The 72,089-nt window shown below is 42.0% G+C and overlaps 1 pseudogene; it reads right to left on the minus strand.

Annotated features, from left to right (window-relative positions):
• Positions 1-8,535: 8,535 nt before the first annotated feature.
• Positions 8,536-30,950, minus strand: LOC127209677 (60S ribosomal protein L7a-like; annotated as a pseudogene).
• Between the last annotated feature and the right edge of the window lie 41,139 nt (positions 30,951-72,089).

Below are 72,089 nucleotides of genomic sequence, written 5' to 3' on the forward strand. Positions count from 1 at the left end.
GCTGGGAATCGAACTCAGGACCTTTGGAAGAACAGCCAGTGCTCTTAACCTCTGAGCCATCTCTCCAGTCCTCCCCCCATTTTTAAAATGGTAACAATTTTATTGGAGTGAAAGGGAATCTAGAAGTAGTTTTAATGCATATATCTTTGATTGTTAAACGATGCTGAACACTTTTAAAAATGGTTGCTGAATGTATGGGTGTATTGCAGCAAACTCCGATCTTCTGGCTCTTACCATCGTTCTCCTCTCCCTTCTGCAATGTTCTCCGAGCTTTAGGAGCAGGAGTTGTTTTGTAGATGTGTCCATTGGGACTGAGCTGAATAAGAGTGACGCCGATGGACACGCCAGACTTGATGGAGAAAGGCCCACGAGGCCTCAACTCTACACAAAGAACTATAGGCAGCTGGGGAAAGATGGGGGTGGGGCGGAGGTGGTCTGCACAAGGTGAGACTCCCTAAACGTGACCTGAGCAAGAAGGACGTCAACAGACATGTTAATGTGGAAGGAGGAACTCTCGTGGGACCTCAACCTTAGACAAAAGACTGCAAACAGCTAAACAGCATTGTGAGCAAGAGAAATAGCCCCCCCCAGGGAGGAAGGAGCACACCAACCGATTCTCCAATACCAATAGTCATCCCTGAAAACATACATAGAGGTAACATTATGTGGACTGAGCAAGGCGTGTGTTTTTATTTAGGAACATACACAGTATGTAACAATAATGGAAGAAAAGAAGGTCATGAATTTGAAAGACAGCAGTGGGGTGTACATGGGAGGGTTCGGAGGGAGGAAAGGGAAGGGGGAAGTGATATAATTTTAAGCACACGCCTTTAATACCATCACTTGGGAGGCAGAGGCAGGAGGATCGCTGTGAGTTTGAGGCCAGCATGGTCTACAAAGAGAGTCCAGGACAGCCAAGGCTACACAGAGAAACTCTGTCTCAAAAAGCAAAAAACAAAAACAAAATTAAAAAGTAGCAAAGAAGAGAAATGAGATGAGAAGAATTCTATTCAAAAAGTCATGGAAAAATCTTTGATTCCTAGAACGGAGTTTTGATTGTGTGGTTTACAGAAAGGCTGTGTTTAGTTTTACTCAAGTCAGGGTATAGATTTTACTTGTCAATCATTCTTTCCAGTGGAAGATGTAAGAGAGTCATTCAGATAACTTAAGATGCTAACATGTCTCATATTTGTTTTGTTCTCTATGTGGTTTTTTTTTTCGAGACAGGGTTTCTCTGTGTAGCCTTGGCTGTCCTGGACTCACTTTGTAGACCAGGCTGGCCTCGAACTCACAGCGATCCGCCTGCCTCTGCCTCCCGAGTGCTGGGATTAAAGGCGTGCGCCACCACGCCCGGCTTTATGTGTGTTTTTTTTTTTTTTTTTTTTTTTTTTTTTTACTTTGAAAAATTTGAAAATAAGTAGACCTATGATGTTTATGTAACCCCTATACTTTAGTGCATATATTTGAAAAAAAAAGAAAAGACATTTTCTTCCATAAATACAGTGCAGTGTCAGAATCAAGAAATGGGTACCATACTATTATCAATTTTCAGACGTTATCGGAATCAATGCTAGTTTTAAGGAAGCATTGAGCTCCTTGAGAAGCATTTGGCTGGTCTCGTGCCTTTATGCTTGTCTAATTGGGACATCTTTGAATCTGAAATGTGCAACTATGGAATTGAATGCCAAGGACTCTTTCTGGAAAGAGAGAGAAAGAGGAAATAGGGACAAAGATGGAAAAGAAAGGAGGAAAGGAGAGAAGGAGAGGGAGAAATTGGAAAGGGAGGGAGGGAGAGAAGAGATAAAAGGTGAAAGAGAGAGGAGAAGAGATTGAGAAAGTGGGACAGGGATGGTGACAGTGATGGTGACAGTAATATAATAAAACAAAGGAGAGGACAGATGCTGCTCTCCTGTTCTTAGCTTCCAAAGTCTCTGGTACTTATTTCCTGGACTCTGAGAAAAATCCGATATGAGAAAAGTTGGGCTTTTTAAAAAAAAGATTTATTTATTTATTGCATATGAGTGCTTTATCTGCAGAAGAGGGCATCAGATTACATTATAGATGGTTGTGAGCCACCATGTGGTTGCTGGGAATTGAACTCAGGACCTCTGGAAGAACAGGTGGCGCTCTTAACCACTGAGCCATCTCTCCAGCCCCAAAGTTGGGCTTTTTCTGGTGAATAAATGAGTGTGCTTTTCCAACCACCATGGCTTAGGACACACACACACACACACACAGAGATCTTAAAGATGGCCCAATCCAATTCTTTCTTAGTCTTCTCATGAATGTTCCCAGTGCCTTGCTGGTGACGTCTGCCCCCTCAGAGTTCACATGGCAGTGAGCATGTGGTCCTTGGCCTGTATTATCTGAGGTATTTGATGTTTGGTGGAAGGTGTCTGCTTTATTCAGCATAGTGGAATAATTGTTTTCCACCAACTTTCAACCATGGGATACGTTCTAAACACAAGGTGTTCCCGTCAGGGAACAGAGACTGTTGGCAAAGGCAGGGAACAAAAATGGACTCAGAAGTGGACTCCAAGCTGTGACCTCAAGTATTTAGTTCTTGGCCTATTTGACTGTGAGGGTCGTTGCTGGAATGACATAGAGATGAAATTCTCCTTTGTTCTGAGACTCAGACCACAAGGAGAGTTTTTATTGTAACTCTTCTGGTAATAATGAAAATGAAATATTAAGAGCTCTTCATTATAGGCCTTAGGGAAATACGCAAATATGTTACAACTTTCTAAAATGTGTCCTGATTAAATATCTCATTTCTCCACTTCCATAATCGGGAGATAATAGACCGACTGATTGTGCTAAATGGATTTCAGCAAGCCTTGCTGTCGTGCTCCGTGCTTCATCAGGAGGGATACTCATTTCTTCATCGTGTCATCTCCAGATACAAAGGACAATGCATTCCTGCCATCAAAAAAGTAAATTTCTTCCCCAAAATGAAAGAACTCTGACAAGGCTTTGCTTGTGAATTACATAGGAATATTCATATGTTTATCTATAGATAAAGGAATGTGTGCAGATATGCACTGACCCATAATATGGACCAACCTTCCCGCCTCCTTCCCTCCCTCTCTCCTTCCCTCCCTTCCTTTTCTTTGAGACAAGGTTTTATGTAGCCTAAGCGTGGTCTCCAGCTTACTGTGTAACTGAGGGTGGTCTTGATTTTCTTGTCCTCTTACCCATGCCTTCAAAGTGCTGAGATTACAGGTTGTGTCATCATGCCAGGTTTATGTAGTACAGGGGAGTGAACTTACGGCTTTGTGTGTGCTAGGCAAGTCCTCTATCAGCTGGGCTATACCCTAAGCCTAGCCCATTATGTTGAAAGCTCTTTTTCTAGCTAGAGTGATTAAAGAATCCCCTCTCCCTCCCTCCCTCCCTCCCTCCCTCCCTCCCTCCCTCCCTCCCTCCCTCCCTCCTTCCCTCCCTCCTTCCTTCCCTCCATCTCCTTCCTTTCTACCCTTACGCTTTCTTTCTCATTTTTCCTTTTCTTTCACCCTCCCTCCCCATCTTCTTTCTTCCCTTTTTTCTTTTCTTGTTTCTCAGGGTCTACATTTGTAACTCAGGCTGGCTTTGAATTCTTAATTCACTTGCAGGTGTGTACTACCCTGTCCAGTGTAAGAATTTGTTTTATAGCCTTTATAATGGCTTCTTTTTCTTTTATTTATTTAATTCCCTCAAATTAATGGATGAGGTCCTGGAGATGAAGCAGCTATCCATATTTGGAACAAGTGGTTAAGATCTGTCAGAATAGCTCGAGTGGGTTTTGAAGATGAGCACAAATTTGTTTTTCAAAATTATTGAAGGTGATCATTCCTGGCAGTGGGGACAATATGTGCATAGCAAAGATGCACTGTGCTTCATCACATGGAAAGACAAACCCTGACGTATTCTTGGGGATTGCTGGAATGGATAAAACCAACATAAGGATACACTAAGATTAATGTGGTTTAGATTATGGAGGTCCATGAAGACTGGCGAAGGCAGTTTCCTTTCTTAGCAAATGGGGACTGAGGAAGGAGAGCAAGGAAAAAAAAAAAAAAAAAAAAAAAAAAAAAAAGGCAACTGCTGCCAGTTACTCCTCAGACCTCAACTTCACTCCTGTCCAGAGCTTTGCTACTTAGCCACGGAACACGGTGATCATACCTCAGAAGCAGTCTGCCAGCATTCATTAAGACCCAGGCTTAATCTCAACTGACAACATCAATGTCAAAATCAGAGCTTGGAGCTGGCAGTATTTCAGCAGAGGAGTCTTTGGAGTTTCCATAGACTGGTTCAATAAACAGTCTTGCTGTGAAACACAGGGTTTGATATTTAGAAGGGTTTTAGCTGGCACATTCACAAAGCTGTGGCATCCTGTCTGGCGACTAATTCCACTGTGAAATGTTGAAATACAGCTCTTAGCTCCAAGAAAGCATGTAGGCTTCTATTTGCATGCAAATTGCTGCCACTCAGGTGTGAACTACAGCAGGTAAAGGCTCTGCCAGATGGAGTAATTGGGGTAAGGCCATCCTCTTTGATAAAGGCCACAGGTAGCCACACATGGCGTCCTTCAGCTGAGTCCTGTTTTCCACATCATCCCCTGGGGAGTAATTATTTTAATAATGGGATGCAGGGAAAGAAAATCCCATTCAACCCTGTCATCACCTAGTAAACAAAATGGTGCTAATTAGTGTAATACTGCGCCAGTGTAATATTTAATGCAATTAGTAAATTGAGTCATAGATATCGAGACGGGTAACAGGGGGCCTGGTAGATTGACAGATCAAAAAAAAAAAAAAAAAAAAGAAAAACCCCGTTGGATTTTGAGCAGGTGCAGTTTGCATCAGTGCTTAAGGCAAGCCATGGTGGTCTCAACAGCACCTTGTAGTGGTTAGGGGTGTTTGCCTCTAGACCCAGAGTTCAGTCTCAGCTCCATCCTTTCCTACAGCAGGCTTTAAGGACATCCTTATTCTTCCTCAGGGTGAACTTTGAATTGCGAGGACAACAGTAGATAATTGGGGTTCTTGGCCCTCTGACCACATGAGGAGAGTCTGGTTGGGTTAATCAATGAGCCTGATGCATAGTAAAGCTTAATGATAATGACCACTATGGCTGGAGCTGAGGAGCCCCACAGGATTATGCTATTCTCCGGAAGGAAGGAGCACTATGGGAAGTTTGGGAGCTGGGCATCCTATTTATCTGGTAAGAGTTGGCCTCTGGTTCCCCTTAAGCTCTCTGCCTCTTGCTGATATAAACAGATTCTATCACACGCTCTTACCACCACCATGGGCCAGGCTGCTCTGCGACCCTTCCCCACCACAATAGACAGAAACCCCTGAAACTGTGAGACAAATTCGTCTTTCCTCCTTTAACTTTTTTTTTTTTTTTTCTGCCAGGAACTGTGTTGACAGTGAGACAAAAGTAGCCAACACGATAATTCTAATAATTGTTACTACTGTTAGTAAAATAGCTTTGGAGCTAGGTGAAATATGTTTATTTTCCATGGATAGCTAATGTGATAATTGACTCATAGATGTCATTTCTCCAATGAGCAGAAAGCTCCTAAGGACAGGGGTCATATATTTCTGTTATTAGCTGTTTAACATTTAGTAGCATTCAATGAACAGATTTTTTTTTGAGACAGGGGTTCTCTGTGTAGCCTTGGCTGTCCTGGACTCCCTTTGTAGACTAGGCTGGCGTCAAACTCACAGCGATCTACCTGCCTCTGCCTCCCGAGCGCTGGGATTAAAGGTGTGCGCCACCACGCCCGGCCCAGTGAACAGATTTTAACTTCACAGGTTTTAAACATTAATAATATTTGTTGTGTTATTTATGTTTTGTCTATATCTTTTTCCTTTCTGTCTCTTCCTCCTCTAGTACCTCTGTCACCACCACCATATCACTACCGTTGTTGCTGCCGCTGCCACCACCACCGCCACGACCACCACCACCATCACCATCACCACTCCCATCATCACTATCACTGTAACCATATCACCACCATCATCCTCACCACCACCACCACTTCCCATCATCACTATCACTGTAACCATATCACCACCATCATCCTCACCACCACCACCACTTCCCTTATCACTACCACTGTAACCATATCACCACCATCATCCTCACCACTGTGAGTTCACAAGCAGATCCGCTAGCCTGCCTCTAGGTTGCTTAGCAACCTCTGATGTCATCACCTCCCGCTGCCAGGTGTGTGTCAGGTGCTCTTCAGCTGCACACCAGATATAAAGGACTGGCCCATCACTTTGCTCTCTCTGCCTAGGTTTATCTCTCCCTCCCTGTGTTTGGTTCGCCTCCCCTGTCCCATCTTCCACTGTCTCTCTCTACCCTCATGGCCCACTCAGGCCCTAACTCCTCTCCTCTTTCCTTCCTGAAAATAAATCTCTCTCTCTCTCTCTCTCTCTCTCTCTCTCTCTCTCTCTCTCTCTCTCTCTCTCTCTCTCTCTCTCTTACCAGATCTGTTATATATCTCTATATTTTTAAATACAATAACCACCACCACCATCACCAACACCCCCCTCAGCACTACCACTGCCACCACCACCATCACCACCACCACTGTTTATCCTACTTTAAATTTCATAGAGATAAAATCTGTCCCAGCAAAAGTCATGCTGAAGACTCAGAGAACGGCACAGCAGATGATATTCAATAGTCCCTGAGACTACTTACCTGCCTTGGACCTTTGCTACCTTTCAGATGAGTCTCCAGGCTTACCCTTGACCTTGTCCTATATGAGTTAAATTTATGACTTTATGAATTAGTTTGCTTAGTCTGCATTGCTCACCTTGATGGGTAGCATTCTTTCCCTCACCCAACTCTGCTCAGACTCTGGCTTTTATATTTATACTTTTCATCTGTCACCCTGAAAAAGCCACCTAATTTCCAGTGCTCAGTTTTCATTTTGGCAGATGGGGGGAAAAGACCTATCCCATTTTTGTGTGCAAATATTTCCTAAGGAGAGAAAAAGCAGGGGCCTTTTGGACATAGTCATTTCTACTAACCAGACCCCTCTTTTCCACAGTACACACCCTTTCAGCTCTTTGAGGTGGGCCAAATGATAGTGACTGCACACCCGGCATGACACCTCTCATCATGCTTTTCCTTCACCCAAGGATTAAGCTACAGATTTCCCTACTTACCATTTTTTCTTGTTTTTGCTTTCAAAAGACTCTCTTCTCTCACTACTGCTTGGCCACTCCAGACTACTTCAAGTTCAACACAAGTCTTGTGTTTCTCCACACCAACATGGAATAAGCCCATTTCTTTCCTAAGGAGGCTTCTGGCCTTAGCTCTAAGGAAATCTGAAGCCAGATAAGGCATATTTTAATTTTCTCTCTTAAAAAAACAAACAAACAAAAAAGCCCTCCAAAAAGCAACCCAACAACAACTGGGATTATAGGCAGTTGTGAGCTGCCTGATATGGGTGCTGGGAATAGAACCTTGGCACCCAGGAAGAGCAGTAAACAGTCTTACTGGCTGCATCACTTCTCAAGCCCCATTTAGAAAACAAAGTAAAATGAAAACCAAAGCCCTTCTTCATTTCTTAAAGATGCTTTCAGGCAGGCAGTCTGGTGGGAAGAGAAACCATGACAAGGACATCTGGGGTAGGATCAGCCCTCTTTCTCCGTTAGCAGAGCATAACCCCCATGTAAGTCCTCATGATGGACACTCATGATGGACACTCAAGATGGACACTTAGGATGGACATTCAAGATGGACACTCAGGATGGACACTCAGGACGGAGGCCTCTGATGTCTTGGAGGCTTGGAAAGGGAGTTGAGAATCTGTTGAGTAGATTCATAGTATTGTAGACTTGGGTTTGGTATGGCGGGACGGCAGGCAGATTTTGAAACATGAAAAAAGATCATTTTAGAATGAATGCCAAAAAGATCTGCCTCCGAACTGATACATAGATTTTGGAAAAAAAAAATTGGAAGTTGTTCATTTATTAGCTGAAAATATTGAAGAAGTGAAAGGACAAAGACATAAGAAGGTATTTATTAAAGGAACAACAGCGGCATCTCATGTCACCATCATACATTCTTCCTAAACACACCCAGCACACACATGTCCTTGTGTTGGCTAGCATTGCAGGTTAACTAGACGCCCCACCTGTAGGGTGTTTCACCAGCACACTCTTTCCTCTGAATCTCACGTTATACCTGCAGCATCTACTGGCTCATCCTCAACTGTTTGCATCCCTTTGGTCCTCGGGTCCATAATTTTCTGAATCATACAACTACTTTCATATTCCTGCTCAATTTCCCTTTACCTGACTCCAATCAAATCTATTTTCTGAAGAGCAGACAGACTTAAATATAAAATTCCAATCCTGCTCTCTGTGAGCTTTTATCGACCTGTGTAGATCTTTTTCGGCTGGAGCTGGGATCTGAGGACCTGGAAGAGTGGGGAGGACTACAGTCTGATGACGTAGACAACTTTACTTCAGTTTCAGTGTACTTTAACAAATTTTTGTAATTATATTCATGTACAGAAAACTTAGCAGTGTACATTTAACCCAGTTTAGTGGCGAGTTCTATAGCCTTTGCCTTTCCCAGCTTGGCAATGCCAGCCACAGATTTAGGGATCCAGGAGGCTGCCTCCCCAGTGGTGGTGGATCTCATTGTATCTGTTGTAATAGCTTCCACCAGCTTAGCAGAGCACCCTTGTCTTCTTAGTTAACCTGTGTGAAGGCTACTGTGGGGCAAGTCTTCCTGTGGACCAGCCGCCCCAGCCTGGCCTTTTTCCCTTAATGATGCAGTAGGCGACCCCCATCTTTTCACACAGGGCAGACAAGAAAACTACCAGCTCAATGGGGTCTACGTCATGGGTAATCACCACCAGCTGAGCCTTCTTGTTCTCCACCAAGGTGGTGACTGTATTGACCCCTGCTCGAAGGATGGGTGGTTTTTTAGTTGGGATGTCCCCTTTCCCAGCAGCTTTCTTCTCAGCATGGGCCAGTAGCCATTGCTTCTTCTTCTGCTTTGTCTCTGGCCTGTGCTTGTGGGCAAGCTTAGGCATCTGGGCCTGGGTGAACTGCTTACTGGCAGGAGGTATTTTGAGCCACGTATAGAGAATTGGCCCTTTGCTGCTACAGTCTGATGTAGCGGGGCCATTTAATGAAGTGAGTGAGATCTCTTTTGGACCGGATATCCTGCCTGATGCCGAAGTTCTTGGGCCTTTTCTCAAACAAAAGATAGGTCACCTTTTTGGCCTCCTGTTTCTTCACCAAGGTGGGGCCAGGGCCTCCATCTTCTCCTTGGCTTTCTTCCCCTTGGGCATCTTGCTGGGCTGGAGGAGATACTCTGTATTTTTATATACAAATGTAACAAAGAAAGCAATGATACAAGAAAGGTTGCTTGAGTTAAAAAAACATGATTGGACAACATGTAAATAATTGCCAGTAAGTACATCCCTTGCTGGAGGGAGACTGATAAGATTCAGGAAGCTAACAAAACTTACAAGGCTCAAACACTTCATGAAAGTGACAGGATTCATAAGTTTACCCCAACAAGAGTGTGTAAGCAATAAGCAATTGCTGAGAAGGGGAGATTTTTTTTTTTTTGGTGTGTGTGGACAATCCCAGGTTGGGTAGGGATTTCCAGAAATATAGCTTTTCTTAGTGGTGGTGGTGGGATTTCACTCATGGTGACATGGGCCTTTTGGTGATGCAGCTACCTTTGAGCTGTACATGTTTCAGTCAATATCGCCTCACTAACAGTCCTATAAGTAACCCCAATAAACTCAGTGTTTTGCCAATCTAGACTTATTGCTAATCTAGAAAGACATTTCTTTAGTCTGTTGTGGCGCCTTCTCTGGATGAATCTATGTTCATGTCTCCCCAGGAAAAGTCCTTCAAAAGACATATGTGGTCATGTGAAACACCAGAGAAAATTACACATGGGAATAGTAGATCTAAAAGTGTTTAGAGGGCTGGAGAGATGGCTCAGTGGTTAAGAGCACTGTCTGCTCTTCCAAAGGACCCGGGTGCAATTCCCGGCACCCACATGGCAGCTCACAACTGTCTGTAATTCCAGTTCCAATGGCTCTGACACCCTCACACCAATGCATAAAAAAAAAAAAAAAAAAGTGTTTAGAAAAAAAATTCATGGATGAAAAGACATTCAAAGCTGAAAAGCTTCTACTCAATGACTTACTAGTGATTTTTAGTGAGAATTTAAAGAAGAAGGTCAATTATTCTATTACAGTTTTAGAACCTCTTAGACAGTTTTGAAACATGGCAGTGTGAGAATTATTATCAAAGGCATTAGAGCCCCAAGGAAGTCAGCAGGACATTTCCCCCCCTTAATGATAAACCTTCTGAACCATTATCCTGTTAATTTAAAATATTTTAAGTAGTGGTTCACTTACTATTCCCCTTGTATGAATATTCTGCTAATGCCTAATTGAAGTGTCAAGGAAACTTTTTTTTCTGATCTAAAGCTTGCACTTTCCTTTTCTTAATTCTAACCCATTACTCTTACTTAGATCTTGGTCCTGTTAAATATACACATTCCATGTTGAGCCTCACCCGTGTCAGCTGTGTGGCTGGAGTCAGTGAACCGGTCCTTTTACCTTCATCCTGGTCCTTTTCTCCAGCTGAACTCTGTGAGCCACCTCTACGGAGACACAGAGAAGCCTTTATCATTCCTGCCGTTCCTTCCCACCCCCATAGAGTGCCTCATCTCATCCCCATAGCAACCAGGTGAGGTGGGCATTCTGAGTCTCATCTTAGTGGTGTGAAGGCTGGCTTTGATGGGAGGTCTGATTCAGAAGGGAGAGTTGAATCTCAGAGTTTTCTTATTTATTCCAAATTCTGGTTTCTCTTCCATCAGTGAATTATGGAAATTCTTGGCTGCCATTTCACAAAATTTAAGCTCCTACTAACTTTTCACTCTAACTCCTTGTCTCTTTCAGGAATGATGATTTAGAAGTCTCTTAATAGGTGATGCCATAAGACTGTTTTTATTCTTATAAACTTCTTTTCCCAAATCACCCGTGCCTCCCCCCCCCTCCCCGCACATCTTGTTTTAAATCCTCATCTTTCTATGTTGCATTTAAGGTTATTTGTGTGAATCTGGCTATCCTTACCTTTGTAGGTTCCTTGGATAACTTAGCAATACTTAACAGTGTTTGAAATGCCACACACATTAGCATTTGTGAATTTCATTAGCCCACTATTTGCTCCTTCTTTCAGATTATTAATGCTAAATAAAACGCAACACACGAATCCCTATGCCACCCCGCTAGAAAACTAAGTACTCAGAAGTTCATGATTATTCCTTGTTCGTGACTCTTGAGCCAGTCCCCAAATCAACTGAGAGTACTCATAGCCAAGCCAATTTCAATTAATTCTGCAAGGAGAACTTCATGAGCAAAAGCAGCACCAACTTCTTTAAAAGTAAATGGATCACTTGTATTCACTTAACCTACAAAAATTAAAATTGTGTCCAAGTAGCAATTATAGGGCATTTCTCTGGTGAAATCCAATCTTTTTTGAATTTCCCTCAACCTCATATTTTCCGTGATCAAGAGTTTTTTCTTAAATATGTCTAATATTAGGTACCACACTTGAAAATCAGTATGAATATGTGTAGTGTTTATTTTCATAATTTAGAAGATGGCTTGTTTTAATTTTATTTGTTTCCTTCTCCAAAGCAGCTAATATTTTTTTTTCCTCAACACAGTGGATGTGGAGATAAAAGATAGAGTTACCATCATATAACAAAAAGCAAGCAGACTTTAGAGTCAAAGTCTCCCATGTGTCAGTGTGCACATGCATGTGTCTGTGCCTGTGTTTTCATGTGTGGGTTCATTCATATGTGTGTGCTTGTGGAGATCAGAGAGCAACCTCGAGAGTGCCATTCCTCAGGGAACAACAGGATCTCTCTCACCATGGTGGGGCTCACTGCTTGAGCAAGCATCAGGAGTCCTCTTGCCTTCTTTGCCCAGCACTGTAATTATAAGTACATACAATCATATCAGATTTAAAATAAAAATTATTCACTTTACAACCAGATCGTAGCCTCCTACCTCCTCTGCTCCTGATCCCCTCCTCTCTCCTCCCTTCCCATTCCTCAGAGAAGGGGAGCCTCCCCCTTCATCCACCCACCCCAGCTCATCAAGTCACATCAGGACTGAGTTCTTCATCTTCCCCTCTGGCCTGGCGTGTCAGTCCCGACAGGGGGAAGTGATTAAAAAGCAGGTAACAGAGTCCATATCAGAGACAGCCCCCCCCCCCCGCTCCCCTTACTAGGGGATTGACATGAAGTCTGAGCTGTCCTCTCTGTCGGGGGCCTTGGTCCAGTCTACTCATGGTCTTTGGCTGGTGCTTCAGTCTCCACAAGCCCCTCTGGGTCCTGGTTACTTGGCTCTGTTGGTCTTCTTATGGAGCTCCTGTCACTTCCAGGACCTTTTATCTGTCCCTCCCCTCCACTTTTCCACAAGACTCCCTACATCAATGTTTGGCTATGAGTCTTAGCATCTATTTTGATCTGCTGCTGCGGGGAGCCTCTCAGAGGACAGCTAGGTTAGGCTCCTGTCTGCAAGCATAGCAAAGTATCATTAATAATGCCAGGGGTTGGCTTTTCCCCATGGTGCGGGTTTTGGATTGGGCCAGGCATTGATTTGGACAGTCTCTCAATATCTGCTCTATCTTTATGTCTGTGCGTCTTGTAGGCAGGGTAAATTTTGGGTTGAAGTTTTTGTGAGTGGGTTGGTGTTCTAGTTTCTCCACTGTCTAGTTAGAGGGTGTCCTTGTCAGTCTCCATGGCCCCTGCTACTATGAATTTCAGCTAGACTCACCTTCACATCCTCCCCAAAGCCTACTCTGTTTTTCTTTTCTCTCTGCAGGCCCTCTCTCCTCCCATCCCTGCTTTCTCCAGGTCTGATCTCCACCCTTATTTCTCTCTGCACTCTCTCTCCTACCTTGCTCTTCCTCTTCCACCACTTTTGCTTCTGAGTAAGATTTACATATCCTCCCTTGGTTCATCCTTGTTACTTATCTTCTTTGGGTCTGTGAATTGTAGTATGTTTATCATATACTCTACGGGTATAATCTGCTTATAAGGGAGTAGATACCATGTGTGTCTTTCTGGGTCTGGGTTACTTCACTCAGGATGATCTTTTCTAGTTCCATCCATTTGCCTGAAAATTTCATGATTTCCTTGCTTTTAATAGCTGAATAGTATTCCATTGTGTAAATGTACCACAATTTCTTTATCCATTCCTCAGTTGAAGGACATCTAGGTTGTTTCCAGATTCTGGCTATTACAAATAAACCTGCTATGAACATAGGTGAACAGATGTCCTTGTTGTTCGGTGGAGCATCTTTTGGGTATGTACTCTGGAGTGGTATAACTGGGTCTTAAGGTAGAGCTATTCCCAATTTTCTGAGAAAGTGCCAGATTTATTTCAAAAGTGGTTGTACAAGTTTGCACACTCCCACCAGCAATAGAGGAGCGTTCCCCTTTCTCCGCATCCTCACCAGCATGTGCTATCACTTGAGGTTTTTTTTATATTTTTTATTTTTTATCTTAACCATTCTGACTGGTGTAAGATGGAATCTCAGAGTCATTTCAGTTTGCATTTCCCTGATGACTAAGGACGTTGAACATTTCTGCCAGACTTAATTTTTTTTTTTTTTTAAATGTAGGTGTTAGTAATTGAAACCAGATTCTTAGGCTTGCAAGGCAGGCAAACACTTCACTAACTAAGCCATCTCCCCAGCCCTTCTATTAAAGCTGGAAATCTCTGCTCTTCTATTTTTCATTTATCTGACTGGGCAACTAACAATGTCTCCATTTTTATAAAAAAACATCACAATAAGTTCCACTATATAATAAAAAATTTCAAAATGAAAAGGTAAAAAACAAATTATGCAAATAACAAGGTGAAAAATAACCAGTGCTTCCTAGCTTACGGTTTGTCAGAATGTCGGCGAGCATTAGCACTGATGGAAATGGCTGTAGTAAGTGTGCGACAAGAAGGGTCACCTCCACTGCACTGACGTTTTCTTTGTCTGCAAAGACACTGGGAATCCCTTGTATATTTGTACAATTGTCTTATGAATTAATTTAGAAATAGTCAAAGTGCTATTAAAAAAAAAAAGCAACAACAGTAACAACAAAAAGATCAATTTCATCAGAACTGTAGTATAAGCTACTTGGGAAGCTGAGGCCGAGTTGCTTGAGTGCGGGAGTTTGAGCAGCCATCGTAATGACATTCCAGCTCCAAGAAAGAGAATGCGTTTAAGACGCAGAAATGCTCTTCTCAGTCTTTACAACAAAGCACACAAAGCCCATTTTGCACCCAGCAGACAAGCTTTTTTTTTTTCCCTTTTATTTTCTTTTTCTTTGTCTGGGACCCTCATGATCAAAGTTGGCAAAGACTGTGAAAATGAGAACTGACACACTGGGGATGCAAAGAAGCCCCACTTTGCTGGAAGTTTTAAGCCACTTCCCATAGTTCAATAGACGCAGTTGTATGATCTTCTAATACAGCACTGGTGAATCTCAGAGAAGTGTTCATGGCAGTGCTGGTTGCAACTGCAGCAGAGTGAGGCTTATGACTTACTGGGATGGGTAAATGGACACACAAACGGCACATTCCTTGATTGTGTTCTATTCCTACAGATGAATAAGTCTGTCTAGAGTCTCTCTACCACAGCCAAAATGTAAGCTTTGCTCTTCTCACTTATTTTCAAGTCCAGAGGCAGAGCTGTTTGTTACGATAGACTCAAAAGGCTACCAAGAGCCCAAGCTTCTTGATACAGAGCCACTTGGACACTCATAATGCTATTATGACTGTATTAGTCATTATGGCTGAGATACAAGGCAGATTTACACATCTCTTAACAGATGAGTGGGTAGAGGAAATGTACATCTATACAATGGGATCTACTCAGCTGAAAAGAATAACATTATGTCACTGTTAGAAAATGTATAGAACTGGGAATAAAGTCAGACTTATAAAGACAAATGTCTCACATGCAGAGTCTAGGCTTAAATGCATACAAGTGTATGTATGTAGGACATGAAATAGAAAAGGGGCTACAGAGGGAAGAAAAGATATGACTAGAAGGAAGAATAAGAGGACATTGTGTGTGTGTGTGTGTGTTTGTGTGTGTTGTGTGTGTGTGTTTGTGATAAAAGCAGAACGATGAACTATTTGTGGAAAGGAATCATATCAATGAGAGAGGGAGGAGGGACAGGGTAGGCAGTGGAGGAAATGAATATAAACAAAATATAACAATGCATGTGAAAACATCCCAATGATATGCACGTCTTTGTATGTAAACCAAATATTAAAAGACTACAAGCTTCTGTTTTTTTTTTGGTAAAAAGATTTATTTATTTATTATTATATATACAATGCTCTGCCTGCATGTACAGCTACATGTCAGAAGAGGGCATCAGATCACATTATAGATGGTTGTGAGCTACCATGTGGTTGCTGGGAATTGAACTCAGGACCCCTGGAAGAGCAGTCAGAGCTCTTAACCTCTGAGCCATCTTTCTAACCCCTTAAGCTTCTTTATATTACACGTTGCTGTAGATACACGTAACTCCTTTCCTTATGATCACAAAATGGCTGCACTGCCAGTGTGAACTGCATCTTCATTGTCGTCATGGAGAGATGGAAAGGAAAGAAATGAGGCCAGAGCGGTTCCCCACAGTCCGCGCTTGTGTCTCACCAGCTAGAAGTGTGCTGTAGAGCTAAATGTAGCTGCCAGAGGCCTGGGAAATATTGGCTAATTTTTTAATGCACACAATTTCATGGAAACCATGCTATATTTCTCTTAGAAAGAAAAAAAAAGAGGCATGGTATTAGGGAGGCAACTGGCACTGCCCATCTGCTCTACAGATGTGGGAAAACATGAACTTCACACACAGTCCAATGTGCATAAACCTTGAAAGCATCACTGGGTGAAAATCCAACTAACAGAACAGTATGCACTCCATATGATTTTTAAAAAGCCACACACAAACTAAAATCTGCTGGCTATGAATATTTATGTCTCTATTAAAAAAAAAGCAGAAACTATCTGTGAAAACTAAATGACTTGGGAGAGCAAGGGGGACAGCCTTCAAAGCTGGATATAAAGGAAGTTTCAACTATTTTTTGAACCCATTGTTAAGGAAAAATTTCAAGCTTAATTGCAAGAGACGCACCAGCACATCTTATAGAGAAGAAACGCGTGAACACGGGCCAGGTGGCTACAGGCCGCTTCTGATTTCAGAATCTTTTTTTGCTCTAAACTTTTTAGGTGTAGAAGGGTGACCCCCCGAGGCTACAATCTAATTAAATCGATGTAATCATTTTCCAAGAATGAGATCTGTCATTTAAAATCCACAGCAAATATTTGAATGAGCAAAATAATAAGAAAAATATAAATAGGTATTTGCTTTTGGCAATCTATTAAAATATTTAATTTTGAACAGAAATGAAATTGTTATTTCCTTATGTTCTCTGATGCCCTCTGAACTCTCAGATTCCTGTGGAGGAAATTACAAAGATGAAAAGCAAATGCCATTTGATACAAGGAGACAATTGCATATTTTTTTGGTAATATGTGTTGTGTCACAAAACTGTTATGAAAATACATTGTTGCCTGAGGTGATAAAGTCTGCATAATTCTTTCCTAGTTCCTTAGTCAAGTTTAAAGCTCAGACTATTTACAGGCAGCAACAGTGCAATGATAAAGGCCAATGTAACTGAATAAAATAGTTATTTATGTTGAGAATGACCCTTATAATTGCTATCATTTGTTTACACATGTATGCGACCAGCTTTTATTAAACACCTATTATATATGAAGGTATTGCCAGCTACTGGGAACTCAGATGTACAGTTATTGCTCTGGCATTTAAAAACCGTTTGAGACACAGACAAGTAGAGATAAATACAATAAAAGAAAAAAAAATGGAGTCAGAGGAAGGCATTTGATATGGGAAGTTGGAAAGACTTAATTTGGTGAATGAATCAGTGCAGGTTCCAGGAGGAAATGAGTGGCTCCTCCAAACAGGACCATATGAGATTAATAGATTAGAGTGCTTGTTACAAAATGCAGCCACAGAACGAAGAAACATCAAGGACAGCACACATCTCCAGGGCTGAGGGCGGCCATGCCAGCCCTAGGCTCACAGTGATCAGACCCTCCCCAGACCATCCCTGCCAAGGTGCTGGGTTCAACTGCAAGCCATAGGCATGACCACTCATGTAGGCTGATTTTTTTTTTTTTTGAGAAGAAAATAGGGTGAGAAGGGTGGGGAAAGACATAGGGGTTCATTTAATACCAAGAAGTGTGGGTACAGCTCATTGTGGGGGGACACCACCGCTAGACAAGTGAGCCTGGCCTGTGGAAGAAAGGCAGCTGGGCATGAGCCTGGAATCAAAGCAGGAAGCGGGGCCCTTTCTTTTGGGTCTTTGCTTCAGCTCTTCCCTCCAACTTCCTGCCTCGAGCTCCTGTTCTGGCTTGCCTCTACGGTGGACTATAGTGACTATAGCCCGTTCATTCCCAAGCTGTTTTTTTTTTTGGGAGGGTCAGTGTTTAATCACAGGAAAGTATCGGAAAAGCAAACCAGAATGCAGGGGTACTGTATTATACGTTGTCCCGCTTTTCTTTTTGTTCTCCCCTCTGTGTTTTGTCTCTGACTCCTCATCTCTCTTGTTGGGGGAAAATGTATCCAGAGTCCTACCCTGGGGATTTTGTGTGTGTGAGGCGTGCTCAGTAAGCACCTTACTGCTGAGCTACATCACCAGCCCCTGTGTAGGAATTTGATGTGTATGTGCGTACATAAACATATGTTTATGATGATTGAAACCCTTTAATTTATAATTATTTTATATATATATATAAATTACACATGAAATCTCTGTCTCTGTCTCTGTCTCTGTCTCTCTCTCTCTCTCTCTCTCTCTCTCACACACACACACACACACACACACACACACACACACACGGCACTCAGCCACTTCTGTTGTTTGTATGTTGGCAGACAACTTGTGGGAATGGGGTTCTTCCCCCCCCCCCCGACCCACCATGTGTATTCTGGGGATCAAACTCAGTTCCTCAGGACTTGGCAGAGCTTAGGTTCTCAGGATTGGCAGCAAGCGCCCTTATGTGCTAAGCCCAGCCTTGGACATTTAAAAAAAAAAAAAAAAAAAAAAAAAAAAAAAATCAGATATAGAACTATAGCCTTTGTTTTCAAAATCAGCTTTCCAAATTCTCATGTACAATCCATAGGATTACAGAGGAAAGGTTTATGCTGTGGAGTTCTGATCGATCAGAAAACTGTGACGTAATGCAATGTGAACTCTGGTGATGGCATCGTCACATGCTCTTCTGCTGGGTCTGTGAGCTGTCACAACTTCAGTGGAATGACACGGTGATGCCGGGCTTGGCAGGTATGACAAGATAGCAATCGTAACGCTAAATGACATCTGTGCTTTCCAACGGGGACGAAATGGCAATTGAGAAAAAAAAAAATTAAAATTCACTTAGAAGTCAGTAAAAATCAAGGTAGGTGTAGTTTTCTCCAGTCTGGAGCTATCAAAGTTCGCCAATTGACCTAAAAAAAAAAAAAAAAAATCCCAGTTTTAAAGTTGTTGTTTTTTTTTTTTTTTAAAAAGGGTTCATATCACATATGTGTAGGAATTTATTTATTTATTTGAAACAGAGCCTCCCAATATAGTCCTGAGTGGTCTCAAACTTTCAGAGACTGTCATGTCTCTGACTTCTGAGTGCTGAGATTGAAGGTGAGTGTCACCATACCCAGCACCAATAAATTTATATATAATCAATGTATGCATCATAATATATTTCATATCATTCCCCCTTTTCCCATTTCTTCCCTCTAAACCCTCCTACACACTCCTTCTCGCTGTCTTTCCTGTCCGTGGTCTCTCTTTAACTAATTGTTGCTACATACATATATGTATATTCATATGCATAGTTCTAAATACATAAACACAACCTGCTCAGTCTGTATAATGTAGCTTGTATGTTCATTTTCAGGGCTGGCCATTTGGTATTGTGTAACCAGTTGTATACTTTTTCCCTGGAGAAAACTATTCCTCCTTCTCTTAGCATTTCTTAATTGCCTGCAGTTGTGGTGTAGGGTTGAGGCTTCCCGGGTCCCTGGTGGCCTCCATCCATGCTGGCATGTTTGTTGTCGTCATGTTGATGAAACTTCATGGGTGTAGCTGCTGACGTTTCTAGGAGACACAATCTCACATCGAGCCCCTCCCCCCAATCTTCTGCCTCTTATAGTCTTTCTTCCTCATCTTTTGCAGTGACTCTTGAGTTTTAAGTGTGGGAGTTGTATCAGTATGTATTTTTAATTAATTAAAGTGAATTCTACAACCATTAAACCCACCAATATGGACACCAAACATTGGATTCGTGTAGTAAAAGGAAATTTTAAAACATTTCAGAGGTCGGTACAAAATGTAATAATCCCTGAATAACTACTCACAAAATATAAGAATGCAATGGAGGGTTTCATCTATTTTTGTGGGGACAATTCATAACACACAGTGATATTCATGAGATAAACACCCAGTTTACTGTAATAAGAGTTGTCTGGCTGCTGAATTGCTGCAATGGGAAAATGTAGCCTCATTTTTTTCTTTCTTTCTTTCTTTCTTTTTTATTACAGAGCTTTGGCCAATTACAGTGACTGTTAATTCCTACAATTGTAGGCAAGTCATGCCTTATTTCAGGGAACGGTCTGCAGAAATATTACCTTCCATTAAATATCACTACAGGTGTATTACTTCTAACAGCTCTTATATAAGTAAAGGCAAATTCTCACTGAATTCATGGGGCTTCTCTGAGAACTGGTTTGACTCATTTGATTGATGGAGCCAACAGGCCTGAAGTCTACATCTCCATGGGGGGAGGGGTCTGGCAGGTTGGACATCCAGGGGAGAGCCAGGCTGTTTCTTTGGGGTTCTTCCCAGATTCTGGTGCTGGCTTGGCTGTCTTTCTGTTTCCAAGTTTTTTTTTTTTTTGTTTTTTTTTTTTTTTTGAGTTCTCTTGTCTTCGAAGGTGATTTGGAGTTATAAAAATGTGGCTGGCGGCTGGAGAGATGGCTCAGAGGTTAGGAGCTGTGACTGCTCTTCCAGAGGTCCTGAGTTCAATTCCTAGCAACCACATGGTGGCTCACAACCATCTATAATGAGATCTGATGCTCTCTTCTGGCCTGCAGGTGTACATGTAGGCAGAGCACTGTATACATAATAAATAAATAAATAAAATAAATAAATAAATAAATAAATATTTTAAAAAATGTGGCTGGCTAAACAAATGCTATGTTACACTGGCAAATCCATTTATTTTTACTTGTAGGATTCACCTTAAAGTAGGTTGCATAGAGGTGCAGTAAGTGTGGCACTCACATGTTGGTGGCAACCAACAACTGTATAATTAGACTTACGGCCCACTCAACAGAAAGGAAATTATGCCAAGTACAGGAAAATAGGTAGCATACTGGGGCTAGTGAGGTCACGGACTTTAGAAAAAAAACTACTGCCATCACTTTACTAGATCAGCCTAATTCCTTACTACATTCATACCCACGGATAAGCGAGGCTACCACTCCTCATCAAAGAAGCCTCTTTTTAAAGCAAGTGGAAATCATCACAGAAAACCACAACTGGACAGAACTCAGAGTTTGACGGAACGTGGGGAGCCCAGCACCAATGGCTACATTTAAACCATAGCTCCTGCATCTATGGCTCACAGAACATCAAGGAAGTTGGGGCAGGCATATTGTAAGAGCTGGAGTACAGACATCTGTTGTGAAGCACTCTCTTCTAGAAATGGCTGCAGAAAGAAGACCAGGACACTAAAATATCAAGGGACATCTTATTGTGTGTGTGTATGGAGGGGGGTGGGGAGAATTTGAGGGGTCCCACTCCTAGACAAAGAACTTTAGTCAACTAATGACTGCTGGGAGAGGGAGAATTAGCCTCTCTCAGGGATGAGCCCCTTTATTGGGTATCTAATGTAGAGTGGTCAGCTCTGAAACCACATACACATCAGTAACAAATATAGACTCAATAGGTTGTATTTATTTGTGTATACGCACACATGTAGCAATAGTGATCATAGGAAAAGAGGCTATAAGCTGAGAATGGGGGATATAGGGTGGGGCTAGGGAGAGGGTGTCTGGGAGGGAGATAAGGGAAAGGAAAAGTGATGCAATTCTATTTCAGTTAAAAAATTAAAAAGAGAAGCTTGCATTATTTTTAAAATAACCTATATGCATGCCACTTAGTGCAGATTTTTGTCAGAAATCTCTAGTTGTGTTTTGCCAACCGTCCCACTGTCATTTCTAAGCAAACTGGCACTTCCTTTCATGCTTAAACCTGGGTAAATACATCAATAGGACAGTGTCCAAGGGTGGATTCCTCCTATATTTAATCTTGAAAGTGAGTAATCGAGAATCTTCTAAGTCCACATCTCTCACAAAACCACCTTTAAAGAACTGAACACCTGCGTATTTTCCTAGATTTTCATCTGTGTGCAAACATATCCGTAATGAATATTTTACTTTGTTGGGTAATAATTAGCTTTCTTTCAGAGATCTAACCCAATTCTGTCCATCTTATCTTAGATAAAAAGGAAGCATGTTTAGAAATGAATTTTCGCGTGAAATACAGAGAAGTTAGGTGAGGTTGGATTTGAACTTACGCCACTCGGTTTATTAAAAGTGAGCTTCTCCCTAAACACTTTAATGCCTTGAGAATTTAATGCTTAAATTATCAAATTTAAGATTTAATGCTTGGCCGTAACTTCTAAGATAGAATGTCTATGGGTGGGAAGTAGGAATCTCAACTATGAAGAAACAACTTAACTCTTTTTTTTTTTTTAAAGATTTATTTGTTTGTTTATTTATTTATTTAATGTATATGAGTGCTTTATATCTGCATGCCAGAAGAGGGCACCAGATCATATTATAGATGGTTGTGAGCCACCATGTGGTTGCTGGGAATTGAACTCAGGACCTCTGGAAGAACAGTCAGTGCTCTTATCCTCTGAGCCATCTCTCCAGCCCACAACTTAACTCTTGAGTGTCGCTCTACCATTGAGCTAAGTGTTAGAGAAAGTCTCGCTAGGGTGCCATGGTCGCTGATTCATCAATTTTGTGAACTGTTGTCTAGTTCACAATCTGTACTTCTACTTCATAGTTAAAAGACTCAAGCTGAGTGAGTTTTAGACATGTGCAAAGTAGAAGGACTTTTGTTGCTGTTATCATTATCACTATTAATTTATTTTTTGATACAGGGTTTCTCTAGGTAGCCCTGGCTGGCCTGGACCTTGCTATTTGGACTAAGCTGGCCTCACCTCAAACTCACAGAGATCCTTCTGTCTCTGCTCCCAAGTGCTGGAATTAAAGACATGTACTACCATGCCTGGCCCTTATATATATTTTTTTTTACTTGATCCAGTTAACATTGCGTAACTTCTACTCTTTTATTATATTCTAAATCAATCTTGCATTAAAAAAAAACTTTGTATTGATTCTTTGTGAATTTCACCATGCACCCCAATTCCACTCATCTCCTCATCCCTTCGTATCTACCCTCCACTCTTGCAATCTTCCTCTCAAAGAAAACTGAAGGAGAGATAAAACCTGTTTTTCTTCATGATTCCCAAGTGTGGGATCAGAATGGTCTCGTGAGAGAACAGGTGAGGCTAATCCACTAGAACACCAACCACCTCGCGCGGGAGCTTGATTGTTGCCAGCTGAACAGACTCTGGGAGGAGATATATAAATGAGCCGAAAACTGGAGGTGGGGCTTTTGAAGGCTTTGGATAGTTTTGGCTGTTCATCGCTCCACTTCGAGATGCTCCTAGAGAGAACTGCTTGAGGGAAGGCTTTGGGGCTCTGGGCTCCTGCTGAGGTTCCAGGTTCTGGTTACTCCAGGTTCCAGCAGAAGAAATCCTGCTGATTACGCCAGGAGATTCGTTCCTCGGAACTGATAGCCTTATGGTTTTGTTATTGTGTTCTTTAATCCTCTTTTCCTATTGTTTTTGTTAGCCAGGTTATAAGTGACGTACACTTGGTTATTAAGTTGTAATAAAAGATATTGGTTAATAAAATTGAGCCGCCGGGTATGGTGGCGCACGCCTTTCATCCCAGCACTCGGGAACCAGAGGCAGGTGGATCGATGTGAGTTCGAGGCCAGTCTGGTCTACAAAGCGGGTCCAGGACAGCCAAGGCTACACAGAGAAACTCTGTCTCTAAAAACAAACAAACAAACAAAACAAACAAACAATCGAGCCTACAGAAAACAAACAAAACAAACACAAGCATCTCACTGTAAAATCCATAGTGTATCACATATTTTTGTCCACACATCTCTGTTATCTCTATTTGTAAATGTTCATTGAAATGAGTCATTGGTCTGGTCCAAGGCCTATGGCTTCTGCTACACTAGCAATGTTAGTTTACCAGGATTCTTTTTGGATATCCTGTTGTTACCCTGTGTCAATGGAGACCCTGCAGCTTTGGATCTGCAGAACTGCCCCTTTCATGTGCTCTAGCAATTCGTAGATGGGGTAGATGTTGGAATGGATCAACATGAAGGCCTGGATCTGGGCCTGGGTGGCAGCTGAGCTGGTCAGCCCACAAGCTCTCCTGCACCCCCCAAGGTCAGCTCCCCCACTTTTCCCAGGTGAGGGGTAGGACGGGTATCATGGGAAACCAGCTCCCTCCCATCCATTCCACCAGGGCTAGCTCTCTGGTAACTTCCCTCGCAAGGGGCGGGCCAGCTTTTCCACTCTCATGTCCTCGGCAGCCTCACTGACTCCTAGGCCACCAGGCTCAGCTGTACTGTGCTACCCAGATGAGGTGCAAGGCTCACTTCCCCACTCTCGGGAGTGATGCAGCCAGTGAGGGGGCGGTGACAGCTCTTCCTCTGTCATGATTTCTGGGCCAGCTCTCCAGCCTGCCCTAGGTGGTGAGGGGCTGAGGAGGGGGGTGGGATGGAAAGCTCTCCTGCGCCTATGCTAGCACAGGATAGATGAAGGATGGGGCCAGCTCTCCTGTGCTTACGTCCTTGAGCCAGCTTTTCCCCCCAAACAAACAAAACCAGGGCCAGCTCTACTGTACTGCCCAGGTGACCTGCTGGACCTGCTGTAGGTGGTGAGGTAGGTGGTGAGAGGTGTGGCCAGCCTTCCAGAGTGCTGCAGCCAGTGAGGGGAGGGGCCAGCTCTGAGCAGCCTTTGAACATCAACATGGTTCCGCGTGGCAGCCCAGGCCGGTGACATTCACATGGCCTTTGGTGGTAACACGGACTATGGACGTTGACACAGACCTACCGCTGCATGGCTACAGACCCAAACATGGCCTTCAGTGGCCGCATGGGCTGGGATTTAACCATGACATCATGTGGTGGTGCAGGTTACTCACATCAGGCTATATAACTCACTACTTTTGTGCCTCTAGTTCTTTCTCTTCCCCCTCGGTGTTTAAACAGCTCTGCTTCTCTTTCTGTCCCATCTCTCTACCACATACTTGTAAACAAATTTACTGTAGAGTTTTAAGCACTAGGGCTAGCAAAAGATGGCTCCATGCTTTAAACATTTTTATTTGGCTTAGAATAATTACACATATTTATGGTAGGGTGCCATAGTTTAGGACACGTAACGTGTAACCTCTATGTTATATGTTACCTATACAATAATTTATAATAATTAAAACAGAGTAATTAGGATTTCTGTCCTTAAAAGTTATTTATTATTTCTTTCTGTTGGGAACTTGGAAGAAGACTGTATATGATTAAATGGGATTATCAACCCAAGCTGTTCACATTGGTTGTGAGACAGGGTCTCAACATCTATCTCAGGTGTCTTGGAACCATCAATTCTTCTACCTCAGTCTTCCTAGGACTTGAATTAGGAGTGCGTCTTTTCATATACATCTAAATTAGTTTCATTTTAAAGTGAGAGATGGGGGTGTAGCTCAGGGGTAGAACACTTACATAGCAAGCAACATCCAGAACCTTAAAAAACCCAAACAAACAAACAAACAAACAAACACCAAAATCCCCAACCAATCAACCACCCAAACTGTGAGAGAAATGCAGCCACTGTCATTTTGGTTTTTTACCCCAACTTTTGTATTTATCATGAGTATGCATTTATTTTCTCTTAGAATCTCTTTTTTTAGCTGAAAGTATAATGTAGCATAGACATGTGTGTGCTGGGGCGTGGAGGAAGATTAGATCTAGGAACCAGAAAAATAAGAGGCAACACATTTTTGAAGCATTACATACAATAGAATCGCAGCATTAGGTATTTGGAAGTATGCTATTTGTCTCAGATAAAATGCTCAAAGTTCCTAAGAAAATAGTTCTACAGTATGAAAACAAAAATTGTTTTGCCTAAGGATGGTTAAGAATAATTTAAATGGTACAAATTATGTTTAGTGACAGCTAGTAAAGATGTTCTCATTTGCTTTATTACAGTTCAAGGAAAAAAAAAAACCCTTTCAGGATAGCTTCTGTTAAGACCTAGGTCCAGAGAAAGAGAAGAAAACACACTGAACAGGGGAGAAGAAAGAGGTATGCAAAAGCTATGGTGTCTTTTTCTCTGCAAGAAAATGTGATGAGTAAACAGGGCATGCGCCAGTGACCTACTCTGGGAAGTCAAGTGAAGTGGATTTGAATGTGTGGATGTGTTTCAGGGCCTTCTGAGTTCTTGTCAATATTCTTTATTAAATTTTAGAGACAGGGCATGTATAGGAACTCAGGATGGAAATGCCCGCACTGATGAGAATAAAGTCTTTGGACAATGAGAAAACACGGCTGGGGCTTTTGTGGTTGGGCTTCTTAGTTTTCACGTATGGCAAGTAGAATTAATAAAGCTATTACAATGTTAGTGACTTACGTAAAACCTTGGTGCTAGCCACTGGAAGTAAGTGGTTAGTATGCATTCTCACATTCAGTCTGTTGAATACATATTCTTATGGTTTCTTCTTGACATGCAAGGACACCGAGTCAGAAAGCTCAACCAAACTATCCCATGTAAAACAGTTAGTGAAGCAACAGGTTCCAGCCTAGAGCACCCGGTCCTGGACTTCACATCCCTCCTTTTAATTGCTCTACTAGATGGTATCCTCACAGTGTGTATTAAGTTTTTATAGACACTTAATTTGTCCTCTTATCTATAGTGATGTGTTTGCTTTTAGAGTTGCCTATAAACATTAATGACAAACCGTTCTATAACCATGAATTATCTGTTCCAGCCGAGTGACAGGAAGCACGGCTTTCAGTCCCTTCTCCCAGAAACAGACTCCCACAGGTGAGTTGGAGAGCCTGCGACCATCTAAAAGGAAACACAAGAGATTTCACTTTGAGTTCTCAAACTGTTTATCTGAGGCTCCTTCCACACAACTTCAATAAGAAACGAGACTTTATGAGGGTAGAAACTTGACTTGTTCCTTTTGCCACTGCCTAGTCTCCTCCTGTTGCAGTACAGACAGTGTACACACTGTGGATATAGAGTGGTCCAAACCCTAACCAGGCATCTTATTTTGAGCGAACGAGCAAATCTCCTAGCCGACTTCATCACTGTATCTTGGACACCTGTCTCTTTAGATGACTTTGATGCCTTATAGGCTGTGGATTCCGAAGACAAATGCCTTGGAGATGAGTGTTCATTTCCAGCCTTTCTGATTTCTAAAAGTTCAGGATACTGGTCAGGACTTATTAGGTTTCTAGGACGGGGGTGTAAATGTGGTCTGACCACCCGCTACCTCCAGCAGGTGCTGTCACAGTCCTTCCTTAAATCCCAGGACAGTGGAGGCAGAGGCTGGTGAGTCTGTGTAAATTCAAGGCCACCCCTGCCTACATAGAGAGTTTCAGGCCAGTCAGGGTTACACAGTGAGACCCCATCTCAAAAAAAAAAAAAAAAATGGTGACGCTAAGAGAGCCAGCCTTTTAAAACCAGCAATCAATCTCTCTGAAGATGGCATCTGTTCGTGTCACTTTTGTTCTCCTTCAGAAACACAAACTACTCGTCAGATGGGTGGTTTTCATAAATATTTTTAATGAAAACATATAAAATAAAAATGCTTTCAGGAAAAACTCTTGAAACCATGTCAAGTCTTAATGTTAACCCACGTGTTTCAATCCTTACTAATACAAAATTGCAAATATAATACACTTAAAAAAATACAGTTTCAGGGCGTGGTGGTGCATGCCTTTAATTCCAGCATTTCGGAGGCAGAGGCAGGTGTATTGCTGTGAGTTCGAGGCCCACCTGGTATACAAAGTGAGTCTAGGACAGCCAAGTCTACACAGAGAAACCCTGTCTCAAAAAACCAAACCAACCAACCAACCAACCAATAAGCAACCAACCAAAAAAAAAAAAAAATCCAAATAGTTTCATTATGTAGCCAACACCGACCTCGAATTTGTGAGCCTCCTGCCTCTGCCTCTCATATTAGGGTTATAGATATAAGGCAACATTTCCAGAGAAGTTGCATACTTTTAAATCTTTATTTATCAAGCAAATCTTTGTATTCTAATTACAAATTCTCCCTAGAATTGTTAAACGCACAGCCACACAGTAGAGGACATTTCTGAGAAGCTACTGGTCCATAGCCTTGTGTGACCATCTCAGACTGGCCAAACGTGTCTTGAGAGAGCTGAATACATCAATACCAAGCTTTTCTTTCATAAAACAATTCAGAGAATGGTGAAGGCAAATGTGGCCGTCCTTCACAATGACAGTGGCTTTCCTGTTGATCCCACATACCTTGGACAATTCTTCTTGAGTGTATTGACAACTAAGCTTCTGTCAGAATTACTCTTCCTTTGAGCATTTTCCAGGTCTACTCTTTCTTTCCAAATAATCTTCTGAGTCTTTCAGTTCATGATGAAAAGTCCTTTGTTCAGGTAGACAATCCTTACTCTTCAATGCTTCTTTTCCCTCTCTTGTTTCTCATCGCTTAACATTGTGTGTGTTCCCATCCATCTTACCTCACTGGGATGCCAGTTACACAGGTTAGTTCCAAGTGCCCTTCATGTGTGTCTCAGTACTGGATGCTTTGTAAGTGCTCAAGACATCATTTGCTGAGTACCTGCATGTGGATGATACACATGAAAGCTCAGGGCATTATGTATGTATGTTAAGTATTAATGGAACTTAGCATCACATTTAATTTTGTTTTAAAATATTCATTTTAGAGTTCCTTTACTTCCTTGGTTAGGTCCATTCTTTGGGACCTTTTGGGTGTTCCTGTGAGTGGAATTGTTTTCTTGACTTCTTTCTCAGGATGTTTGTTATTGGTGTGTGGAAAACCTATTGATTTTTAGATGTTGCTTTTATGAACTTTGCTGAAAAGGTGCATTGGTTCTAAGAGCTTTTTGATGGAGTCTATAGTGTCTCTTACATACAAGATACTGGTAATTTTATGCCTTCCTTTTATTAAAAATAGATATTTTGAAAGCATGCATCATCATGACCATGACCATGATCATCATCATTATCATTATTATTGTTATTTTGCCCAGCTTGTTCATGAGCCTGTTTCACTGAAGAAAAATTTGCACAACCAATGCTGTATATACGGGTTCACAAATCAAACATTTACTGTTAATAAATCACAAAAGACATTTATTTTAAAATAATTCCTGATATATGGAATTTTATAATTCACCAATGATGATAGAAAATTAGCATCCCAGTGAGGTGGTTGTGCTTGTTTCTCTTTCACAGAATTAAGTCTTGGCTGACTATCTGATGCTGTGGGATGCAGCACTTCCTTAATGTTTTCCAGAGTTGATCAATATTTTGATTTTATGCTCTTCAGTGCAGAGAATGGCACCTCACATAAAAACATAGAATAAAGTGGCTGAAGTAAGTTTGTAGGACCATTTGATACTTGTTGGATTCTGTCATATTTCCCAAGTTAAATTCACTTAGCACTTAAAATAAAACCCTATCAGCAACTCAGAGAGTAATATTTCAAAATCACCATTCTCACACAATAGAACTCTCAGATAAACTAATTTAGACTCGCATGCTGAGGAACGATGGTAGGACAATATCATAAGTCTTTGCTTTCCGTAATTAAACCATTATGTTTAAAATTTTAAAGTCATATTTATTTATTTACTTGTTTAGTGTATGTGTGTGTGTGTGTGTGTGTGTGTGTGTGTGTGTGTGTGTGTGTTGCGCGCATGCACCTGGGAGCACACGTGGAGGTCAGAGAACAACTTGTGGGAGTTGATTTTCTCCTTCCACCATGTGGGTTCTGGGACTGAACGCAAATCATCCGCTTAGCAGCAAGCACTTTTTACCCCTGAGCCATCTTGTTGGCCTAAACCACTTTCTGATTTCATAAGAGCAGAACATTTTGTATACATAGTAAAGACACTGCATTTTATGATTCATGGTAATTTCAAGTCTGAGCTATGGTGTTTCAGACTGTGTATGTTGTCAGTGTCTGGTGTGATGTCATGCACTTGAAAAGTGTGCAGGGGGCTGGAGAGATGGTTCAGTGGTTAAGAACACTGCCTGCTCTTCCAAAGGACCCAGGTTCTAATCCCAGCACCCACATGGCAGCTCACAACTGTCTTTAACTCAAAGATCTGACACCCTCACACCAATGCACATAAATTAAAGTAAAAAAAAAAAGTGTGCAGGTTGTGTGTTCTGCACCAAAGTTGTGGTGAAGCTGAGGACACTACATGGATTAGCAATGCCAGAAACATAATGGAGTCACAGGGTCTGATTTTCAACTAAGTTTTGGTCCTTGGTTGCTCAGAAACTTTTTGCTGTTGTCAGATTTTATAATTTAATTGTTTATTTTTATGTATCTGGGTGTTTTGCCTGCATATATGTTTGTGCATCACATATGTGCAGGATGCCTGCGAAGGCCAGAAGAGGGTTTTAGAGCCCCCGGCACTGGAGTTGGAGGTGGATCTCAGCCACCATGTAGATTCTGGAAATTGAACCTGTGTCCTCTGGAAGAGCAGTCAATACTGTTGACCACTGATCCATTTCTCCAGTCCTGTCACCAAATTTTTTATGACCTTCACGTTTAGTTATAAGAACTCCATGTATGTTCATGACCTATAGTTTATGAATCTGGTCCCTGTACCACAATATCCACACTCCTAACTGAATAAACAGATATTCCCCTCACTGTGGTTCCTCAAAAAAATATCAGAAGGGATAGGTGTGGTGATGGACTTGATTTTAAGTCCAATTATATCCTTTTTTTTTCCTGAATGAATTTCTCCAAAATGCTCAAAATCACTCAACCAAACCATGTGTATGTGTGTCTAATGGGGATAATATGTGCTTTTATGAGGATTAAATTAAAGCTATATGTGCACACACAAAGGCACATACACACAGCATCCACTGCACAGCAGGTACAGAATTAGTAACAGTTAAATTGCTGTCGGTGACAGTAGTGGGACAGCGTCCTCTGCCACACTCCTGGGGTTTTCTCAGTAACGAACAGCAGCAGACACACTAAAAAGGAAGCCAAGGTAATTTTGACCAACGACTGCCTTATGAATTAATTATTTTAAGTCGCATCCCATCATTTTTTAAAAGAAGCACCCTGAATCATGAACAACAATCTTTAAAATTCCCATTAAGACTAATTACCTTTGTTTGTATCTCCGCCCCCCCCCCCCCCCCCCCGCCAAGTATGTGAGACGTTACCACCCACAACCGCTGCCGCACACACATCTAACGTTACGTCCTCTTGCTATCCAACACCACCCTCATGTCTGCTCACAGCCGCAACCATTCATAGTCCTGGCTAGTCCCCAAACTTTTAGCTCCATCATCATTACCATACAGAGCCGTCTTTTCCTCCACCACCACGACAGCTCCACGTACCCCAGGATTATCACTCCTAACTCTCACCGCCGCAATTGCCCCCACCATCATATCCCTAACTCCTCCTCCTCCTCACTATCTTGCTATTACGATCACATTACCTACTACCCCATCATGACCCGAACCACTGCCAACCAGTGCCGAGATGTCACCAGTGCTGCCACTATCATGTGTGCAATGACCATGACTATCACTAATAATTATCACCAGCACTGTCATCAACCTATCATCAACTATGCCCTGGCTACAGCTCAAAGCTACTACTATCACCACCACCATATCTACTGCCAGCCCAAGTACTACTGCTCCATCACCATTCATAACTATTATCACCAATAGACGTTATCGCCTTTTTAAACTGTCATGCACCACTACCCATGACTGCCGCCTCCATTAACATTACTGCCACCACCATCATCACTACCTCTCCTGACTGCCACCATTGCCACTCCTCCCAATACCACCACAGTCCATTGCGGGTGCAACTACACCCACACAGCTACTGTCACCCACTAACAATTCCACAAATGCAGCCTGCCATTCCACGAGGAAAGAGTCAAAGTGACTGGTGGACAGATTTATGGAAACTAGTTGGAAAAGTATTTCAGAAAGTAAAAAATTCTACTATTTCCCGCTAATCCAGTGTCACTGATCTACTTGGAGTCATGTAATTAATGATTTCTATAGCTGGCAAGTCAATGAGTGATAAAACATACTGCCAAAAGGCTAGTGCACTCCTACTATACAAGTGTTGGCTCATAATCAGGCAGTTGGATAAGTCTGTGACTTCTGTTAGGTAGAAGATTCTGCATTTTCTATTTGCCTTTGTTACATAATAGCTCACTTAGGTTATGCTATGTGCCAATCAAACATGTGTGGGGAAGAGTAAAGAATTGCACTCTGATATGTCTAGCATATGATGTAAATGTACTCTCTGAAAGAACAGGAGGCTCATTTACTCTACAACTGTTGGCTAAGCGTAACTACTTTAAACACGGAGACACACTTCCTGAATTGGGGTGAACTGGACAGTAAGCATCCCATTCATTCAACTCTCACATTGGTAAGGCCATGGAATCCGAAGCATAGGGCTTCTCGTTCCTCCTTCTCCTCTACCTCCTCCTCTTTTTGTTCTTGAACCTTCTCTTCCCCATTCTCTTCCTGCTTTCCCCTCCCCACCCGCATCGTCTGGCTCCTTTCTCCTCCTGCTTCTCTCCTTACTTCTCGTCCTATTCCTCCATCAGCTTCTCTTTCCTCCTTCTGCTCTCCTTCCCTCTTTGTTTGATCTTAGATTTCTTAATCCAGATAAATCCCACAGAGAAGGACAAATAAAAGTAAAGAGGATCTGACTGAAGCTGGAATAAGGTTGGGGCAGGAAATCTTCATATGCTGACTCTTTAACCTGAACTCTAAGCCTCTGAGAAATCCATTTTCAAATGTATTGCCATACCCACAATGGCGCTGTTTAGAAGGAGGCTAAGTGGTGCCTACCTTTTGTGATATGCAGGGCTATCACTGTAAACTGAGCTGGAACACCGGCAGGCCCTGCCTGTCAGCTAACTGTCAACACAGGCAGCACTGAGCTCTCAAGAAACATCTAGTAGAAAGGCAGAGACAGATGTGCTGTAAAGAAGCTTTGCTTGTTCCAGCACAGGATGCTTCCAGTTCCAGTACAAGCTCTAAGGAGACTGAAGAGGAAGAGAGGGCTTTTTCACACCGTGTGATGGTATAGCTTAATACTGAAACCAAATCATCTGGTAATTTAATCAAAGAGATAACTTTTACTACCTTTTAATAAGAAACTTAGCTCATTCACTAGCCATCTAGGTGGATTAAAATATTTTAAAATTATTTTTTTAATTGAAAATAGAGTCTTTTCTCACATAATACACTCTAACCATAGTTTATCCTCCCTCCACTCCTCCCAGCTCCCCCACCTCCCCTCTCACCCAGATCCACTCCTCTTCCATTTCCTCTTCAGAAGAGAAACAGACCTCCAAAAGAAGACAGACAAACAGGCCAAAATAAGGTACAAGAGGACAAGGCAAAAGCCCTCACAGCAAGGCTGGACAAGGCAATCCCAGTAGGAGGAAAAGAGTCTCAAGAGCAGGCAGAAGAGTTGGAGACACACCCACTCCCAGTGTTAGGAATTCCACAAAAACACCAGGCTAACAGCCATAACATGTATGCAGAGGACCTAGCACAGGTCCATGCAGGCTCTGTGTTTGCTGCTCCAGTCTCTGCGAGCCCATGTGAGCCTTGCTTAGTTGAGCCCGTGTTCTCCTGGGGTCCTCCATTCCCCCTGACTTCTATAGTCTCTCCTCTCTATTTTCTGTGGGGTTCCATGATCCCTGAGGGGAGGGACCCAATAGAAACTTCCAATTTAGGCTCTCTCTCTAAATAAATGGTACAGAGAGAGATCTCTGTACCAGCTCCCATTTGCTGCCGGAGGAAGCCCCTCTGACTCTCTGATGATGACCAGACAAGGCACTGATCTATGAGTAGAGCAGATTTGCATTAGGAATCGTTTCATTGATTTTTTTTATTTGGTTAGTCATTTTTGGTTCTACCCTAGGTGTCTGGGTTCTCTCTTGAGGAGTGGGCCTCAAGTTAAATCAGACACTGGCTGGCCACTCCCACAAGTCCTGTGCCACCATTGCCCTAGCGCATGCTGCAGGCAGGGCAGATTGTAAGTGGAAGGTTTTGTGGCTGGGTTGGTGTCCAGGCTTCTCTTTGCATAGCCTGCAGAGTATCTTCTTATGCCGAAGAGACTAGAACGTAGTCTCAACCTCTCTATGTTCAATGGGCTGTGTGGAAGTTGTCCTTGGCAATGGAGTCCCTGTTGTCAGTTTTCAGAGGGCACCATTATGTCCTAGCATCAGCCTGGCCTGTTTAGAAATCTCCACAAGATCTCCTTGGGCAACAACTCAATAGACTATATAACCCAGTCCCACCACTAGAAGCCTTGCCTGGCTACAAAATGTGGCCGGTTCAGATTCCATGTCCTCCATTATTAGGGGTCCTTTCTGGAGTCATCATCATAGATTCCAGAGGGTTCCGTTGTACTAGGTCTCCACATTGTCCCCCTCCCCAAATACTCTCCAATTCCAGCTGTCTTTCTTCACACTCTCTTCCTCTACCCCTATCCCCAACCCAATCCCTCCTGTTCCCATCCCCATCCACCTCCCCCCCCCCCCCCCCCCGGTCTACTCAGTCTTTTCTATTTCTACTTCCCATGCTTTCTCCCTATTAGCCCTCCTGTTTACCTAACCTTTCTGGGTCTGTGGACTGTAGCTCAACTATCATTTATTCAACAGCTAATATCCACTTACAAGTGAATAATGCAATAATTGTCTTTCTGGGTCTGGGTTACCTCACTCAGGATGATGTTTTTTTTTTTTTCCCTAGCTCCACCTATTTGCCTGCAAATTTTATGACGTTATTTTTTTTTTCCAAGACAAAGTTTCTCTGTGTAGTCCTGGCTGTCTTGGAACTTGCTCTGTAGACCAGGATGGCTTTGAACTCAGAGATACAACTGCTTCTGCCTCCCCAGTGCTGTGATTAAAGGAGTGTGCCATCGCACCAGACTCATTTTTTAAAAACCGCTGAATAATTCTTCATTGTGCAAGTGAACAACATTTTCTTTATCTATTCTTTGGTTGAAGGACATCTAGGTTGTTTCCAGTTTCTGGCTATTCTGAATAAAGCTGCAGTGAACATAGCTGGAAAAGTGTTCTTGTGGTACGATGGAGCATCCTTTGTGCATAATCCACAAACTTACATGTAACTCAGAAAACTTGCAATTAGGAAATCCAAGGATTTTTCTAGAAAAGTGAAACAAAGCGCCTGAGTAGGCTCAGAGGGTAAAAGTACCAAACTCATGACCTGAATTCAGGCCTGTATCCAGGACTGGGATCCAGGCTGTCACCAGGCATGTACCCACTGTGGGAAGGGACCAGCTCCTAAAAGTTGTCCTCTGAGGTCCACATGTGTGTCATGGTGTCACCTTCCCAAATAAATAACTTATAAACATTTAAAACGTACCTATTTTTAGATAGATTCTTGTTCTTTACATTTCCGACCTCTATTCCATGTAAATATACGGTTATTGGGGAATGTATATGTGTTAAAAAGCAAAACAAAAATAGTGTTTTTGTTAAATGAGCATCGGGGAGAAGGGAGGGTGCTGGTTGCTGTGATGGTAGAGCACATCACTTTGGAATTACGTTCCGTGTGAGCACAGCTACTTTTTCCATTGAAGATTTACTTTGAGAATGAATTTAAAAGGAGAGAAACACAAACACACACACACACACACACACACACACACACACACACACACACACACGTATATAGTGTGTTAGTTTTTGGATCCAAAATATAATTTTTCATTAATTATATGAAGCATAATTTTTCTTAGTCTTCTTTTAAAGAAAGCATGGGCCACAACCATCTTTTACTTAACTGTGAAGTGGGAAGTTGCACGAAGAGGTGCCCTTCATGGTGAGGCCATGTTAGCCTGGTGACACTCTAATTGAGATAAACTGGGAAGCAGTCTTTTTAGGGGCAGGTGATTTTCCTGGTAGCGTTTAAGCATGCGCGCGTGGGTGTGTGTGTTCAGCTCTTTTTTGTGTATATATCTTGATGTATTTTTAGGCTCAAAGGAAGTGACTCACTCTATTTCTCACCTACTAAGTAATACTTCATCCAAAGCTAGATTAGTAAAAGGAAAAATTTGTATCTGTTTCTGTAGTCTTCAAGGATAGAGCATATCCATAAATTACTTTGGCAATAGAGTATGTCCCTCTTACAGAAGAGAACATTGACTTCCGAGATGCACACAGAACACACACAGAGGACATATTATCAAACAGTCACTGTATTTTTCTACTTGTGAACATGGTGGGCCATCTCCCAAATGCCTGTTTGTACACAGGATGGATAAGAGACCTACTCAAGTTAAGCTACTTTCCTGGGATTGGTAAGTTTCTTTAAAAATCCATAATAACCAGTAGGGGTCTACATTTTCAGAGAATTGCTACTTTAGCACAATTTCATTAGAAATGCCTGCCAGTGTCCACTTTGAACAGCCAGCTTGTCACAAATAAACCGGGGCAGTTAGAAGAACAACCCTCCCCCTTGTATTGACAGCCAAGGAACAGGAAGGCGGGCACCAAGAAAGTGCTATCTCTGACAAGAACGTGGTTTGGGTTAGTCGCCTCACTCCTGCTTCCAAAAGCTGGGTGGTGGATGGTGAACGGCATTGTCTCAAAGACACTTTCTATTTTTTAACCTTTTATTGTAACAGTTAAGTCCAATTTGAAGGGCACCAAGGATGAGCCTTGTAGAGCCAGTTTCCATTGTTACTTGGGATAGATACACAGGACTGGTGGGGAAATGACTCTCCTGTCAAGTGTTAGCCTTGGCCTGGGTCTGACTTCAGCCCTGGCTGTGGCAGGCGATTCAGATGGTCTTCACACTGCCAGTGCCTAATCTCAAGGGTTTCTCACTTTATCCTTTAGCTGACAACTCTGGCTCTTTTCCTATGTAGCAGGAGATTTCTTAGCCTGAATACAAGCATGGCTCTGCAACACAGACCTTGAAGCTTCCCTAAGGCCCTGGCAGAAGTGTTTATGTGGAGTACTGCAGAGCCCACACACAAAACACAGGCTCTGAGACGCAGCCAGAGCATTCCCTACATATAATGACTGATTCAATGGCCAGTGTTTGCATTTTGTTGACACCTTATGACCTTTGCTTTGAGCGCGCGCATGCGCGCCCGCGCGCGCGCACGCACCCTCCCCCCCAATATATGCTATATAAAATGCTATTGTCTACCAAAGGCTGATCAATAGATTGATGCATACATTACTCAATAATAATTTGTTAGATAACGGTAACAATGACAACAAAGAATACTTGAGTCTTTGGCATGGCTCATCAGGTAAAGGCATTTTACCCATTGAAAGCCTATTGACTAGAATCTGATCCTTGGGACCTAAGTTGGTTAGTTTTATGTCAAGTTGACACAAGTTGGAGTTATTTTGGAAGAGAGGACCTCAGTTGAGAAAATGACATCACTAGATTTTGAGAAAATGACCCTACTGGATCGGGTTGTGGGTAAGCTGGTGGTGCATTTTCTGTATTGATGACTGATGTGGGAGAGCTCATATCACTGCAGATGGTACCAGCACTGGGCTGGTGGTCCTGGGTCCTATAAGAAAGCAAGCTGAGCAAACCATGAGGGTAAAACTAATAAGCAGTATAAACTCTTGCCTCTAGGTCCTTGCCCTGTTTGAATTCCTGTCTTGATTTATTTCAGCAATGGAGTGAGACTTGAGTATTTTAAATTGAAAGAAGAAGAAAAAAAAAAAAAAAAAAAAAAAAAAAAAAAAAAACAAACCGAAACAAACAATGCCCCCAAAACCCAACATTTTCCTCCCTAAATTTTTAACTGTTATAGTGTTTTATCATAACAATAAAGAACCTAAATAAGATTGGAAGTGGAAGAAAAAAAAAAACCCCCTAATTACACAAAATTGTCTTCTGGGTCTCCATTTGTGAGTCATGTTACACACACTTTTATAACACATACATCATACACATACCAACACAATATTACTAATCAATAAAACTACCTCCACCAAAACTCAAAGCGAAAGGAAGCCAGGCATGGTGGCACAGGCCTAAAACCCCAACGAGGATTGCTGTGAATTTGAGGTCATGCTGGTCATCGTGCGTTCCATGGCAGCCAGGACCGCAAAGCAGACTTCCTCAACAAACAAAGAAACAAATGCACCCAGTGCCCGCCCCTCCCTCCCCACAAATGAAAGAAAAACCAAGAACAAGAAGTCTCAAGCACACACCATGGCCCAGACTCCGATCTAGCTGCTGGAAATTCAGCAGTCAAGATGTGAGGCACAAACGTTTTGCTTCATAGAATTTTGTGGACAGAGATAGACAGGGAATAAGGAAAAAAAAAAAAATCCTAAAATATCCAAGATAAATAACAGGGCAAAGTTTGGTGCTTACTATGGAGAAAAATTATAGAAAAAGGAAAAAGTTTGCAGTTTTAAATAGAATGTCAGAGAAGGCCTCTTGAGATAGTGGATTGAGCGAAGATAGCATGAACGCACACAGCTGCACACAGCAGCCCCACATCTGGGAAGACAGTGCGGTCAGCCCACACATTTAATTTGAGGATCTTGTTTTGAGCCAGGGGCACGAAGTAAATGCTTAGAATACGTGATAGAATGAGAGCAAGAGAATGCAGGCTGGGTGTTGGATTAGGTATGGTTTTGCTCAACTGTGGAACAACTTCTTACAAAGATGAATTACTGCCAGATCTTTAAAACATTTAAGAGAGAGAGAGAGAGAGAGAGAGAGAGAGAGAGAGAGAGAGAGAGAGAGAGAGAGAGGCAGTCTCAGTTCCTGGCCCCCACTAGCCTGGAACTTGTTGTGTAGACCAGGCTGGCCTTGAACTCACAGTGATCATCCTGCCTCTGCCTCCTGAGTGCTGGAATTAAACCTGTGTGCTGCCTTGCCCAGCAATATATGCACATGTACATGTATATGATGTATATACACATATACATGTCCACATATACTTCCTTTTTGTCTTATTTTTTAAGGTATACATTTTTAACAAAATGTCATAAAACACTCATGACAAAAATCTTACCATATCAAACCATTCTTAAGCCTGTAGCTAAGCTGTGTCAGACCCAAAGTGCTATGAAGAGGCTAATCTCTGAAAGGTTTCGTATCTTGAAAAAAATGTCAATCTCCTTTAACTTATGAGTTGTTAACAGTCCCTCTGCCCACACCCCTGGCTGCCTGACACTTCCTCTCTGGATTTTGAAAATGCTTTTCTATACCTCCTTAAAAATATTATTATTTTAAAGAATTACTTAAACTGTTTTCTGTGTGTAGGCATTTTGTGTGTAGGCATTTTGTGTGTAGGCATTTTGCCTTCATGTATGTTTGAGCAACATATTTATCACCTGGTATTTTTTTTCTTTTCTTTTCTTTTATTAATTTATTCATATTACATCTCGATTGTTAGCCCTTCCCCTGTTTCCTCCCATTCTTCCCTCCCTCCCACTTCCCCCCTTCTCCCCTCCCCTATGTCTGTGACTGAGGGAGACCTCCTCCCCCTATATATGCTCTTAGAATATCGAGTCTCTTCTTGGTAATTTGCTATCCTTCCTCTGAGTGCCACCAGGTCTCCCCATCCAGGGGACGTGGTCAGAAAAAGGGGCACCAGAGTTCGTGTGAGAGTCAGATCTCACTCTCCACTCAACGGTGGAGAATATCATGATCGTCGGCTAGGTCTTGGTAGGGGTTCGAAGCTTACTGCCTATATTCTCCTTGGCTGGTGCTTTAGTTTGAGGAGGACTGAGATGAGACGTGGATATCACCTGGTATTTAAGGAGATCAGAAGATAGCATAGGATCCTCTGGAGCTAGAGTTACAGGTGGTTGTGAGCACCCTGGCGGTGCTGTGAACTGCACCCAGGTCCTCTGCAAGAGCATCACGTGTTCTTAATGTCTAAGCCATCCCTGCAGCTTCTATATATGAATTTGGCTGCTCTTGGTAAGTCATAGAAACGAGTTAATGTTTGTCTTTGTAAGTTGTCCTATTTTACTTAGCACAATGCCTTAAGGTTCAGTGTGTGTCATGACTTCCTACCTTTTAAACCAATGTCTCGCTGTGTGTATTTATCACCTTTAGAGTTTTGTTGATCCGAAGCTGGAGAGATACAAATAAACAAGGCATTTATTTCATTTTTTTGTACGTGGTTCTCTAGCTTTATCAGTGGCGTTTGTTGAAAGGCTCTCCTTTCCCTTTAGAATCATCTTGGAACCTTGTTGAAAAAAAAAATCACTTGTCCATATATGTGAGGTTTTAGTTCTATCTTTATTTCTATCTTGATATTTCCAAGTAAATTTGAAACTTCAAACGTAATGATATTATCAAGCAGAGGAATGCAAACAAAACAATAAAAAGTAAATCACTGCAGAACAAAGGAAATCAATATGCGAGATGATTTTTAGCCCACTGGATATGTTAGCTTGTTGCTTGTGCTTTGCCAAAGGGCAGAAGTGAATGGGTGAACGTGTTCTTGCAAGAAACATTTTCTATGGTGCTTGCGATGAGACTCACTTTTGCAGGAAGGCATCGGTATGGAAAGCAGAACACCTGTCTTTTGCTAGATGGGCCAAGCAAGAATGAAAGAGGGGGTCCCAAAACTAGGTGTCCTTTGTAAAAGTGGGTGACTTCCAATACTATGCATGTATTTCTCCCTAGACCCATTCCTGAGACCATGACAATGAAAAATGGAGAAAATCAGAAAATTTGCTACACACAGTTGCCCAGTGCTTTAGAAACCTTAGTTTATTGTCTTATACATGTTTCTGTATAGATTGGCTTCATTTCCATAAAAGGTCCCCAAATGCTTTAGATTAAAATGAGGTAAGGGACCGATTTTAGGTCATGAAGTGAGTGAGTGGAAGAAGAAGAGTTCAGGTACATTTGCCTTATTTCCCAAAACTTTCAGAATTATGCCATGACAATACATTATCCCGACGTGACAGTGTCTTGGTGGCAGAAGCAGGCAGCCAGGTGGCTGAGTGAAAGAGGAAAGATCAGGCTTCGCCATTAGCCCATTTAAGACAATTAATGAGATCAAAAGAAAATTAAAAAAAAAAAAAAAACAAAACAAAACCAAGAGGAACCTCACCTTCCTGGCTTTGCACTGTGCTGCTACAGAAATCCATCAATTTATGCAAATGTCTGCACCCTGTAATTAGATTTTCCCCCCTTTCAACGGAGTTCCTAAAGTGTGGGCGCTTAGTAAGTGATGACAATTATTATTCTGCATAATAATAATGAAAAATTTGAATAACCATAATTACTAAAACAGCAGTTTTTCAACTGCCACCTTTTGAGAATCCAAAGTGAGTTTCTGAATGCTTGAACATGGATTTCTAGACCTGCAAATCCCTTATGTCAACAAGTCGCATGTGCTTTTATGAGGGTCCCAAAAGCAGGAGGTGGCCCACTGAGTCACAATATGAGCAGAAGACCCCTCTAAGGCCCCACTTTTCTGCTCTCAATTACAGTGAGAGCAAGGTTAAATATGTCCTTCAAGTCCAGAGCCAAGGCTGGAAGTGAGATCTCTTCAACTCGAGGGCAAGCTTTCTCTGGTGCAATTCTCATTTTCATTAGCGTTGGTGCTGATGCGGGAGGCCGTGTCATAATGGCATGAGTTTGTGTCCGTGGACTAAATATTCTGCATGTCTCTTTCTTCTTCCGAAAGTGTATGTAGATGTTGCTGTGATTTGTAATACTCACAGAAGCATTTAACAGGCCCTTGAGCCTTCCTAAGAACAAGAACTGTGCTAATTACTGTAGCTATAGTGGGGAACTGAATGCCAAAGCCGTGCCCTTATGAAGTTTATTCTGATGAAAAGAGATGGACTGTAAAAAGCAAGTAAAGGGAAAATGTAATACTTAGTGAGACATCCCGTGAAAACAGTATGCAAGATGATGAAGGGGAGAATGGGAACTGGGGTTTGCTCTTTTCTATTGAAAAAAAAAAAACTGGGAACGGGCTCAGTTAACTGAGGGGAAAACTTTAAGTAGAGGCCAAACAGGGGACGAGAGAACCAGCTGTGGGCTACCAAGGAAGGGGATGCTAATGTGCTTAAGGAAAATTATAAATATGCTAAGGTAATTATAATTTGTATGAAATTCTTATTCAAGAAAAATACATCCACCAGTGTTAGAAATCTTAGTCTGTATTCAGTTCCTAGACTTCATCCTGTCATCAATCAAAACATTCTATCTTCCTTCTGCAAATAATCTTCACAATAGCAGGGAGCTTCCCTGTTCTGTTCATTGTTTCATTCTCCGTCTAGAACAGTGTTCAGTACTCAGAAAGATAAAGTGATGCTTCAAATGACTGAATAGCTTAAAATGCAGACCTTTTCACATATCTGCATCAGTATGTTCTTTATAGCCACAGCATTAACATCTTTGCATTGATCTGACCAAAATGCCCAAGAGAATGTAAAACAGGAAGGGTGTATTTGGCTCACAGCTTCAGAAAGTTGCTTGGCCTCATGTTGGTCAGAACATCATGGATGCAGGAACCTGTGGTGGAGGAAGTCTCTCACCTCAAGGCATGTAGGAATTAGAAGGAATGCTTTCAGTGACCCAGTTTCTTCAACTGGCCACATCTCCTGCATTTCTAGAACCTTCCACAACAGTGCCATAATGAAAACCAAGCGCTCAATATATGAATGTGTGAATGGTATTTGCTAGTCAATCCATAACTTCTTTCAAATATTGAAGAAGATACTTTTCTTTTTAATTCATCTTTCTTTTTCTTTTTACTGAAAATAGATTCTTTTATCATATACTGTATCTTGATTACAGTTTCCCCCTCTCTCTACTCCTCCCAGCTCCTCCCCACCTCCCCTCCTCTCCAGATAACACTCCCTTTCTGTCTCTCATTAGGAAAGAAGAGGCTTCCAAGAGACAACAACCAAACAGGACAAAATAAAATATAGGAAGATAAAACAAAATTCATCACATTAAGGCTGGACAATGCAACTCAACAGAAGGAAGAAAGCCCAAGAGCAGGAACAAGAATCAGAGACCCTCTCATTCACACACCCAGGAGTCCCCCTAAAAATAGCAAATGGAGCGCTATAATATATACACGGGAGACCCAGTACAGACCCACGCTGGCACTGCTCTTGTTGCTTCAGACTCTGTGAATTCACATGAGCTTTGCTCGGCTGATTCAGAGGGCCTTGTTCACTTGGTGTCTTCCATCTCCCTGGCTCTTCCACTCCTTCCGAGGGACTCCTTGAGCTCTAAGGGGAGGGGTTTGATGGGGACATCCTATTTAGGGCTGACTGCTCCGAGGACTCTCTCTGTAAGTAATGGCTGGCTGTGCGGTCTCTGCATCTCTTTCCTTTTGCTGTAGGAGGAAGCATTTTTTTTTTTAAATGATGGCTGAATGAGGGACCGATCTATGAGTATAGCAGAACATGATTAGGAGCCATTATATTGATCTTCTTCTTCTTCTTCTTCTTCTTCTTCTTCTTCTTCTTCTTCTTCTTCTTCTTCTTCTTCTTCTTCTTCTTCTTTTTTTGGAAAGCAACCACTTTTCTTTTCTTTTTTTTTTTTCAAAGATTTATTTATTTATTTATTATTATGTATACACTGCTCTGCCTGCATGGACACCTGCGGGCCAGAAGAGGGCACCAGTCACATTACAGATGGTTGTGAGCCACCATGTGGTTGCTGGGAACTGAACTCAGGACCTCTGGAAGAGCAGACAGTGCTCTTAACCTCTGAGCCACCTCTCCAGCCCCGCAACCACTTTTCTAATGGGAGGTAATGAGTCATAGAATCCGGTGACCCTGAGAACTGCTGCAGCTATTTCCTTGAGTTTTTGCAAGACGCATTTATTGCAACTGATAAACGGAACACCTGGAGCCGAGTTGGTAGATGCGGGCCACTCAGGGGTGACCCCCTAATAGATAGACACGCTTCTCTTGCTACCACCTTGTTGTCCCTGCAGACGCCACTTCTGGAGTGCGTCTCTAATCCAAAGTGTGAATGAAAAGCAGATAAACTTGTGAAATTGTCAGTCTTCTAAAATGCCAACTGCTCCCATGATCCTTTGGGAGTGGAATAGAATAAAGCTGTGTTCAGCCACCTTATTCTAAGGTCTTGGCATGGCCTTGGGCCCTGTCCTCCCTTCTGTCATAATGTGTCAAAAATCCTAGGGAGATTTGCCTTCCAAAGGTTCTTCAATAACAGGCAGTTAAAAGATGAGTCACATAATTAAGACAGCTCGATTTGACATAACCAAGAGCCGCTGCTCTGGGAGCTGGGGAAAAAGTATAGCTGGCCTCTCCTATAGCAAATCTATTGAATTTTAAATGAACGGACACATGGAGAAGGGAAAATTCAGAGCTTCATACAGAGTGCCAAGGCCATATGAGGCATCTTGTTAGTGCTGCAGGAGATGCAGCAGTGAAGCAGAATGTTAAAATCCCGTGGATGGAAGCGACAATTACAAAAAGTGAAATAAGTATGTGCGGGGACAAAATGAGTGACGGAGAGGCTGAGGGAACCAGCAGGGCCCTGACTGAGGAGCCGGCATATTAAATGTGTCTAAAGAAATGAGAATTCTAGCAAGATGCACAGCATAGTCTGTGGGTTAAGAAGCTGCGAAGACAGCTGCAAATTTTATTGTAACCAGACTCTACCAGTGCTCTTGGCTGCCTGCCCATCAAGTCCCAGTGTTCTTGTTTGTATAATGGAAGGGCATGTGAGAACAGGGGTTTACATAGAGTCATGTATAGGTGGTTTGCACACTCTTCAGACCCAGTAAGTACTCAGCCACTTCTGGGTCTATGATTTTTTTAAAAAATTATAATCACAGTTACATTTATTTTTATTTTATGTGTGTGTATGTAAGTGCAGTGCATACATGCCTGGGCCCTATGGAGGCCAGAGGGTACAGGATCCTCTAGAACTGGAGTTATTTGTTGTCTTAGTATTTCTATTGCTGTGAAGAGACACCATGGTCACAGCAATTCTTACAAAAGGAAAAAAATTTTTTGGTTAGAACTGTCTATGGTTCAGAGGGTTAGTCCATTATCATCATGGTGGGGAGCATGGCAGCGTCCAGGCAGACACAGTGCTGGAGAGGTAGCTGAGAGTTCTACATCTTGATCTGCAGGCAGCAGGAAGAGACAGTGAGCCATCAGGCTTGGCTTGAGCTTATGAGAGTCAAAGCCCATCTGGAAGTGGTACCCATCCTCCAACAACACCTCAGTTACTCCAACAAGGACACGCCTCCTAATAGTGCCACTCCCTAGTGACCAAGCATTCAAACACAAGACTCCATGGGGGCCAAACCTGTTCAAGCCACCACACTCGTGGACTTCCGTAAGCTGCCATGTGGGAGCTAGAAACAGAAGAAGAACTCGGGCCCCCTGAAAGAGTAACAAGTGCTCTAAACCACTGAACCATCTCTTCAGCTCCAAACTATGCTATGTAAAAAATTTGGGGGGGGGCAATGGCACTGTTCTAGAGGCACCAGGCAAACTTTGTCATGAAATGACACGGAGCTCATTGTAGTTTTGAGTGTGAAGGTGCTGAACTTCAGAGGGGATCCGGAGGTACAGACCCCTCGCCTCAAACTCTCTCACTGCTCCAGATGTTAGCAGCCCCAGCAGGCATTGGTACAGCTCTGACTTCCTTGGATCTGGGTTTAGTGAGAGGTGGAACAGAACTTGCATCATTTGGGAACGCAAGAAAGATGGTAATAAGGACTTGTAAAAGAGGCGAGAATGGCACGAGAGAATAAGAGAATAGGGTAGAAGCAGCAGTGATGAATTTCACTTAGAGATTCTGAGAGGAGGTGACGTTACGTGGCATGCTTAAAAATATCTATTAAAAATAAAGCAAAACTTGTTTCAGGTTCTAGGAATGCCATCACTTTACTGGCTGTGACATCTGGGTGAATTGTTTAACCTCCATAAGCCTTAGCTTTCTTATCTATCAAACAGGGATAATACGGCACCTATTGCTTAGAGCTATAGTGGGATTTATGGAAGATAATCCATGTAAAGGGACTTATCCAGCACAATTCCAGACAGCCGGTTCAATACATCACTGCCATTTGTCATTGTTATTTAAAGACTTATTTTATTGTATTGTTTTGTTGTTACATTGAGACAAGAGTCTTGCTATGTAGCCTAGGCTGGCCTTGAACTTGTGGTCCTTTTGCCCTCACCTTTTGAATGGCAAGATGCCAGGCAGGTGCCTCCATGCCTAGCTCACACTGTCTTATAGATTTCTTTGTTTGATCTACGTATTAGCCTCTTAACATTGGCACGGCACACAGATACCGTCCGACTCTGCTGAGGAAACTGGGAGCTGAAGACACCGATTTCTCAGATCACAAGCCACTGATGTAGGTCAGTCAGGACTTCAACCATGACTCTGTATTTTTAGTGACTCTTTCATTCAAATGCAGTCTCAGAAGCACCTCAACCAGTGCAGCAGTGGACAAGCTGCTCTGCTTAAGGCCAAAGGGTTCTGCTCTTTCTCTCCCTCGGGTCTCCATGGAACACAACTTGATGAAAAATGAACAGATTTAAAGGAAAGCTGTGGGGTTGGAGTCACGGGGAGTGGTGTAAGGAAGGCCATGCACTTTCTGCCAGCTTCTGGTTAGGCTCTGGTTTCACCCTTGGCCAGAGCAACTTGTGTGAGGCAGAGTGGTGGTGTGTGAGCAGGGAGGCCCGGGTGTTACAGTGCTCCCGAGGTTGCTAACGTTGTATTTTTCTTTTTTCTTCTTTTTTTTCATCTTTTTTAAAATTAATTTATTCATATTACATCTCGATTGTTAGCCCTTCCCCTGTTTCCTCCCATTCTTCCCTCCCTCCCATTTCTCCCCTTCTCCCCTCCCCTATGTCCGTGACCGAGGGAGACCTCCTCCCCTTATATATGCTCTCAGAATATCAAGTCTCTTCTTGGTAACTAGCTATCCTTCCTCTGAGTGCCACCAGGTCTCCCCATCTGGGGGACATGGTCAGAAAAGGGGCACCAGAGTTCGTGTGGTATTTTTCTCTAAAGCTTCCCTGGCTCGTTTCTCTCATCCACCACACGCAGATAATCACATACTTTACCGATGGTTTGCTGTGAGATGTAAATCTGGTAACAAGCTTGGCACATCACAAGTGCTCAATAATCACTCGCTGTAAAACAATTCCATCTTTCTGGGCCTTGCTTTTCTTTCCTATGGAATAAGAAGAATAATAAGCTGAGAGTTCTTGTCATTCTCAAATGGTATAATACATAGAAAATGCCTGGCACCTCACATTAACTAAATAGGACTCACAATAACAACGGCAATGCCAGTGACGAGGACAGTGGTGATGGCGATGACAACGATGTGTGGGGATGTTTTCACTTTCTCATCGGTCTCACTTGGCTTTCACTATAAGTGCCAGTCTTCTGCTGTGTTTCCAGTTTCTTCTCCTCCCCCTCTGCTGCCCCTTCTACACATGGAAACCTTTCCTGTCTCTGACGTCAGTGCCTGGACCTTTCCACAGGGAAGGCTCATGTCCTCCAATTAGACCAGTACCAATTGAGCCGGGCCCTTCAGCAATCTCGGTGCCTTCCACATTAATTTGACATCTGCACTTCACCTTGAAAATATGCTAATTGCGGCAGGGATCTGAAGGCTGCCCCAAACACGGGTTTGCAAGTCTACAGTATGGTAGGAATAATTGCAAATTTAATACCCTTTGAGAAGATGTACAAAACCCTGACCACTCCCATCAGTCCAGAAGAAATTAGAATCTCTGAAATCAAGTGAAATGAACCAAATGAAAGGAGAAAAGATTTTTACTTTTAAGGAAAAAATGCTTTCAGCTTTATTATGCAAAATCTCCCTGAAAAAGTTTGGTTCAGAGACTATGATTTCTGTGCAGTCATTTATGTGAGGTAATTAATTTTTTAGAATTAATACTGTGAAAAATAGCTGGTCCAATTCTGTTTTCAGAGATGAGAGTCATTTAAAAATAGAAGTAAATATAAAGGAGAAAGGTAGGCAAAAAAAAAAAAAAAATCAGTGTGCTTTATTATCATCAAAGGGGTACTAAGCTGGGCCTGCACTACCACTGCATGAGAGAACATACAATCCTAAATTTGAAAAACAAGTTTATTGAGGTATGTTTTATGTATCATAAAAGTCTCCTATTTCAAGAGTACAATTCAATGATTTTAGTAATTTTACTGGTTAGGCCAACCATCACCTTAAATCAGTTTTATATTACTGCTATTCTTCTAGAAAATTCTCTCATGTTCACTTGCAATGAATCCCCATTCTTACCCCCAACACTGGCAGCAACTTTCTCTGTAGATTTTTCTTGTCTGGACATTTCATATAAATGGGATCATATGGCATGTGGCCTCGTGTGTATGTGTGTGTGCGTGTGTGTGTGTGTGCGTGTGTGTGTGTGTCTTCCACAACTTAGGGACATGTTTCTCAAGTTCACTCTCTGCATTCATTCTCTACATAGCTTCTTGTGATTGATTCATGGTGTTTCATTATATTAGTGGACCACATGTTGGTCTTTCCACACACACACACATCCATACAGATGATGGCCTCTAGGTTCCTTCTGTTTTCTTTCTTTCTTTTTTTTTTGTTCTAATAAAACCTTGTATTTACAAGATGAAATGTGTTGGACAGTCACATCCTCTATTGGTTCCCTTCTGAGTCCCGAAGATGCAAGAAATTGTGAAACGGAGTACAAGAAAATATTGTTGACATCATTCTGAAATGCCTATGTAAAAATCCATTTTTATGGGTTGGAGAGATGGCACAGTGGTTAAGAGCACTGACTGCTCTTTCAGAGGTCCTGAGTTCAATTCCCAGCAACCACTTGGTGGCTCACAACCATCTATAATATGATCTGATGCCCTCTTCTGGCCTGTGGGTGTACATGCAGGCAGAGCACTATATACATAATAATAAATAAATAACTAAAAAAAAAAAATCAATTTTATTAGCATATCACATTACTGCAGCATTTCCATACATACACATGACATTGACCACAGCCAGGCCCCCTCATCTGATCCCCTCTTCACTGGTAATTCTATCTGAAGTCTCTGTGTTCCTCAGATGTCTCTGCTCCACTCTAACACTCTACTTCTGAAGATGAGCAAAGTTTCTGCCTACTTTGGGTTCATAGTTAACAGAGGACATATAATTTTGACAGGCAGTAGGGACGGGAGCCTGGTAAATATTCTACAGTGTGTACTTGAGTATTAAACTCCCAGCTCTGCTCCCTCCTGCATACTCTGTAAAAACCTTTCTTAACATTCCTTTCTCGGCTCAGTTGCAGCAACACATCCCAAGCGAGTGGATGAAGGATCCCCAGGTAACTGCACTCGGTCCATCCAGTCTCGCCCGCATTTCAAATGTAGGTTTGACATTATCATGAAGAGTACAAAAGCTGAGCAGGCTGCAGCTTGCTGGCCTCCACTTTGCTAAAATATTATCCAAGTTGCACAGATTGAGGAAGAGTGTCTGTAGAGCCCCAAATGGTTCCTACAGCTAGCTGCAGACAACATGAGGGAGGGAGGGGGAGGCGGGGAAAAAACATGGGAGGGAGGGAGAGAGAGAGATTGAAAAGCAAAAGAGCTAGAACCTGTTCATTTCCAGATATTTTGAGTTGCATGGTATGCGTCTTATTGATTGCATTTTCTCTTGAACAGCCAGCCTTTGCCAAGTGACTACAGCATGCTGAGTGCAGAACCCTTAACTGCTAGCTGAAACACAAAGATAAAATTTATTCTCGTCTGTTCGATCATTAACACTATTTACTGAGTAATAATTTTGTGCATGCCATTAGAGGTACTAGAAATTTACAAGCAATGCATGCCTGGTGGAACTAGCAGCCAATGGGATGAGGGACAAAGGCAGGAAAATAAAAGAGATATACAAAACGCGGAGATGGAGTGGGAACTGGGGTAGGATGAAGGCACTTCTGCTGAGCAGGAGTGTAAGGACGGGCCAGTGTATAGATGCCCCAGGTGGTGACAGTTAAGCTGAATCATAAAGGAGAAGAACGAAGAGGAAAGCAGTGGAGAGGAGAGCCGTCTAGGCAGAGACAAAAGCAAGGGCTCAGGGTGGAGCGGGACAGCTTAGTTCCTCTCCTCAGAGATGTCAAGGGTTATTGGGGAAGACAGCCGTGGATGGCGTCAGACATAAACGGTCTTGTTTTGGAAGTAAAGCTCACAGAAGCTTCATGGATATTCTGTGGATAAAGAGATAGAGCCCAGGATGACTGCATGCAGCAGAAAAACAAAGGCTTAGCGACTGAGCTGACCAAGAAACTTTAGAATGGGCAGGTGGAGAGATGCCCGGCAGGCTGACACGGTGCAGGAACGAATGGATGAACCCGGAAGGTGGGCTTTCTGATAGGCAAAGGTGACCGGTTATCCCACACATCTTACAATCCAAGGGCTGCGTAAAAGCAGTCTCACAGAGTGAGGAGGACAGAGGAGGTGGCTGAGAACATTTTCTAGGTGTGTGTGTGTGTGTGTGTGTGTGTGTGTGTGTGTGTGTGTGTGTGTCCCCTCCTTTAGGGGCCGGCTCTGAGTGATCTTTTGAATTCTAATTGGAAGAACCCTTCCTTACCCAATTTAGGCATAAAACGAGAGCATCTTCCATTTCTGTGACAGCTGCCTGGAGAGCAGAGGAAAATTAATGAACTGGCACGAATGGCCTGTAGGTCAGATTTTCCACACAAAAGACGCATGAAGTACTTGTGTCTTTTAAGACGAGATTCTTGAGAAGCAGGGGAGGCAAGATATGTGACCTAAAGTCACTGAATGAAAACTATCTTTAGCCACCAAGTCACTTAGACCCAAACAGACAACACACAAATATATTTGTTGCTCTTTTTCTTCTTTAGAGAAAAACACTCTCTTAAAAGACTAAGGAGAAAGAGTGGGATTTACCTGCACCTTATCCAGGTTGCAACACTCTCCGCTGTTATGTCATGCAGCAGTTCCAGTGGTTGTAGGCATTATGTGACAGTGTCATAGGTTAGAGACAAATAGACATTAGTATTGAAAGAAAAATAGTCATACCACGTGCGACTGGCCAATTTCCAACCTGATGGAGTCTCTAGACATCGGGGGAATAAACAAGGGTGGTCCTGGAAGCCTGAGACCTTTCCATTTCCTTCCAGAATTATTTACTTTTGCTCCAGGAGGAAATGAATACATTCCATCAATGTAGGAGCCCCGGAGAGCAAACACAATTTCCCAGAGCTCAGCCAACGACTCCAGAAAAGGCCCTTGTGCTCTCTGCTTGTGACCAGGGAAGCCCCCCTTCGCCCCACCTTTTTTTTTTTTTTTTTGTCTGATAGCATTAATAAAAATGACACATGAAGCCTTTGCTCAAGTGGCCAAGTGGGACAATCCTGGTTCTAACCTTTGTTTAAATCATTCTCCTGATATATTTTTCTTTCATCTCAAAGTGGAATTAACATACCTGGAGGCCACAGGGAAGCGGTTACCATAACAGGCCACAGACCCAAATGGCTTTAATAAGCTCTCTGTGGGAAGAGAGAGCAATTGCCTTCCTCCCGGCAGAGGCTTATGTGTAGACTGTGCTGGTGCCTGGTCCTCACTGCAAAGAAGACACAAAAGTGTACAGTGGGTATTACTATAGTAATTAAGCTCTTATTTCTTGGAATGGCCATTGCCTTCTAAATTCTGCTTTCATTCTTCTCCGGTGTCACTGCCAAGCACAGGAAAAGCATCTTTTGCACTCTTCCTGGGTCCCACTTTCTGTTCCAAAAGTCCTAGGGCCACTTCAAAAAAATCTTTCACTTATTACTACTGTTTCACATGTTGAAAACATCCACACATTGAAATTATTGTCTTGCCCTGTCATCTGGGCTCTGTGATGCACAACTGTGGAGTCTTGTTTTAATGATTCTTCTATACTTATTTATATTATAATCTAGGCAGCTAGTGGGTAGATAAATGTTTAAGGATGCCCCAGAATTTGTCCTTATGCCAGGAGTTTTCTTGAATCTAAAACGTTTTCTTTTCTTTTTCCATTTTCACTCTCTCTTGGTCTATATTAATTTTGCTGCATATCCTATATTTCTTCAGCTTGTGTCCTGTGAAAACTCTCACCACGTAGGGCTTCTGTGTCTTGCCCAGATTCCTACAGCAGGCACAACACTGTTATATAACCCTCTCCTAATTTCCAAGTGCAGGAAAATGAATATTGCTAAAACCCTACTCAGTTTTCTGCTTTTAGCAGAATTAAGAGCCGGCAAAATAGCTTTAGCGTGTCTGCCGCCAAGCCTAGCAACCCAAGTTCAATCCCAGGGACCCATATGGTGGAAGGAGAGAATTGACACCTGCAATTTGCCCTTTGACCTCTGCTCGTGTGCCATGACACACACATGCTCATAATAGAATAAATAATTAAAAAGTGCAAAAGAAAACCCCCAACAAAATAAAAAACAAAGCAAGCCAATCTTTACATTTCTATCTCTTGTGAAGAGAAAACTCAAGTCCCATGGATGGACGGTACGAGAATTGGGTTTAACATCTCAATGCCAAATGAGAGCATTCTTGAGTTCTCTCATTCTCTCTCCCTCTTGCTCCTCCTCCTCTGCTTCCTGGCTGCCATGATGTGAACTGGATCGGCATACACTGTACCTGCCCTGATGGATTGAAGCCACTAAAACTGTAGAGAAAAAAAAATCATCTTTCTTCCTTTAAATGTTTCAGTCATTATGCCAGAACAATGAGAAAATCTGATGCAGAAATTGGTACCAGACGAGTGGGGTCATTGGTGTGACTTCCTGAGATGTGGTCCAGAAGCCGTTGGAACTGATTTTTAAAAGGGATTTGGAAGCATTTGGAGATGCAAGATAGAGAAGGCCTGAACATGCTATAAGCCGAGCATAGTGGGTGATTCTGGTGGGAACTTGAGAGACTAGATTGCCAATAGAAATGTGGGGGAGTAAAGACTGTGCTCATGAGGTTTCTGATGGGAACAAGGATTTTATTGGGAACTGAACTAGAGACCATTCATTACGTTCCGGTAAAACATTTGTCGGCTTTTTTTTAAGTCTTGAGACTTTGTGGGAGGCTGAGTTTAAAGGTGACAGATTAATTAGTCTGGTGTAGGAATTTCCAAGGCATTCCAGCTTTCAGGCTGTGGCATGCTTTATGGGGTATGTTTAGACAGCTTTACAAGGAGCAACCAGAGTCAAAAGAAGAATATAAAGACTTGAGAAGGTTGCAGTTTGGTTAGCAAAGCCTGGGTAAAGTGGGGGCTAAGGGAGACATAGTTTCTGAAGAGATTAGCACCATTAAACAGAAGCCAGGCACTTTGAATTTGGAGCAGTAGGAAAGATATCTTGAGGAGTTTTGAGGAATTGGCCAGACCCCCATGTGTTGCAGCTTCAGTGGTATGAAAGTGTAAACTCATTTGAGGTTTTCCTATGAGAGGGGAGTGCCTCTGAGGCATTCTCCCCACACAGGGCTCCACTGGCTACTCTTTCCTCAGCATTGTTCCACTGTGTCCAGCTATTCAGGTGCTCAGATGGCAGTGGCCCGAGGGGTCGTAGCAAACCTTGGCATTGCCCACACGATATTAAATTTCTAGTTATGCAAAATGCAAAATTTTTTCCTTGGGGGTCACGGAAAACTTCCCCCCATATTTCAAAAGAGATCCTCGGAGGTCAGACAATGTGTGACAGGGTTAGAACCATGGTTGGCATCCCTCAGAAGGGATCAAATAAGCTGTGGGGCTGAGGACTAAGTCCCGGTAGAGGCATCGGGGTGTTGGAGATGATAGGAATGTCCTCTTCGGAAACCTGTGGGCAACAGTGGAGCCATCCCATGAGAGACAAGATAGGGACTACAAATGACAAAGTTGTAGGGGTGGGACTACTTTAGCGTGTGGAGGTTCACATCACCTATGTGCCCTGGAAACTGATTGTGGAACTGTAAGATTTAACTGTCACTGCTGAGGTCAGTCTGACTTTAGACTAATCTTTCATTGGTATCCAAGTCATCTCCTTTGAAATGGGAACGTGTACTCTATGCCACTGTATATTTAAACTATAAACCTTGTTTTTGTCTGTACTGAGGGGCTCATAGCTATGGGTTTGGTCTTGAGTTTTAGAGGAGACCTTGAAGTTGGATTTTTCAACAGTGTTGGGACTGTCTTAACCATAGAGACCTTTGCAAGTGGGTCGAATGTATTTTGCTTTATGAGACAGACATGAGCCTTTTCCATGCAGAGTGGAGTAGAGTGTTATGGTTAATAGAGGTGTATTTGGATGTCATATTGACTTGTGGTGGTCAGTCTTGATTGGCAGCTCTATTAGATTGAGACATGCCTAGCAGATTAATAAAGCATACATGTGGGTGTGTCTGTGGGACATTTCTAAAGATAACTCAGTGAGGAAAGAAGATGTTCTCTCGACATGGGCAGCACCACTCCTTAGGCTTGGGGCCTAGAAGCAATAAAAGAAGAAGAAAGGTAAAGCAGCTAGCCCAGGTGTTCACTCTCTGCTTCCTGGCTGCTGTGGTCTAACTGTTCTGCTTTGTTCTGTGGCTCAATCATGAAGACCCGAGGCCTCTTAGGTCCTCAAAAAGATTCCAGTAACCCTCCCTAGCTTCATACTTCATTGGCTGTGTGAGGAGGAATTAAATTTATCTGAGTCTCAGTTTGTCCGTCATACAAAAAGGGATGATAGAAATGGATGTATATTTCAGATTAAATGGGGTTGTGTTTATATAAACAAATATAAGTGAAGCTGAGTTCTTGGCATTTCAGAGTTAGTGTGTTATTGTTCATTTCATTGTGTGTCTACTATCCTTTCTTCTGAGCTATTTTCTTACTTTCCCATATACTTTAAATTATTCATTCAACTATAAATTCATTCAATTGTGACTGGTTAGAGGAAAAAACATCAGAAATTTCCACCATATAAGATATCTAAAAGAAGTTTCTTAGAAATTTAGACTTTGGCAGGATATAGAATTTGTGTTCTTGCTAATTGTTATGTTTTTAAGAATTTGTTTACTTATTTTGTATATATATGTGTGTTTTGACCACATGCATGTCCGTGTGCCATGTGTGTGCAGTGCCTGTGGAGGCCAGAAGAAATCACAGAATCTCCTGGAACTGGAGTTACAGACAGTTGTGAGCTGCCATGTAAGTGCTTGGAATAGAACCTGGGTCCTCTGGAAGAGCATCTGGTGCTCCTTAACCACAGAGCCATTGATGGACTAAACCTCTGATGTCAGGGGTTGAGTTTTGGCATGCTGACTCAGCCTTGCCCACTCTGTTTTCACACTGTGTATTTCTTCCCAAACTCAGGATGTGCTCTTTCATAAAAATGATCTTGCTGCCGGGATTTTGGGGCTCCAAGAGTTTCCATCGAATCAGACATCCTAGCACATTGTTTTCCTTCCTTCTAGCAGCCAGTGATCTTTGTGTCACATGCCTGCTGAGTGTTCATCACAAAGGACAAATGACAAGTGTGCAGAAGGTTGAGAAGGGAAGCAGATAATTTGTGGTTTTTATTTTAATGTGGTATATGTATCTGGTCCCCAGAATTGGTCATTTCCACATTGGCCAACTACCTTGCCAAAGTATTACAGCCTTGTGATGATACAATAGCCTACTCTTGACAACTTAATGAGTGTAAGTTGCATTTTGTCTCTCATGAACCAAGAGATAGTGCTTGTTTCCTGGTTTTCATGGCACTATCCCATGCCCTATGTACAAACATGAAACCAATGATAGCCATAACAGGAAAGGTGCCTATTACATGCTGGATGCGTTTGGTTGTCTAAGTTAGAGAAATGATTTCAGAGCAGATCCGAACAGTTTGGTTGGACAAGTCATTTTAACTGATGCAGAGACCTAGAATGGGTCCATAGCCAGGAACCTTTAATGCAAATGAGACCATATGGTTAGGGCGTTGCTCCTAGGGTTGTTGCATACTATTTATTCACTGGAGTGTGTCCCATCTTCTCTAAAATAAACCATTACAACGTGCACAGCGGGGAACACTCTTTCAATTGCTGAAGCTCCTATCAGGTAGAATGTCCTCTGTTACTCTCAAGGCAAGAAGTGAATGTCTCCACACACCAGAGGACTTTGTTTCATTGTAGAGGTCTGAGCCTTGTCACACAGGGGCTGTCCAACCTGGAAAAGCCATGGAGATGGGAGGTAACAGTGTCCTCACTGTTGGTTTTATACCCGCTTCACCTTAGGAGGGCAGGAGTCACAGGTAGCTGCCACATCAGGCCCTTTGCAGCTTCATCCTCCAATAAAGAATGGATAAATGTGATGCATGTTTCCTGAGACACCTTTGGCTTGTTTGTACGGAAAAAGTCTAATTTTGGTGGCATGGCCCTCTTTGATGATTTTTTTTTCTTTTTCTGTTTAGAGAGATGGTCTCTCTAGGGTGGCTTTGAACTTAAGATTTTTGTACCTTGGCTTCAGAATTCTGGGCTTACTGATATGCCCAACTCAGGTGATTTTTTAAAATTTAAATTATTTACCCTCCTGCACTGTTTTAATTTAGTAAAAAAAATAAAATACACTATTTCATGGAAAGGAAAACGAATGTGTACTGTGAAACTTGGAGTGTGACTTTATCATGTACACACCTGAAAAGACATTTGGATGAGTACTAGGTGAAAGGCCAGATATGTACATTTGATGTGACATAGCTGGCCTACCATCCATGTTGACTGTGACATTGGAGGGTTGGAGGCATGACTATGTAGATGCAGATGGCATGTCTTAGAGTTCTCTGTGTGTGTGTGTGTGTGTGTGTGTGTGCACGCGCGCACACACACACACACACACAATAGAATTCCTGTGTTCTGTGTCATATGTGTGTTTTTGCCCTGTGTGCTTACTTGTGATAGAGACGTGGAGCTGTGAGGTTGGCTGTACATGTGGTGTCTTCACTCTCCCCTTTACCTATTAGATTTGGATATTTTGACTGCAGAGCTCAGATATTGTATAGCTCAGAGTTGTTCTTATAAACAGCAACGTTTGGATTCTGAATTTAGCTATACGGAATTAGATTGCATTTATGTCAAGCTGTCTTGCTGGAGGTGAGGCCTTGGGGAGGTCTCCCACACCAATCCAGAGTTGTGCTGAGACTCACCCTTAGAGAGCAACATGCTTTTAAGATCTTATTGTTCCATGTTAATCACACCCTCTCCTCTGCCTTCTGCCTTTATTTTTTTTGCCCTCTAATAACAGAATCACTAGATTCTCTTTTTAGCTTTTTATTGACTCACAAGCCCCAACTTTCATAATTTTCAAGGAGAATTAGAAGCTTGGCAGCAATTAGGGATCCGTTTAAAATGCCGAAGCCAGCTTAAACGTATTTTCTCATGAATAATGTGTCATGTTAATTTGAGGGTCTGTTCTGCCCACAGCTTTGTACTTGGCCCACAGTGAAATGCTTCATGCCTCTGCAGGGAGGGTATCTTTCTGAAATGTTCTCATTAATCTCTTTAAGAAAGCTGCTTGCCACAGCATCAGCATACCCCACAGTGATCAACTACAGGTGCTTGGGGTGATCCCTTTCTGGGCATCTTCCTTGCCCACACTGGAGGTGGAGATGGACTCTCTTGCCTTCGAGGTCTTTGTTCTTTATTCTAATAACCAGATATATGGCAAGTTGACCTAAACTTACAATGCAGTACGTAGCCCCTTCCATCAGACCCTGAGATATCTGAGCGTCAGCCCCAAGAACTCTTGTCTCTGGTTGCAAAGCACTGTGCATTCTTTGCCCGAGAAGAGGAAATATTGGACTTAGGCAAGGAGGAAGGAAAGAAGGCAAGGCTTAGAGGTTGCAAACACATTGCTCCCTGCTACTAACTCAGAGTGCTTTACCACATGATGGCTGTACTTGACCCATTCACCAACTCCATCTATAGTTCCATCACCACCTCCTAGGTTATAGCGAGGAAACATGTACTGGAAGGTCACAGGCTTAGCCCAGCATCACTCAAATTGCCAATGGGGGCAGGCTTTAGTAGACCTAGGATATCAGCTGGAGATGTGAGCTATAGTCACTTCCCTCTTGTCTCTACAGACTTTGCACTCTTCTGCTTCTGTAGATATGTGTTGCTATGAAGCCCAGGGAAGAACGACTTCAATCAGTCCATGCCATTTATCAGAACCCACATTTCCTCTTTTAATCCTATATTAGTAAATAATCCCTGGTAGCAAATGTGTACCGCACTCCAGTTTCATTAAACTGAAATGGAATTCATGGGGTCAGAAGTATTGTCATCCATGTGTAAGGTAAGGTTCATGTGCGACTAGGACTTCATGATGCTATCCACACTCTGGTTTTTTCTATCTTCAAATCTTGCTCTCTTCTTGGGTAAATCATTTGCAGGTGGGTTTTAGTCACAGTAGAGTGAAGATGGCTTCAAGCAGCTCTGGAGAGAGTTCATTGGAGTGCAGCAATTCCGGCAGCAAGAAGGACTTCTCTCCCCAGTGGTTCCTATGAAAGCCTTTGGTATGGTTCTCATGGGTTTGGCTTGGTGCACGTGCACATTGAACTCACAACTGTGTGAGAGTGATGGTGTGTTCAGCTTGGCAGGGATGGCCTTGTTTGCCTTTTCCTGCAATGGCAGGTGAAGGAGTGTCCCTTAAACCACTGGGGCTGAGGTTGAGGAAAGAGTGGTCCCTAAAGACACAGCGAGTAAGAGCAGCATGTGTCTGACCTTGCTCAAACTCCTCAATGCATTGTCTTTCTGCCTTAATCTGCATAAGCAATGGTGGATCTGCAGCTATTTTGACATAAGGAGATTTACACTATTTTTAATACTCGAGGGACTAGGAAACCACAGAGGGAAGAACATGCTCATCAGATATAGAATTCTCATGTAACCCCAGCCAGTGTCTTCCCCTGGGCCAGAGATAAATGCATTTAATGACATCTTTATGCTATTAAAAAGAAGGCCTATTCAAATTTATAATGAGGGAGAGAACTACAACCCTGGATGTATTCAGAGGGAAAAAAAATCTTTAGTGGGGGAGCTCTGTTTTGATACAAGAAGAGATGGCTTAGTAGGAATCTGTTAAAAAAAAAAACACAAATCAACAGAAATAGCTTACATTTGTTAAAGGAGAAGCAACATATGAATATTACAATATATGAATGAGGAAGCATTTAAAAACACCCAATATTTTCTTTTCTTTTTTTTTTTTTTTGATTTTTTTCATTTTATTATTTTATTCATATTACATCTTGATTGTTAGCCCTTCCCCTGTTTCCTCCCATTCTTCCCTCCCTCCCACTTCCCCCCTTGTCCCATTCCCTATGTCTGTGATTGAGGGAGACCTCCTCCCCCTATATGTGCTCTTAGAATATCGAGTCTTTTCTTGGTAACTTGCTATCCTTCCTCTGAGTGCCGCCAGGCCTCCCCATCCAGGGGACATGGTCAGAAAAGGGGCACCAGAGTCTCATGTGAGAGTAGATCTCACTCTCCACTCAACGGTGGAGAATATCATGATCGTCGGCTAGGTCTTGGTAGGGGTTCGAAGTTTAATGCCTATATTCTCCTTGGCTAACACCCAATATTTTCAATCAATTATTAATACAAGAAAAGTAAAAATATGAACGTATTTTAGAAGCATCATCTCTCATTCTCTGATAGTCTACACATGCATCCTAGGGTGGTTCCTATAATTCAGATCTAATTCATTTTCCTCAGACTTCATAATTTCTCATTCCTTACCAGCTAAAATGTCAAAAACTGTAGAGAACAAAAACCAATGAAAGTATTATGGTACATAGTTCCCATGTAATAACGAAAAACAATGCTAAACTGGAAAAATTGTGAATTTCACTATGATGACTACTAATGGATTCTATTTGTGTTTACAATGTCAGGTTTTAAGTTAGGTATTTAATCCACTTGGACTTTAGTTTTGTACAGGGTCTATTTGCATTTTTCTACATGTAGACATACAGTTAGACCATTTGTTGAAGATGCTATTTTTTTTCCATTGTACGGATTTGTCCCACCCTCCTCCCTCTCTCCCATCCCCCCTTCCCTCTTCCTCAGAAAAGGGGAGCCCTCCCCTTCCCATTCACCCCAGCTCATCAAGTCACATCAGGACTGAGCATGTCCTCTTCCTCTGTGGCCTGGCAAAGCAGTTCTACCAGGAAGGGATCAAAAACTAGGAACAAAGTTCATGTCAGACCAGGCCTTACTACCATTACTAGAGGACCACATGAAGCCTGAGCTGCCCATTGGCTACATCTGTGTTAGGGGGCTTGCTCCATTCCATGCATGGTTATTGCTTGGTGCTGCAGTCTCATCAAGCCCCTCTGGGCCCCGGTTAGTTGGTGCTGTTGGTTTTCTTGTGGAGCTCCTGTCACTTCCAGGTCCTTTTCTCCTTCCCCTACTCTTCCACAAGACTTCCTACCCATTGCCCAATGTTTGGCTGTGAATTTCAGCATCTGTTTTGAAGTTCTGTTGAGTTGAGTGTCTCAGAGGACAACTCTGCTAGGCTCCTGTGTGTAAGAATAGCAGAATATCATTAGTAGTGTCAGGGGTTGCATCTCTCCCGTGGGGCGGGTCTTGGGTTGGGCCAAGTAGTAGTATTCCATTGTATAAATGCATCACAGTTTCTTTATCTATTTTTTGTATTGGGAGACATCAGGTTGTTTCCAGATTCTGGCTATTATGAACATAGTTGAGCAAGTGTCCTTGTATGGCAGAGCATGTTCTGGGTATATACCAGGAATGATATACCTGAGTCTTAAGGTAGAGCTATTCCCAATTTTCTGAGAAAGGGCCAGATTGATTTTCAAAGTGATTGTACAAGTTTTCACCCCCTTGAGCAATGGAGGAGTGTTCCCTTTTCTTCACATTCTCACCAGCATGTGCTGTTATTTGAGTTTTTGATCTTAGCCATTCTGACAGGTGTAAGATGGAATCTCAAAGTTGTTTTGATTTGCATTTCTCTGATGACTAAAGATGTTGAGAATTTCTTTAAGTGCTTCTCGTTGCCTTTTGAAAAAAAAAAAAAAGACCCAGTTAAGTTAATGCTGCTTGTATGAGTAAGTGTGGGGGCTGTGTATCGGACATGGTTAGCCTCTCAAGGCCAGCAACCACCAGTTGCAAACAGCTCCTTGGCTGGGGGGAGGGGACTTCATGAGCTTCCATTCATGTTGGGATTTTGGCTGGCTTTATTGTGTATAAATCCTGTGCATGTAGTCACAGCCACTGTGAGTCCATTTATACAGTGGCTTTCTCATGTCCAGTAAATAGTATTTTTGTTGGAGATAGTCCTGACCTTCAGCTTCTACAGTCTTTTTTAGTGCTTTTTCTTTGATTATCTCTGAGCCTTGGGAGGTGAGGGTGTGATATAGACACCACATTTAGAGCTGAGCATCATGATTTTTATTCTCTGTACATTAGCATGTGTAGAGTCATGGGTCTCTGCCTTAGTTGTCATCTACTGCAAGTAGTAGCTTCTCTGATGAGGGATAAGAGATGCACTGAGGAATGGGTATAAAGATAAGAACTTGTTCTCTGACCACTCCCCATTGGTGGGGAGGCCTGGTGGCACTCAGAGAAAGGATAAGCAGGCTACCAGGATGAGACTTGATAGGCTGTGACCATATGGTGGGGGAGGAGGTCCCCTTCTGTTACAAACCTAGGGGAGGGGAATAGGGTGAAAGAGGGAGGGAGGGAGGAATGGGAGGATACAAGTGACTGCATAACAATTGAGATGTAATCTGAGTAAATTAAATAATAATAATAAAAAAGAACTTGCTCTCTTAGAAAAGTACCAGGTCTCAGTTAGCGCCTGTGATCTAGCCAGCCAAGAATTTTTGGTTTAATTAAAAGTACCAGGCATGGGTTCCATCTTGTGGAATGGGCTTTAAAAATCCAAGCAGAGCTGGGAGTGGTAGCGCATGCCTTTAATCCCAGCACTCGGGAGGCAGAGGCAGGCAGATCGCTGTGAGTTCGAGGCCAGCCTGGTCTACAAAGCAAGTCCAGGACAGCCAAGGATACAGAGAGAAACTCTGTCTCAAAAAACCAAACCAAAACAAAAAAAATCCAAGCAGAAATTGGTTGGTTATTTCCATAATATTTGTGCCACTATTGCAGCAGTAGGCATACATTTTGTAGTGGTTTGAATAGGTATAGTTTCCACAAACTTATGTGTTTGAATGCTTGGTCCATGGAGAGTTGGCACTATTAGGAGGTGTGGTCTTCTTGTAGTGGGTGTGGCCTTGTTGGGGTGGGTGTGGCCTCATTGGAGGAGGTGTGTCACTGTGGGGGTGGACTTTGAGGTCTCCTCTGCTTAATCTCTGCCTAGTGTAGAATCCAGTCTCCTTCTGCTGCCTGTGGATCAAGATGTAGCACCCTCAGTTTATTCTCCAGCACCATGTCTGCCTGGATGCTGCCATGGTTACCACCATGATAATAATGGACTAAATCTCTGAACCTGGAAGCAGCCCAAATGAAATGTTTTCCTTTATAAGAGTTGCCTTGGTCATGGTCTGTCTACACAGTAATGAAACCCTAACTAAGACACCCTGTCAGACTGATTGTTAATGTAGCTTGCAAGGTTGACTACTGGGTACATTGTTGATGGCTTTTCTCCCTTGGTTGTATGCACAGAACTTCCCAGCATCATGAAAACTAGACAGTAGGGATGCAACTTCCAGGTAGGTATGATCTTGATTTCTTCATGTCTTATGGCTTCAAGTATGTGGTGTTTTCAGCAACAGGATCTTACATCAATTCTGGAGGATAACCAAGAGCAGTGGCAATAGCCTATAAGTTAGTGGGGTCTATGGGACCTTATTGACCAGTAAGGAGGTAACTCACACTTGGCACTGAGCTTTTTATTTGGTACTCAGTTGTGTCTGGGGGAAAGCATTGCTTCATTGTTATATGCTAATTCCATTTAACCCCCCTTTATATATGTGTATGCATATATTCTGGAAATCTCCTATAGTAGTAGATTTCTATGTAGCATTTTCAAGAGTCACTAGTGTTACTTATTCTTCCCCACCCACCCTCCTCTACCCTGCTCTCCCGTTCTTAGGTGATGCTCAGGTGCTGTCAGACCTTTCACCTTTCCCCATCATCCTCTATGTCTTCACTCAGGTTCTCAGTGACGCTGAACATGTCAAACACATTCACAGGCTCTTCTCAGATACTTTCCTTCTCTGTCAAGCCCACTTCCTCCTTTATCCATCAAATTCCTGCTTCAGCTATGAGAATAAATGGAATTGGTCTGATCATTGGTCGCCAAACTTGGCTAGTGATAGTGGAAGCTTTGAAACCTCAAAGCCTGGATATTCTTAGTCACCAGGTATCTGGGAACCTGTGTTCCACAGACATTTTAGCTGAGTTTGATTCCCCAAACATAGAAATCAATGAGTAAATGAGTTCATTTTTTTTTTTCAGCTACAGCTACGATAACAAATAGCCTTGCAATCAAGTGGCTTTACACTCCAAAGTTTTATCTCTTACTTTCTAGTGCGGGTTAGAAGAATGAGGAGAGAGGAGTCTCTGATCTGTGCAGTTTGTCAGGGCCCCAGCCTTTCAACAATGGTGCTGTTCATCACTCAGCTTCTATGGAATCTAGAACACGAGTGTGGATCGAGCTTGGCAGGCAGGAGCTGGCTCATCATGGCTTGTGAGAGCCCCCTGATAGATTTTTTTTAGAAATTGTGTGAGTTGGTTATGAAATGGAAAGTAAATTATGAAAGTAAGATTATATACATTTATAATTAAGTGATATAAAGACAAAATGTGAATTCTCACTTACGTTACTTCACTTTACTGCTACTTTTACTTTTGAAGCTATTTATTTCTAAATTCATTAGAAATACTGCCTATTGCATCTCAACTTCATGTTCAGTGTCCTTATGTTGGTACATCAAAATCAGAAGACAAGAAAGTATATCACAGGTTCTGGCGAATGCAGCATACTAGGAATCCTTTTGCTTATGTCTTTCCACAAGAACCAATTTTAGTTTCAGTGGCTGGACCTGGCCTGGAAGTGGCATATACATCTTTGACTGCCCAAGAATCAGTCATGTGACATAACCTAGAGGCACAGATTTAGTAGAATCATAAGAATCAGAACGTTTGCAGCCCTGTCAATCACTAAAATAATTTATTCCAAGGACGACACTATAAATAAAGTGTGTGTGTGTGTGTGTGTGTGTGTGAGAAAATTCACAAGGCTCTTGTACAATACTGGATACGTTACAAAACAGGACCATGGCTTAATATGTTCATTAATATTTTTATTTAATCATGTACATTTCTCCTGCAAAGATTTCCTTCTTCTCAAGACCTGTAATTTTATATTGATCTTACATTTGTGAATCAGGGTATAGTATGTCAATGAGAACACCTGCCTTGGAGGATAAACATATTTAAATATCAACCTTTTACTCTGATTGGTTTTGAAAGTTGGACTGATTAGATACAGATATTTTAAATCATAATTTCTAAAGAAGAAGCTGTCAAAATCAGTTATGTAATTAATTCTCAAATATCTCATTCATCAGAATGATCAGAGCTCTAGGACTGTAGCAACACATATGTACAAACTGACCTGGGTCTCAGATGGCCTCACGCATATACTATTTAAGTAGTTAATATAGATCAGGATTCTTCCATAGCACTAGGATCCATCCATAGCACTGCGCTGTAGTATCTCTGTGCTGTATTTATATGTTATTTCTATCTGAAGTCTTACGTTCTAGTTTGGCTAGCACTCTCGAATGGAATTATGTGCCCAGAAATCTCTTCCAGGTTCCTATGAGAGCAGTGAACACACTGGACACTATTAAATGGAAACACAGATCTGTAGCACCTGTCTTGCATGTAAGGCTTAAGTGAGATTGTGTTCCCTTAAATCCAAGTCTACACCAAGACCTCATTGTGCAGCATACAGGGTGAAACACAGAGGGTTTACCTCATTCAGAATGGCTGTCACCAAGAAGAAAACAACCAACCAGTGCTGGTGAGGGGAGAAAAAGAAACCCTTGTGTACTACTACTGGTGTGGATGTAAAAGACTCAATATTGAAATCAGTATGAATATTGCTCAGAAAAACTTAACATAGAAATGCCGTGTGACCCAGCTGTACCATTCCTAGGATATGCTAAAGGAATCTTAGTCAGGGTACCACAGTGATGCTTCAACACCCATGTCTGGTGCAGCCCTGTTTAGGTTAGCCAAGATGTAGAATCAGCAGAATTCCACGAGCAGAGGAATGGAAAAGAAAAGGCTGGCATATATGTACAATTGGTTAGTGAGCAGCCATTGAGCAAAACAAAACTGTTCCATCTTCAGGGATGGATGAAACTGGCTATCATTACGTTAAGTGAAGTCAGCCTGACTCAGAAAGATAAATATCCCATGTTTTTATTCAAATATAGGGTAGCAATAATGAAGATGTGGATGGCGAGGGGTGTGAGTAGTGGAGGTGTTTGTGAATAGGATCAAAGCGCCTCTTAGGTCTGTTGTGAACATGCTATAATGAAATCCACTGTTGGTGGATTTAATATGCATTGAACAAACATACACAGAAGTTTTGATGACTGAACCCTGAACTAACTAAGTTCCCAGTATAACCACAGTGAGAGATGAGGGTGAGTCACAGCTGTGTGAGCTCCTGTTTAATGCAATAGTCATCTCGCCTATTAATAAACACAGAGCACCAATTTGCTTCTTGGACATTGACGAAATGCTTTAATAGCCTTTCTCCTTGCAGAGGAGCTGGGAGAGAATCTGTTTCACTCAATCACCATTGTTCCAAAGAACAGGTCTTATCAAATACAGTACGTGAGACCATGAGCAAACGAGGACATTCCCTCCACGGAGTTCTTATTAATTATTGTGGAACGGCCTTTCACATTAATTATCTCAATAGCAAGGAAACGTCTCTTTAAAAACTGGGCACTTACATCTTATCCCCAGTGGCAGCCATGGTGTGGAGGTTTGCAGATCTCCTGATGTAACTGGCCAAGGGCACCTGCTTTCACCCAGGCCCATGACAGCTGTGTGTCCAATTGATGTCTCCAATCAGCTTCTTCCAGCCACAGAGTGTGAGTGTGGCAGGGATTACTGAGATGAAACCATTCTAGGGAGAAGGGGCTTCTCTGAGCTGACTTTGGTTTGTGGACTTACTTTTAGCTTTGCCCAGTCTTCATAAGATTTCCTGCAGTCTAGGTGGTCTGAAGACAGCATCCCTCCCACTCATCATTTGGGACCAGATTGTTCAGTGCTCTGACCATTTTCTTAGGCTCCTTGGTTCCTTCCTCATTTTCTCTCACATAGGTGTTCCTTCTCATAGCGTGCTTGACCGCCTGGTCTTAGATTAACCCATTCTTTTTGATATAAGTTAACTTTATCTTATACAGATATAAGCCACTTGATTTACTCATATTTCATTCTATTTTAAAAATAAAATTTAACTCTCAGGTAATTCACAGTACAATGATGGTAGGTATTTATATACCAGGATGTAAGGTATACATACAATGTATACTTGTATATATTGTATAATGTTTAAACAAGGTTAAACACATCTATTTTTCACAACATTTATCCAGCCTGTGTAGTGAAAGCATTGAAAACTATTTCCCACCTTTTGAGATATAGTATCTGTATCTGTCATTGGTCTACTGTGCAGTAACACACTAGGACTTTTATTCCTATCTAACTATAATTTATGATGGTTTCCATATACAGGGGGAGGAGGTCCCCCTCAGTCACAGTCATAGGGGAGGGCAGTAGGGGGAAAGCAGGAGGGAGGAAGCAATGGGAGGATACAAAGGATGGGATAACTATTAAGATATAATACGAATGAATTAATAAAAAATAAAAGTAAAAAAGAAAAAAGAATACCTTTAATATGAGAATTTAAGAAGAACTTGCAAAAAACTATTTTAATAATTTTATTTTAAAAATACATAATTTATGATGCCCTTAAGAAAGATTAATGAGAAATGTCTAATTTTCCTTGTGGGTTTGCCCTACTATTTAGCTTTACATTTTCCATGTTTAAGGAAGCTACTTTACCCCAAACCTGTTAAGTTTAATGAGTTTTCTTCAAGGACTGCTCCATTTTAGCTTTATTGATTGAAAATACATTTTTCCCCTCCCAGAGGCCATGCTTTTAAAGAAGTCACTTATCTGATGTACACTGAAGAACAGACTTTTTTTTTTTTTATCATATCATAGCTGAGAATCAGTAGGTAAATTTTTATAAGGCATGGTCAATCTTTTAGCAAATCTCTCTTTCTCTCATCTCATGTCTCTCATGCACACATTTCCTTTCCGCTAATTAAACTCTACACACATATGTGATGCACACTGACAACTCTCATCCTCCCCTTCTCTACCAGCCATGCGAACCCTTCCTCCCCACACATCCCTCACATTCACGTCCATTCATTTTGTTCTTTGACCCAACGCAATCATCCAGGGCAGTCTATAGTAAAATGAGTTTGGAGCTGTCCATTGGAGCTTGGTGGCTTTAATCATCGGTACACAGCCAAAGATAGTGGTTCTTTCTACTCTGGATTTCGTCAATAACCAATAGTTCCAAAGTAAGAGGTAGGGCCTCCTGAGCTCCTTCTCCTTCCATAACTGATGGTTGATAGGTTTCGTGTGGGTCCAGAGCATGTTTGTTTGATTGATACCACCTGGCAAAGGTAGTACTGCTAGTTCGTTATCTCGATTTGGGATGATATTCAAGCCCGAGTAGCTGAGGGAAGTCTTATTCCACCTTCCAAGTGCTGCAATCAGAAGCATGTAACACACCGTACTTAGTTTACCAGGCTCTAGGCATCAAACCCAGGCCTTAGTGCATGCCAGACAAGAACTCTACCAACTAAGCTATATCCGTCGTCCTTCCACTGACTTTTTTCAAGCCCAGACCCGTGGGATCATGGGAGTGGGTGCTGTGAACTTTGCCAGGAGAAAATTTATCAGCAGTATAGTCATCTTAGTATTGTCTTCAGCTTGTAAATTTTTAGTGAATAAACATCAATGTGTGTGTGTGTGTGTGTGTGTGTGTGTGTGTGTGTGTGTGTATACACGTGGTGGCTCCTCCTGTAGATGCATCTCAATTAATATTAAATTGATGACAACCATGGTTGTTTATACATTACATTAGAATCTACATGCATTGTGAAGATTAATCCTACATGTTATTCTGAGAGGAACATGAAATCATTTCTAGCTCATAAATAAGGGGATTGATGATCAGAGGCTAAACTGGATAAAAGATCCTACAGTGCATAAGAGAATGTAAGTTAGGAGCTATGGCAGCACTTCCATATGCTCATATATATATATATATATATATATATATATGGATATATATATATCTCACCTCTTCTTTGATGTGCTTTTGCTTATATATTCATATATAAAATACTTAAATAAGCCTTCTATAACTTTGGATGACCAATAAATACCATAAAGTTTTAAATACAATCATTCTTGTGTGTGTGTGTGTGTGTGTGTGTGTGTGTGTGTGTGTGTGTGTGTGTGTGTGTGTTTGAGCATGTGTGTGATGATGCACATGGAGGTCAGAGGATAGCCTAGGGGTCAGTCCTTGCCCTCCATCTTGCTTGGGACAGAGTCTCTTGTTCTCTGCTAAGAGCATGCATGCCAGGTTGTCATGTGAGCTTCTGGGGAGTCTCCCGTGTCTGCCTTCTATCTCCCCACTAGTACACTAGTGTTAAAGATGCTGGTGCTACTGCACCCTGCTTTCTGCTGGCTCTAGGGATCCAAACCCGGGTCATCAGCTTGTGGGGCAAGCACTTATGGAGACATCGCTCCACCCCCTACCTATTCTTTTTCTCTTAGAGAGTAAAGAAAAACCATGTTTTTGCGTGTTTATAAAATGTTAGGCCATGGTTAGTCGTTTTCATATAAATGATCTCGCTTGCTCTCTGTGATAACAGTGTAAGAATAAACAATTTCCATTTCTACAAACAGTAGGAGGCTTCCTAGAAATAAACTTCCCTTTAGTGTTTTCTGGGACTGTTAAGAGGAAAGGACAAATTGTTGTGGAGGACTAAATTCACGTCAATTTGTGTAATGCAGGTAAATTTATCTCTGTTCTGTCATTCGATCCCTTTAATCTCACAAGGTAGGCAGCACAGGTCATAACAGCCTCAGCTCTGGAGACACGGAAGTGGAGTATGAGGGAGGCGGTACCCACCCAGGGCCCTTGGCTACAGGTGGTAGGATGCAACTCTGGCTAACGTACAAAGAAATGATTACTAGTGTCAGGATAATGAGCATCTGGATGCCCCACTGAGACTCACAAAGGAGGGGCTTCCTCAAAACACCACAGGACTCAGTTCTCATGTTAGAGAGTGACTTACTGTCATGGTAACATGTGTGAATGTCACAGCTAAAAGTATATTTCATATTCAACTCTTCCTTATATTTAAGACTTTGACTCTTTTTTTGTTTGTTTTGTTTTTGAGACAGAGTTTCTCTGTGTAGCCTTGGCTGTCCTGGACTCACTTTGTAGACCACGTTGGCCTCACAGAGATCCTCCTGCCTTTGCCTCCTGAGTGCTGGGATTAAGGGCAAGACTTTGACTCTCACACTGATGTTTACTCAGTTTCAAAATGGAGAGCCGTTACCTTCCTTTCTCTCTTGAGGAGGACCCCAAATGTCAAGGTACCCACAATTGAGTCTTATAAATAATGTCAATTTGTGAAAAGTAGCTTTACATTTTTTGGTGACTGCAAAGGTATAAAAGCCTTCTGACATGACCCTTTGGGGATTTATGCTGTCCTGGGGAAGGTGGTTACTTAAGCCACTCCAATGGTGCCAGCAACCCTTGAATGGCTGCCCCATTTTGGTACTATGATGAGAAAGAAAGTAAAAAAAAGAGATGGAGTCAAATGGCATAGAAAATAGTGCCAAGCCCACATCCTATGTCCAGGAAAGAGACCTCGGAAACCTTGAGTGACAGCCTGGGGACGGACATGCTTATATTGGAAGATGAGATTTATCAAGAAAATTTCCACAATGGTTTGCTTCAGACACCACAAACATCTTCTTCATTAATAATAGACTTCATTATTTAAACTTACTACTATAAATTTCAAATCTCAAACAGTAAGTAGCTAATGAATTATTAGCTAGTCTCTAAATTATAAGACCAAATATTTATTGACAGGGATTAAAGATAGGTGAAGTGTGTCATTTCTTAGTCTAATCTAAATACAATGGAATAAGAAATGCTGTAAGTACATGCCACTTCCAAAATATGCTTAAAAAAAAAATGATATGTGGTCTTGTGTAGTTCAGAATGGTCTTGAACTTACTTTGTGGCTAAGGAAGACCTTGAACTCCTAATCTTCCTGCTTTCACCTCCATGCTTGGATTCTGGATGTACCACTGTGATACTTGGCTCTACTTTAATCATTTTATTTCTTTTCTTCCCTCTCCAATTTGCCATATGGCATATTAATAAAATTGAAGGTGGCCCTGATGGTTTGCCAAATTTTGTACTTTGAGTGCTGATGTCATGAAGATAAAATGGCATTCAACATGAAATTCAATCTGAAGTTTACCACCTAGCTAAACATGTTCCAAGGCAATAAGTCTTTAAAATTTATGTCTTTTATTTTTTAAGGTTAATATAATCATATCATTCCCCCTTCCTTTTCTTCCCTTCAAACCCTCCTATATGCTCTCTTTCAAATTCATTTTTATTAACTGTTGTTACATATATATATATATATGTGTGTGTGTATATATATACATGCACACACACATATACACATACATAAATACAACTGGCTCAGTTTGTACAATGTTATTTGTATATGTGCTTTCAGCGCTGATTGTTTGGTGTTGAATAGCTAATTGGCTCACTTGTTTTGGTGAGACTTTATTTTGGTAAGCTTCTCACATTCTTAGGAGACACAGTCTCACAGCAAACTCCTCAATCCATTGGCTCTTATAATCTTTCCATTTCCGCTTCCACAATGATCCCTGAGCCTTAAGTTTGGGGCCTGTATTGTATCTGTTGACTGGGCTTCACAAGTATTTTGATTGGCTGTGACTTTCTATTATGGTTTCCATTTGTTGCAAAAAAAAAAAAAAGTTTCCTTGATGAGGGGTGAGGACTATCTCTAAATCAGGACACTCTGAATAAGGACAAATATTTAGTAAAATGGTGGTTGTACGGTCCCCTCCAAGACCCATGTCTTCACTAGACCCAGTAGTTGGCTATGTTTACAGTTCCAGGCATGATTTCCCTCTTGTTGAGTAGGTCTTAAGTTTGACTGAAGAGCTATTCACCACCAAGGTATGCATGCCACTACTGCACCCTTATGGCTATGGTGGCCTGCTGGTCACTGTTGTGGTTTGTATCATCACAGTTGGGTAGGATGGTTGTTTGCTTCTTTCCTTTGGAAACTTGCATAGTGTCTTCTAGTACCATGACAGTTAGTCCTCAGGGAGGAAACCTGCATGTCAGTTCCAACTCAGTGGCCTCTTGGTCCTGTGTATGAAATGCAGAGTGTCTTCAGCAATAGGAACTTACCTTCTCCTTCTAGGGGTCAACTAAAGGCAATAGCAATAGTCCATTTGTTTTTGTTGTCTCTTGGACAACCCTAACCAACAACTCAAAAGAGGATTTCTCAAACCTAGTGTTGGGGCTTTTGATAAGGTAGTCTTTGAGTCTTAGAGGGAGCCCTGATGGGAACATTTTGTTTAAACTTTATTTGTGGATTTATACACCAACTTGCAAAACATTACTATTCTCATACTTCTTTTTCAATTATGCTTTCAAGTGTAAAATGGGATGGTAACATACAGAGCTACAAACTAGGACTGTAAAAAATTTCAATGAACTTAAGCTTCAGTTTTTTTATACAAGTATTTTAAATGTATATAATGACAATGTGGTTTCAACATTGGACTGTGTTTCTGCTTATAGCATCTGGCTCATTTGTTCTGGAAATTTTGGCTTGTGCAATTCTTTCTTTTAAAAAACAATTTATTTATTTTTATTTTGTGTGCATTGGTGTTTTGTCGGCATGTATGTCTGTGTGAGGGTGTCAGACCCTCTGGAACTGGAGTTACAGACAGTTGTGGGCTGCCATGTGGATGCTGGGAATTGAACCCAGGTCCTCTGGAAGAGTAGTCAGTGCTCTTAGCTACTGAGCCATCTCTCTAGCCTGGGATTGTGGGATTCTATGAAAGACTTCTGCTTGTGAACAACACTGGTATCTATTTACTTAATGGAAGAATTGTAAAATGCCTTCCTCAAGGGAGACATCCTTGGGTGGAGGAGGAGTGGGCCATGTGATTTATGCATGTGCTCCTGCCAATGATATAAATGTCCTCCTTTTTTATTTTTTTTGATGGAAGTGTGCCCCGAGCAAAATTTGTTTCACATGACATTACATACTGTACTTGGGTTTGCAGCCATAATCTTGTCAGAGTAGATTATCACATGATTCAAGCAGTGAAAAAATGAATGAGGGTTTAAACTTTTATGAAAAA

This window comes from Acomys russatus, chromosome 26 (genome assembly GCF_903995435.1).
Source record: "Acomys russatus chromosome 26, mAcoRus1.1, whole genome shotgun sequence".
NCBI lineage: Eukaryota > Metazoa > Chordata > Mammalia > Rodentia > Muridae > Acomys > Acomys russatus.